Source organism: Camellia sinensis, chromosome 9, assembly GCF_055761805.1.
Source record: "Camellia sinensis isolate YWXY chromosome 9, ASM5576180v1, whole genome shotgun sequence".
Taxonomy (NCBI): domain Eukaryota; kingdom Viridiplantae; phylum Streptophyta; class Magnoliopsida; order Ericales; family Theaceae; genus Camellia; species Camellia sinensis.
In genome coordinates this window covers 188667991-188728938 of record NC_138969.1, presented here as the reverse complement: position 1 = coordinate 188728938, position 60948 = coordinate 188667991, and the positions used below count along the sequence as shown (strand labels likewise).

Here is a 60948-nt window from a genome sequence, read left to right as displayed (position 1 = left end):
TATCAATGCATTAAATGAAAGTACCCAAAACAAAGAGACTCTACACTAGCATTTTTGCCATGAAAAAAATGTATATCAATGCATTGAAGGTTGTACTCAATTAGAATTGCCAGTTCAGTAATTAATAATCAAACTATAAGTTCCATCGACCATTAGAAGGAAAATTTTATTAGGAAAAAGTGGATGAATCACCAATGAAAATCATATAAGAAACCAAGTTTAGGACTTGATGATTCTACGACATTAAAAAAGTTGAGAAATACTTAAAAATAAGGATCCTATGCCCCGTTTGTTTTGGGCTATAGGGAGGGTATTGGGACTAGTAATACCAAGGTATTACTAAAGCCCCTGTTTGTTTGCAGAGAAAGCCTTGGGACTATTAGTCCCTTGGTATTGCTAATACCTTTGGAATGGGGATTGGTAAGGGGGAGGTAGAGATGGTATTAGAAAATAGTGAGGGGATTAGAAATTTTTTTATTTTTTATATATTGGGAATTTTTTTGAAAATATAATGTTTAATTTTTTATATTTTTTTATTTGTTTTATTATTTTATATAAAAATAATTTAACAATTCCTCATTATTAATCCCCCCACTATCAATCCCCTCACTATTAATCCCCTCACTATCAATCCCCTCACTAACAATCCCTTCACTATTAATCCCCTCATTATCAATCCCTTCCATTCTATCTCCCAAAACAAACGGGGCCCTAGTGTCATAGATAATATAATGGTGCTCCTGTAAAAGTTACAAAGTTGGTATATAAATAATAATAATAATAATAATAATAATAATAATAATAATAAAAGTGCGGGCGGTTTTTGCGGGTTGCGGGTTTAAACTGCGACCCGCCCGCAACCCGCAAATTTGTCATATTTCAAACCGCATCCGCCCGCATTATGTTTGCGAAACCGCCCATTTATATGCGGGTTGGGCGGATTGGGCGGTTTGAGCGGTTCGGATAAACCATTGCCCACCCCTAGTTCTATTTTTTTCATTTGACACAACTAGAGTAAAATTTTACTTTTATACAGAGTAAAATTTTACTTTTTTGTAGAGTCTAACATTTTACTTATTTTTCAGAGTAAAATTTTACTTTTATACAGAGTAAAATTTTACTTTTGTGTAGAGTCTAACATTTTACTCATTTTTCAGAGTAAAATTTTATTTTTATACAGAGTAAAATTTTACTTTTGTGTAGAGTCTAACATTTTACTAGTTTTTCAGAGTAAAATTTTACTTTTATACAGAGTAAAATTTTACTTTTAGTTTCAGAGTGTAAAATTTTACTCTTATACAGAGTAAAATTTTACTTCTAATTTCAGAATGTAAAATTTTACTTTTATACAGAGTAAAATTTTATTTTCATATAGAGTAAAATTTTACTCTGAAATATATAGTGAAGATGACTTAATAGGAGAGCTGATAGATATGAAGGTAATATAATAAAAGAAATAAGTGTTAAAATATTAGAAAATTTTAAAAATACTTATATAATTTTTGTCCTTTTAAAAGACAAATTAAATAGTGAGGGCTATCACCAAATCCCAAGGAAAAACAGAAACAGAGTCGAAGATGACATTGCGACTCCGATTTGTTTGCGTGGAAATGTTTTTTTATTTTTTTTTTCATCATCAGCATTTCAAGGGCTTTGAATTGAACATTACTGTGAGTATGTTTCATGAGCTTTTATCTGCTTTACATTAGTGTACTCTTCTCATCTTCACCGTCCCTGCTGTGTTTCGCAAATCATGTTTGATTTTATGGTTTCTGCTCTGCTCCTTCGAGAGATCTGTTTTCTAGGTACTTGAAATTTTGGGTGATTCTCATGGGTTTTTTGGACTAAATTTTGTGGATCTTTTGACTTAATCGAACTAGTTTTTCTGTGTTTTTTTGTGGGTTCGAATCAATTGGTGATTGGTACTCAATGCCGTGATTTGTTTCGGTTGAAGCTACAAATTTGCATCCATTCTCATTTGTCTTCTACATGTTTGATAGAATGTGTCAACTGAAGGGTTTCTCTTTTTTGTTATCTCAATTTTTTTTCAAGTTTTTGTGTGTGTGTGGGTGTTTGTGGCTTTGAGGAACAAATTTTTGGAGAATTCGCACTTAAAAATCAGTTATTGGTGCATGGTTTGAGTTTTTTTTGTTTAGTGGTTGCTCTAATTGGAGGTTTTAGGTTCGGTATAGTTTCATGGCCACAGTCCACTCCCTTTCTCAGCTGTTTTCTTATTTTTATCTCTACTGTTTTTCAAGGCCTAGCTAATAGCTATCTTGACCTATGTTACATGAGTTGGGTATGAGTATTGGATACGGGTGCGTATCCAATTCCAAGTGTTAAACCTCATAAAGTTAAATCTTAAGATATTGGTATATGTACCCAAAATGGAATTATGGGTATGGGTACTCGTTATGGACATACACACACACATATATATATATATATATTACATATTATATAATATTCTTTGATATAATGTTATAAATTATGTACAAATGTACTTGAAATTAAGGGAAATTATAGAATTTATATTTGTCATCTATGTTAGAGGCTATAAATGTTTATTTTTTTAACAAATTTGAGGTTCTTATTCTTCAAACATTGTAAAAAGTTGAAGATCAGAGTGTCCAAAATTGGGTACGAGTCTTGGAAACATATTCCATGCCCTTACCTGTGTCCCCCTTCCCCTTGTCATATCTGTTAGACACAGGTATTTTGGGGGAAATAGAAGAGTCCATGTAACATAAATCTTGACTAGCTTCTGTAGCTACTATGGTGCCAATACTGATGGATATAGTTTTTTGTGTGCTGCTGCTTTTATAAATCCTCTTTTTTAACATTTATATTATTCAAAATTGGCATATCATTTTATAATTGCAAAATATGTTTCAGACACATAATTAATAAATATTTTACCTCAGGTTAGGTGGTAAGATTGTCAAGGATGTGTTTCAACCATTCTCATTTGTGCAAAGACAAGTTCCTGGTGAAAGCTGCAAATTAAACTAAATCCTTTTGTGATCAGGCGATTATTTTCAATGGCAAAACGAAGAGTTAAGAGAACTGTTAAACAATCTGCTTCATCTCCTTCGAGCAACATAGGTGGTACTGGTCCAAATGAGCCCCCAATTGAAAAGACTGTTCCATTCAGAGACAATGAAAGTATGCATTTCATTACATGTTTATTCAGATCTACTTTCTGGTTCTTGCTGATATCTGATGTTTGTCTTAGATGTTACAATGTTCTTGTTTTGGTAATTGTGTTACCGACACTTCAAAACAAGTGTTGTATCCGTGTCGGATACACGAACACTTCGGGGACACGTAGACACTTCGGGAACGCATATGGGACACACCACATGGCGTGCCCCCTTATTTAATTAATTTATTTTTAGGGGACATGCCGGGGACACTTCTGGGACACACTAGGGACAAGTCAAGTTGTCTTTTCTTCCATTTTATTCAGTGCTTTTGATAAATATTGAATGTTTATTATTTGTTTCTTAGATTTAAATACTTAATAGATCGTTTATAAAAAGATATAAATTATAAGTGTTAATTTAAAATAAAAAATATAATTAGAGTTAGTTTTTGTTAATATTGATTGTTCGTGGATGTAATATTAATTTAGATAGCAAATAAAAATATATGAAAACATATTTTGTTGTCGTGTCCTCGCCGTGTCCGTATCTCCATTTTTTTGAGATCGCTGTGTCCCATGTTCGTATCCGCGTCCGCATCCATATCCATATCAGTATCCGTGTCAGTGCTTCTTAGGCATTCGTAGTTGTCAAATTGCAATACAAGTTGGACCAATACGAATAATTCTCCACATAATTGGATGCTAATAACTTGCAATCTATCGACATAGTGGAATAGACACCAAACAACTATTCAACAGAACAGAGAATCAAATACACAGTAGATGAACTAAAATCAACTATAAACCAGAAATTTGCAAACCAAAACCAAAACAAACCAGAATTGATCACACCCAACCACGAACCAGATTCCAAAAAAAAAAAAAAAAACCCAGAATTGATTTTGGATCTGAGGCAGATGAGGGTTGATCCAGAAGGGGAATCACAGATTGTGATCAATGTCGAACTAGAGGGTGAAGACAGTCATGAATTGAAATTGCAAATTGATCTTGGATCTGAGGGAGAGAAATTAGAGTCGAACCAGAGAGAGAAGCTGGAGAGATATCAAAATTGAACCAGAAGGGGAACCAAGGAAAATCATGAACCAATTACACCCACCACAATCGAAATTGAACCAAAAGGGGAACCAAGAGAGAATGTGAACCAACTACACCCAGTTGTGATTCAATTGTGATCACCAGCAGGTGGAGACCGCGCCTGAATGCGAACCAACTTCTATTCCTCTGCATGTTTGATTGTTTACATCTCCACATGCAAGATGGGATTGCACGCGAGGGACTGTTGGAGAGCTTGATATGAATTTGTAAGAAATAATGTATAGAGAAAGAGAGAGAATAAATTGTATGTATTATTATTGATTGATATATTGATGTGTATTACAATGATTCATGATTCCTATATATAGAAGAGGGTGAGTGTGTAGTAGGTAAGGAGTAGGTGAAGTGAAGGTGGTAGTGGTGTAGTGGGTTAGGTTTAGTGGAGTAGGTGAGGTGGTAGTGGTGTAGTGGGTTAGGTTTAGTGGAGTAGGTTTAAGTGGGTGAAGTAGGTGGTGGAGAGTAGGTGGATTTTAACAGCCCCCCGCAAACTCAAGGGGGATAGGAACTAACCAACTTGAGTTTGGAGAGAGTAACAAAACAAGAAAATACATAAAAATAAAAGAGGATAAGAGACACAGTATGGTCGTGTCAGACCATTGGTGAAGACACTGGATGGCGGTGTCATAACGGTGTAGAGGACACTGGATGGCGGTGTCAGACCGATGTAGAAGACAGTTTATGGGGTCATGTCGGACCGTTGTAGAAGACAGTTTATGGGGTCATGTCGGACCGTTGTAGCAGACAATGTGGTGACAGTTGTTGTAACAGTTTACAGAGTCTTGTCGGACCCTTGTAGAAGACAGTTTATGGGGTCTTGCTGGACCCTTGTAGAAACTAACCGGAATCAATGTCGGGACAGTTTACAGAGTCTTGTCGGACCCTTATAGAAACTAACCGGAATCTATGTCGGGACAGTTTACAGAGTCTTGTCGGACCCTTGTAGAAACTAACCGGAATCTATGTCGGGACAGTTTACAGAGTCTTGTCGGACCCTTGTAGAAACTAACCGGAATCTATGTCGGGACAGTTTACAGAGTCTTGTCGGACCCATAAATGAGCTAACCGGAATTAATGTCGGGACAGTTTATAGGGTCATGTCGGACCGTTGTAGAAGTTTCACCCTCAAAAGGTGTGCCCAATTTTGTCAAAAGGCGTGTCATCAAAAGGCGTGCCCAATTCATCAAAAGGTGTGCCAGACATGATGGCGAGGCACGTGGGCGCCTTGGCTTGCGCGCCCGTTTTGTCGTCTGGTGGCAAGAGGCGCGCGATGCGCGTGGCTGCCTCGGCTATTTAACCAAGACGGAGGCTGAGGCTGAGGCAGACAAAAAACTTCTGAAAATCCTCTGAAACAAACTCTTCCTTTGCTGAGAAACTCTGTAATACTCTGTAACCAACCCGTCTCTGAAACACTCAGCAACATGGCCTCTTCTTCCCGTCCAGCTACCCAGAACATGGCCTCCTCTTCCCGTGGTCTGCTCACGCTCTTTCCAGAACTGAACGAGTCCACAAGAGAAATAACTGGTGCGATGGCCAGTGAACCTCAACCAAACACCTCTGGTTTTGCTCCATTGAACTTTCCGATGCGGTCGGTGGAGCAAAAAATGGCGGTGCAAACTGATATTGAGGCCAATCAGTATACTCTGAAGTCATGTGTGGAAACCATGACTGCGGTTACAAATTTGTCGAACCGGCTGCAGAGTAGGACAAATGAGGTGCAGCAGTTAAACGCCCAACTGGCTCTGCTCCAACGCATGTATAAGGATGCGCGAGCAGAGATAAGTGTGCTAAAGGCGGAAAACAAGGAGCTGAAGCGGAAGGCCAGTTTTATGTTCCGATTTGGAGGGCCGCCATATGCTGCAGTGGAGGAGCAGGGAGTAGTGATCATGCCCAGTGGAGTGGGAAACACGGAGGCAACACCGGCAAGGGCCGCCCAAGACGGTGGCAAGAAGAAAAGACCGGCGGAATAGGCGAGAAGAAAAATCCCACTGTTCCGATTTGTGTTGGTTGTGTTTTGTTTTGTTTTGTGTTTTTTTATTTTTATTTTTTTTATTTTTATTTTTTTTATGGTGTAAAATGCTGATCGGGGTTGATCCCCGGCATGAAGAAATGACAAGTTTGTAAAATGTTGTTTTTTTTTTTTTTTTTTTTGTTTTTGTTTTGGGAGTGTTTTGTTGAAAAAAATAAAAAATAAAATGAAAGAAAACAAGGGAGAAAGAAAATAGATAAAAAATATTTATAGATGGATTATATGAAAAACATCAGTGCGATTGTTTCAAAAATAAAGTGGGGTATTTAAAAAAGAGGAAAAGTGACTTGGAAAAAATAAATAAAAATAAGTGATTTTTGAAATCAAATGGAGGAGAGAGAGGGACAAACCCATGTGATAAAGTGGAGAGAGAGTCGGTGGGTGGAGTGCAAAAGGTGAAGGAGAAATGATGGATTGAAAATGGTTTGGGTCAAAAGTGGAAACTGTTAGTGGGGAACATGAGTGCATTGATTATTTGATATAATAATAATAATAATAAAAATAAAAAGTTAGAACAGTTGGAGAGAATGAGTGGAGTATGGTAAGGGTTTCATCCAAAGCCAAAATTCCTGCAGCGAATCACTTCGCAAATCCTAGCATGAGCTTTTTCTCTTTCCAGGCTTATTCATGAATTTCCTGGTGATTTCAAGAGCCTCTGGTGGCATTGTGGCAGAGAACACCCCAACCTGGATTTTGGGTGGCAGCAACTGAGAACACCCCAACCTGGATTTTGGGTGGCAGCAACTGGAAAATATCATAGATCTGATTTTTAAAAACCTCGTGACAGCATTTCATCAGCTTCATCCAAGACAAACATTTTGATGTAAACAGGGCGAAGTGATTGTCTCCGCAACATGTCAAACACACGACCAGGAGTACCAACAACAACATGAACCCCACTGGAGAGAATGCGCTGATCTTCGCGCACACTAGTCCCTCCAACACAAGCATGAACCTTCACACTTTGCTGGGCAAGTTCAAGAGTGGGTGGAAGAACCAAAGCTTGGCACTCAACCAAGCTATAATCTAGCTGCTGCAGAATTCCAAAGTAGAATGTTGCAGTGTTTCCAGTTCCAGACTGTCTCGTCATATGAGGTGAAGAATTCTTCTCCATCAACCTCACACATGACTACAGTTGCACAAATCTTTGTTGATTTTATCAGCGGAATAGGTTGAGGTCCGGCGGGCGGCTAAGGTGAGGTTGCCGCCCGCCGGGGAAGCGAAAATACTAGGTTTTAAACCAGCTCTGATACCATGTAAGAAATAATGTATAGAGAAAGAGAGAGAATAAATTGTATGTATTATTATTGATTAATATATTGATGTGTATTACAATGATTCATGATTCCTATATATAGAAGAGGGTGAGTGTGTAGTAGGTAAGGAGTAGGTGAAGTGAAGGTGGTAGTGGTGTAGTGGGTTAGGTTTAGTGGAGTAGGTGAGGTGGTAGTGGTGTAGTGGGTTAGGTTTAGTGGAGTAGGTTTAAGTGGGTGAAGTAGGTGGTGGAGAGTAGGTGGATTTTAACAGAATTGGTGGCCCATTTCCTAACAATTAATTTAACCTTTCGGGACTAGTGGTATTCTAACACGTAGAAGTTTAAGAGATATATTAAACATTGACCAATATAATACTTAATCTAAAAATAAACACAAATAAAGACTTTCCTATGACTAGTAATTTCCCTGCCTTGAACTCATGCCAATTTCTGATTTTGGCCACTTGGATTTACTTTTCCTTGATTTTTTTTTTTTTTGGTTGACTATATCAGAATGTACCTTGAATTTTGTTTTTTATTTTTAATTTCTATGTTTTTACAGTTGAACGTCGAAGTGCTGTAAGCAGAGCCATTCGTGATGTGGAGACTGATGAGTTGCTAACTGGATTGTGTCTGCTTCGATCATATTTCAACAAGGAACAGCTGCAGACTCCTGTGCTGCAATTTTTTAAGGAAAACCTTCCAAATCTGTCAATTGTAAAAAATAGAAAAGATGGACAATATGAAGTGCAGTGGAAGGATAAAGATGGTAACTTATCAATGAACCAGGCTGGAAGAGACATAAACAAATCTCTTCTGCATCGGATGTCCATAGCTTATCCTGACTGCTCTACTGCAATGCAATCCTTTGGTGGGATTGAATTTTCAAGCAAAGCAGGTATATGAATAATTTCTTTGATGTGTCTAAAAGTTGAATTTCTTGCTTCAATTATATCTTATGTACTGCTTTTTATTGGTGACAGTGAAAACAAGTCTCCTTGGTGCTGATAATATGCAGATCAGGGATTTTGTATGTTCTTTTGTGATTACTGTTGCGGATGCCACATTTGTGTTTGGATTCACTCTTCTTTCTTGAAAGTTGTGGCGACTTTTTTCTTATTGAACATTGCTTTCTTCTGCTATGTTTTTGTAATTTGATCTTATATTCTATTTTGAAATTTTTCTGTCATGTAGGTTTTGGAGGAGCCAACTGATACTCAAATGCTTGGTTTGCAAGATGGTCTCCAAACTCCCGGGGTTTGCTGCTTCTTGAATATTTTTGGCATTTCTTTATCTGAGTGTTTCTGTTTATTATTCTAGAATTCTTTAGTTTGTAAAGCAACTCTACTTGCATGTCAAATTCATGTTTCGTTCGCGGAAGTTGAGAGGAGGTCAAAATACTTACTGGACTCCACGTCTGAGTTAGAAAGTTCAATTTCTTTAATCCAACTCCAGGATACGTGTTGTCACATGGGAATGTGATGTGACTAGAATTTCATGCAAGTACATGTTGGTTTCAATTACTCTTTTTTCTGCAGGGTTCTGAAGTTGGAATACAGGGATCTAAACAGTGAACTTTGTGCCAATTCTTGCCTGAAATCAAAATAAGCTATTTCTTCAGAGTATTCAATTGGAGAAAGGAAAGAGAAAAATTGTTTAATAACAAATAGTTAATGTAAATAGATTGAGCAAAAGCACTCGTTAAATTACAAAGGGTCGGCTAATGAAATCCATTAAAAAAATGAGTTCTTTAAGGAGTCGTGCTGTTTCTTCTTGGACGCTAAACCTGTGTTTGAGCATTTGTTGTATTTGCTTTTTGGTAGAACTCGAGATGCCTGAAGTAACTTTCTTTAACTATATAACTGTAATTGCAGGCGAGTAGTCATGGTGGGTTATCTGTTGGAATGACTCCCAAAACTCTAAGGCTTCCTAAGCATGGTGAGATGCTTTTATCTGTCCATGGCTCACCCCTTGGTGTCTACAAGGAAGACATGGAAGCCATACATGGTATGTATGTTTCACTTTTACTTGAGTTTTGTTTTGAAAAAACACCTTCAAGGAGCTTTGCACATTGTGAACCCAGTGCATGAGGCTTCCCGCCATTGTAGTGTTAGGAAGGGCCAGATGTATGCAGCCCTTATCCCCACATACATGCAGAGAGGCTGTTTCCGTGAAGGAGTTGCACATTGTCATAATTGAATATAAACAATTTTAATTTTACTGCAATGGCAATGATGCTGTTATGGGCTTCCCTAGTCGAAATTCACAGGATATGTTTACCCTGAGTGGTGTGAAAACTAATATGTAAAATTGTGCATAAGAATCATTGCTCTTCTACATTACTTGGTTTTGATTTTTGTTAGCTTTTTAATTGCAGAGACGGAAGAAGGTTGAATCACTCACTACCTGTGGATGTTGTGACCTTTGAAGTATACACTACTTGCCAACCCACAAGGGCTATGCTTAAATATGCATTTGCCATTTGTTTGTATTCGTCCTGAGTGAGTGAGTGTCTGAGGTTGCATTTGGTAGAGTTTTATAAATATGATTTGAGAGTATGAGTTGTATTTTGAGTTTGTGAGTTGTGGAATTATGATTTGAGTGTAGAAAATTTGTTTGATTATGATTTTTGAATAGAGTGTTGAATTGAGTTTTGAATTGTATGTGGAATTGAGTTTTGAAAGTTTGATGTGACATGTGAAATAAGAAAATTTGTTCGGTGATGAATTTTTAAAATAGTTTTCAAAATTTAATTCAACCTATAATTGATAATCAAACACACAACTTATAATTTGATCAACAGTCATAACCAAATTATTTTTAAAATACTCAAATAAAAAAATGATTTTTTTTTCAATTAATTGTTTTTAAGTAATTTTTTTGAATAATTTTTTTTTTCAAATAACTTTTATGTCAATTAATTTTTCTGTCAATTCATTTGTTAGGTCTGTATAAACATTAAAAATATTTTAAAAATATTTAGAAAATTAAAATATTAAAAATATTCCTACAAATAAAATATTGAAAATATTCCAAAAATTAAAATATTAAGAATATTAAAAATATTTTGAAAATTAAAATATTTACAATTAAAATATCAAAATATTAAAATATTTTTATGAAAATTAAAATATTAAAAATATTCCTATAAAATAAAAAATATTTAAAATAAAAATTAAGGTTGCGTTTGGTAGAATTTTGTAAATATGATTTGAGAGTATGAGTTGTATTTTGAGTTTGTGAGTTGTGGAATTATGATTTGAGTGTAGAAAATTTGTTTGGTTATGGTTTTTGAATAGAGTGTTGAATTGAGTTTTGAATTGAGTGTGGAATTGAGTTTTAAAAGTTTGATTTGACATGTGAAGTAAGAAAATTTGTTTGGTTATGAGTTTTGGAAAGAGTTTTTAAAACTTAATTCAAATTGTTATAACTCATAACAAAACACATTACTTTCACACTATTAAAAATTTTAATAAACACTCATAACTAAACTTTTGTTAAAATTCAATTAAAAAATTTTATAATTAACAGAAAATAATATTAATCAATTTTTTAATTGAAAATACTACAAAGGAAATAAATTTTTTTCAAAATAAAAATTCAAAAAATTTAAATCATAAATATTTAAATAATTTAAATAATCTAAAAAATTTAATAAGTAAAAAATTAAAATAAATATTCAAAAAATTTAAATCGTAAAAATTCAAATAATTTAAATATTCAAAAAAATTAAATAATTTTAAATGTTAATATTTTAAATTTAAAAACAACTCTACACTGAAATAGTAACCAAACACATAAAATAAAACTCAATTAAGAAATTATTTTTAAAATTCATAACCAAACACATAACTCGAAACTCCATACTGCTTTCACAACTCTACACTCAAATCGTAACCAAATACATAACAACAAAATTAAAATATTTAAAAATATTTTTATAAAGTAGAGTTTGAATTTATTTTTTAAAAATATTTAAAAATTTAAAAATTTAAAATCGTAATATTTTGAAATTAAAATATTTAAAAATATTTAAAAAATTAAAAAAATTGTAACATATTAAAATATTTAAAATATTTAAAAAATTAAAATATTGATTTGAATTGAGTTTTGAAAATAGTTTTGAATTATGTGTTTGGGTATGAGTTTTGAAAAATAATGATTATGTTTTGAATTGAGTTTTGAGAAATGAGTGTAGAATCATCATTTGAAAACTCAAAACAAACAATACACTCAAATCAATGGGTAGAACTATAATTCGAAACTCTTACCAAACGGAGCCTAAGTTGTTTTTGAGTTTTGAAAAAAGTTTTGAGTTGTGTGTTTGATTGTGAGTTTTGAGAAATAATGATTATAGTTTGAAATGAGTTTTGAGAAATGGGTGTAGAATTATGATTTGAAAGCTGCAACCAAATACCATACTCAAATCAGTGGTAAAACTATGTTTTGAAATCTAAACTAAAGCGTTTGGTAGAGTTTTGTAAATATGATTTGAGAGTATGAGTTGTATTTTGAGTTTGTGAGTTGTGAAATTATGATTTGAGTGTAGAAAATTTGTTTGGTTATGGTTTTTGAATAGAGTGTTGAATTGAGTTTTGAATTGAGTGTGGAATTGAGTTTTGAAAGTTTGATTTGAGATGTGAAGTAAAAAAATTTGTTTGGTTATGAGTTTTGGAAAAAGTTTTCAAAACTTAATTCAAATTGTTATAACTCATAACAAAACACACTACTTTCACACTGTTAAAAATTTTGATCAACACTCATAACCAAATTCTTTTTAAAATTCAATTAAAAAAAATTATTATTAACAGAAAATAACATTAATCAATTTTTTAATTGAAAATACTACAAAGGAAATAATTTTTTTTCAAAATAAATATTCAAAAAATTTAAATAATTTAAAATGTTAATATTTTAAATTTAAAAACAACTCTACACTCAAATCGTAACCAAACACATAAAATAAAACTCAATTAAGAAATTATTTTTAAAACTCATAACTAAACACATAACTCAAAACTCCATACTACTTTCATAACTCTACATTCAAATCGTAACCAAATACATAATAAAAAAATTAAAATATTTAAAAATATTTTTATAAAATAGAGTTTGAATTTATTTTTATAAAATATTTTAAAATTTAAAAAATTAAAATCGTAATATTTTGAAATTAAAATATTGAAAAATATTCAAAAAATTAAAAATATCGTAACATGTTTAAATATTAAAAAATTTAAAATCTTAACAAAATTAAAATATTTAAATATTTAAAAAATTAAAATATTGATTTGAATTGAGTTTTAACAAGAGTTTTGAATTATGTGTTTGGTTATGAGTTTTGAAAAGTAATGATTATGTTTTGAATTAAGTTTCGAAAAATGAGTGTAAAATTATGATTTGAAAGCTCAAAATAAATAACACATTGAAATCAATGGGTAAAATTATAATTTGAGAGGCTTGCCAAACGGTGTGTTGCACATGAAATTATGCTTTTACCGGTACTCCCAATTTTTACTAAGAAAGTGTTCTGATATGAGCTCTGTTATATATCATCCTTAAAATGATGTTACTTGGTTCAATTGGCTTCCTTAATTCTGTGGTCTATGGCCTCGTTTGGCATCCATCTAAAAAAAACACTTTTTTTTTTTGTCTAGTGACTTTTTTATTCAAATTTTTTGTCAAATTTTTACTTTTTCGGTCAGTTTAGTGCAGTAGAACCTATCTAAAAACCAAAAAAAAAAAAATTAAAAATCCAAAGAAATTCACTAAAAACAAAAATAAGTTTTAAAAAAATTAATTATTTTTTACTTTTTTTTTTTTTTTTGTTGATATTTTTCTTTTCTTTCTATTTTTTTAAAACTTTTCTAGTTCATTTAGTGGAGTAGATTTTAAAAGTCTAAACTTTTTTAATTAAAAAAAAAATAGCAAATAGATCAAAAAGACAATTTCAAACACCCTATCCATCTTTTTCTTTTTAATTTTTTCAACTACCAAATTTAAAATAATTACTTGGGTAGAATTTGGTACCTGTGGAAACATATTTGAAAAACAAAAACTAAGAAAACATGTTTACTGAATTGTGAGTTGAGGTGGACAGGAGACATTTTGAAGAGGGAAAATGCAGCAAGTCCAAAGTGATTCATGAAATTTGAGACTATTATTATTATTATTATTTGGTGTGTTTTTTAAGTGTCTCTCATGTTGGATGGAGAATTTCCCATATTCAAATATTTTGGGAGACTAGATGGAAATACATTTTATATACTAAGAATCAGATTGACATAATTTAAATATTAGAGATCAAATTAAAATATTTTTATCTATTAAAGAACCAAATTAACACAAAATTCATATTTTAAAAATAAAACACCATTGTGTGTGTTTGGTTTAAGTTTTTTGGATTAAGTTTTTTGAAAATCGAGTTTTTTATTTTTTATTTTTAGTGAATATTTTTAAAATTATAAATATTTTTTTATATTTTTTTAGATGTACCTTAGTTAGATGTATCTAAAAAGTAAAAAAAATATGAAAAAATATTTTAAAAAATTAATAACTACATAAAAATATACTGAATTCTAATATTTTTTTATATATATTTTTGGTGTTTAGTAAATTTTTAAAAGATTTTTTTCATAAAAAATATACTTTTTATATGTATTTATGTTAGGTATTTTTTAAATTTTTAAAAATTACTGAAAATATCAAAAAAAAATTATAAAAAATAAAAAAATATGAAAAACAGGAAAGTAAATATTTTTAAAAAATCAAAAACAAGCAAAGTGTTTTTTTACCCAATTAAATTGATCTCCTACAATAATACACACAACACTACTTTTCAAAAAGGTTGCCACCCCATTATTAACCACAACTTTTATATACAAAACCATGATGTATCCTAGCCTCTTTTCAAATTTTTGTCCACATCAAACATATGGATTGCGTCCTCCCCTTTATTGTTATAGACCTCCTCCAATCACCACTCCACCCCTTCATACACACTTGACGGATGGTGATTGAAGGAAGAGAAGGAAAAAAAAAATAAAAAATTGGTCAATGAGAGGAAAAGGAGGTCAAAGTAAGTGGGAGGGAAATGGGGTTGAAACATTTTTCTATTATTATTATGTGGGTGTTTGGGAAGTGAGTTTTTTTGTAAGTTTTTTTTAGTTACAGAATATTATTGGAGATTTTTTTTTTTGTGTTTGGGAAGATAGTTGAGTTTTTTTGTGGTTAGATGTGATGTTTGTGAGAAAAAAAGTGAAATGATTATGGAGTTTGATGTGATATTTTGTTTGGATTGGATTTTTTTTGATTTTGTAAAACATTTGCCTTGTAGTGAAAAAAAAAAAAAAAAAAAAAAAAACCTAAAAACCAAGTTGCCAAACACCACGACATATTTTTTTTATAAAAAATTACACTCGTAATTTTTGTAATTTGTTCCATATATTAATTTCATCATGGTAGTTTGTTACATATTTTTATTTTAAAAAATTTCAAATTGTATTAATATAGTTCAATTAATAATACATTTTAAAATTTAAATAGAAATCAAGAAGTAAAATAACTCTTTTATTCTTCTCAAAGTGATTGATGGTAGATGTTGTTTGCTAATAATCCCTAGGGCTGCAAATGAGTCAAGTTGTGCCGAGTTTTACTGAGCTTGAGTTTGACTCATTTACTTGTCGAGCTCGTTTATTAAGTTTGAGCTCGACTCGATAATTAACTAGACTCGAGCTCGGCTCGATAAGATTTTATTTAATATTATTTATATTATTGAAATAAAAATATTATTTAATATATAAATAATATATTTATTATATAATTTAAATAAAGATAAACGAGTCGAATTTGACGAATCAAACTTATTCGAGCTCGAACTCAACTCGTTTATTAAATGAGTTGAACCAAGTCGAGCCTATTCGTGAATAGTTCGGCTCTTTTGCAGTGCTAATAGCACCTCAAGTTCCTTCTTTGGACCTCACATTTTCATAAACGATATTTTATTATATTTTATTGTATTTTAAAATTTCAATCTTATTTCATTCTTTACTCTTTCAAACTTTAATCCCAATTTCTCCTTACCTATCCCAACCGCTACCATCTCCGGCGGCCATGCCTAATATTTCTCACCCCTCCATAGTTCCCATCAACCCCTAGCACTTCCTCACATATGTCTGCCAACCCCCTAGCATTAAGTTAGCATTAATTAGAGAGGCTCTTGAAAAAAAATAAAATAAGGGAGTGTAATGCAACTTTTGAAATTACAATGGAGTCCTATAATTTTCAAAAACCTCAAGGAGCTATGTGTAATTATCTCCAAGAATAACCGTGCACCCGATTACGTGGCCCAATCGTTTGCTGCCATGAATTTCACATGTTCGAATTTTGACAGTTAGATAAAGTTTTCAACTGAAAGTCAAGTCCCCGCGAATCACCTTATTTTCTTACAAAACCGACAGCGCTTGTGCGATTTTATCCGTGACCGACACGCATCAATGGTTGATGCCTGCAACAATTTCGTGTTTCAGCAACCACGATTTGTCCGTCATATTCCAAATGACAACGTACGGTCACTTTAGCTGGCCTTGATGAGAAAGACTATATATATTTATAGAAAAATGTTTGGTAGCCACAAATTCTGTTACTAAAATGGTCCGAAAATGTTAAAACGACGCCGTTTTGACATTTTTAGAATTGTTTTGTACTTAAAACGCATTTGAGCCACAGAATTTGTGGCCACCAATCATTGCCCATATTTATATATATGTGAGAAGTCTCCACACAAATCATTTGTAGACTGCTCTTCTCCCACTCTCTCTGGTGAGCTCTGTCACTCTCTCCACAATTAGGGTTTGCTCTCTCTCTCTATGTGGTTTGAGTTTTGAAAATAGGGGTGGAATTATGATGTTGTTTTAGTGGTTTTCAATCAATATGTTGTTTTAGTGATTAACCCTCATGAATTCTAGAATTGGGTATTATGAATTTCTTTTGTATACTTAAAAATGATTTAAAGTTGCATGTAAATGCTAGGTTTTGTTTATTGTCAGTGATTGATTTGCAAAAGAAGCACCTTTTGCCCCTGTTTATGATTTAATGATTTAATTCATAACTAAAGTTCCAGAATTTTGAGAAGTCTATTATGTGTTTGTATCGTTAGATTGAATGAATGAATGTAACAGTAATTTTGTGAAAACCTTGTGCATCTTGTTCAATTACTCTACCCATGGAATTTCCTCCAAGAAAAATAATATATGATTCATATTCAACTCTTGTATGGAGCCCACATCTTAAAATGAATGTGAATCACACATTTATTTTTTTTGGGAATTTTCATAAAAATACTTGGGTTGTGTTTGCGTCATGGATTTGTGTAGGAATTTGGAAAGGTCTCACCTACCCAAATTTATGATCCAAACACAACTTGGAGTCTTAAATATGACAGGAAAATGATTGGAATCTTACATATGGGATGATTCCACCCTGTTACATTAAGTTTTCATAAGTTTTTAAATGTTTTGCACATTTGAATTGAGGAGCAAGCACTTTGTGAATTTTGATCGGGTCCACCCTTACCTATTTTACATAGAAGCTAGGGTAAATGTTTGTTGAGATTTCCAGAATCTTGAATTTGAATATCAGTGAATCATGGTGTTAAATTATAGATATAATCCTCTGTATTTGCATTGATTGTAGAAGAAACAAAAGAGAACAGTTATCCACCAAGATTGAGGTAAACAAGATCACTATCGGTGTATGTATCTTTATTGTAATTTTTTGGATAAAGTAAGTGAAGAATATGATCAGACGACACATGAAACATGTGCCTAAATTAGAAGAGGAAACCAAATATGTTAGTTTCAAATTATACATTTAGTCTCCTTGTTTTGGTAGTTGATATTTTGTGCATGAACTGAATTAAAAAAGGAAACCAAATATATAGTTTCCAAATTCTAGTTTTTCCTCTTCTTGAAGATGGTATTACTATCTTACTAGTTTTTCCTCTGGTGATCCATTTTTTGCTATAGAGCTTCTGTTTTCATTTTTCTGTACTGCACCAGGTTGGATCGATTTGGCTCTGGGCTAAATATTGACTTGCTTCCTTGCTTCAGATTTTATCTAGGGAAAGTTTCTTGTAAAAGGAGCTGAATTAAATTAAATACACCATATCGCTTTAGCTGAATTTTATCATAGACTCATTGTACCTTGGATTACGATGGTGGGAATGTTTCATCACTACACATGAAAATTCTGTAATTAGGAAAGGACCTAAAATATAGATTTCAAATTATATATGTTATGGTTTTGGCATCTTATATTTAAACCTTATAAGGTTCTTTTGTAGTAATTCATCCATTGTCAATGAGGCTCGTCTCTTCATTGTTTTGTAATGATTCCCTCTAAAATGTTGATTGTTGCTTTAATCTGTTGTGGGAAATCAAATGATTGAACTCCGTTGGTCTGCTCAGTTCTTAAACTGTAACATATATGTGAAAATGTAAAAATAGTAATATACCTTTTTATTTAGTTTTAATTATTATTTTTTATATCAATTTGCTGTTGGAAGCAGACAAACACATTTATTGGATATGGCTGAGGCTCCACCTGTTGTTCCAAGTGATGAGTTGTTGGAATGGCCAAAAAAGGACAAGCGCAGGCTTTTACATGCTGTGTATCGTGTTGGTGACCTTGATCGCACCATCAAGTATGCCTATATCAAATTTTTGCTCCACAGAACTTAAAGGGAAAAAAAAAAGAGTACTTTGGAATTGATTCAATGTCAAATTGTTTTTGGATTTGCTGGAGTTCTCATTTTCGTTTTGATGTGTTTATTAGGTTTTACACAGAATGTTTTGGGATGAAACTTTTGAGGAAGCGAGACATTCCAGAGGAGAAGTATTCAAATGCTTTTCTTGGGTTTGGACCAGAAGAATCTAATTTTGTAGTGGAGTTAACCTATAGTATGTCAGGATACCTACATTTAAACACTAGATTTTTTATTTTTTAATTTCCCTTTTTTGATAAGTAATTGTTCTTTTTCTCTTATCTAATGATTTTTGTTAAACTTGTCTGAAACCGATTCACAGACTATGGAGTGGACAAATATGACATCGGAACAGGCTTTGGGCATTTTGCTATTGCAACTAAAGATGTAAGTAACCATAGTACTGTTTAAATTCTTCTCACACAATATTTGAATTGGGTTCTGAATTTGATTTCCTCTTCCACGTTCAGGTTTACAAAATGGTGGAAGACATAAGGGCCAAGGGTGGCAATATCACAAGGGAGCCTGGTCCAGTTAAAGGTGGAACGACTGTCATTGCTTTTGTGAAAGACCCTGATGGCTACATATTTGAGCTAATCCAGAGAGGTCCTACTCCTGAACCACTTTGTCAAGTAATGCTTCGTGTTGGTGACCTTGATCGCTCTATCAAGTTCTATGAAAAGGTATGCTTATGTTCTGTTATGTGATATTTTATGTGTATTTCATGTTTTTAATGAATCTGCTTTTCTAGTTGATCCATTAAGTGAAATTATGATATTTTGAAAGTACTTGCTCTCAATAAAATTTTCACGTGGATGATATTGTTTAGTCTCTCTCTCTCTCAAAAAAATGCAGTGATATTATGAATATCGGCTTCATTTGCAGTTAGATCTTACAAAATCATCACTTTTTTAGACAAGGAAATTAATAAGCCTGCAAGTTTAGCAATTAGGTGCATCCTATTGGCTCGGTGCCTGAGTAATTTGAATAATGTAAAAGAATGAACCATTCAAATTTTTTTATTAGTAATTGAGAACGGAGCAGCATGTGCTTTTGATAAACCATGGATTTATATTTACATATGCATATTATAGATATCTATTACTATTATAGATATCTAAAATAGCCCCAATAGGGTATGGAGCCGACGTCGCAGTATGACCTGCTGCCCCTAAATGAAATATCTAAGGCATATCCTAGAAATACCAGTTTCTGCATATATAAAATTCCACTTCCCATAAATTTTGTAATTCCTTAAACTGCTCTCACTCGATCGATTTTATGCGTTTTACATATGCCAGGCCTTGGGGATGAAAATGCTGAGAAAGATTGACATGCCAGGACAGAAGGTAAACATTGTTCTTTTCTAAATTTTTTCATAAGGATTTAGGTGGCATATTGATGATTGAAAAATGTTGAGTTCTGTTTCTTGTACTGTACAGTACTCCATAGCCATGATGGGGTATGCTGATGAAATGGAGACAACTGTTCTGGAGTTGACATACAACTACGGTGTGACTCAATATACCAAAGGAAATGCATACGCACAGGTTTGTTTAATTCTCCGAAATTTTTTAGTAAGTTTCTTTTCATTTCAATTCACTACTTTCTCTTCCTTGGACATGTCTCATTGATGGATTTGATATTCATTCTAGGTTGCCATAAATACAGATGATGTGTACAAAAGTGCTGAGGTTGTTAACCTGGTTACCCAAGAGCTTGGAGGAAAGATAACTCGACAACCAGGACCAATTCCCGGAATCAACACCAAGATCACCTCTTTTCTAGATCCAGATGGCTGGAAGACAGTATGTTTTCTTTAGCAATATCCAGTCGTGGATCAGATGTTTTTAGGTTTTTGGGTTCTATATAAATATTTTGTGGCAAAGTTTTTTCCATCAATGAAGGAGGAAAATAGTAGCTACTCCACTTGATGCTCAAACACACAGATTTACATGTTTTTTAAGCCTTGTTTGTACATTAGATGGAGGAAATAAATGCAAAGATGACTTAAAAATGAGTTTGGCATGTCAACATTTATAATATGCTTGAATATTTGAACTTTGTGCAGTAGTTATGCTATCATATTGACATATCCATATGTCCTCAACGTGTCCATGTCTGACACGTGTCAGACACCCATAAGTGACCACTGGAGAGATGTCCGTGCTATATCTAGGGAATAATTTCCAAGCCAATACTTACCGGCTGTGCAACTAAATGTAGTGGGTAACACATCCACTACGTATTATTTACCAGTGCCCCACGGAGCATAAAGCTCTTTTGTTCTCTAGACTACAAAGCCTCTTGTTCAATAATAAAATTAATTTTCCATTAACTGATTTGGATGATTAGATAGGTAGTTAGCATAACGAGCTGCTTTATTATTTAGCATGTATGGGCGTGTGAATTCCAATTTGAGTGTTTGTGTCGGTAGCGCTGCTAATGACTCGTAGAAGCTGATGATTCTTTTCCTGTTTGTAGGTTCTGGTTGACAATGAAGATTTTCTGAAGGAACTGGAGAAGGCGTAATTGCATTGTGTTGTGCATTAACAAAAAACCGGCAGTGCCTCTAAATATATGAATAAAGTCAGTTTGTGCAATTGTTGTGAAGTAGTAGTGCCTTGTTTTGATGCTGCTTTGTCATCTGTTTAGACAAGCTATGTCAAGTACTTTCTATTGTATCATACCTACTTGTATAAGCATCTTCATGTATGTGCTTTTGCGTTGCTATTGTGCTTGTAATTTTTGCTATTGTTTTACCAACTTGTGTCATGAAGTCATAAATTTAGAAATCATGGTCTGCCCTAGGGATGGGCGTCTGTTGTGTTGGGTCGTATTCATGTCGAGTTATTTTGGATTATGTCAAAATTATCTTTCCACGAAGATTTGTCTCCAACTCTACATTGCTATTCCTATAATTGACTCCTTTTTTTTTTTTTTGAAAAGCGACAAAGAATATTATTAAGCATAATCAAGAAAAGAGAAAGAGGACAAGGAGTCCTCAAAAATGAAGTTCTAAAACAACAAAAGACAAAAATAAACAAGAAAGTCAAAAATTAGGAATGGCATAGAACAACTCAATCCTTATAAATCAAGAAAAAATTAACTCCTTTAAAAGGCTTAGACACAAAAGCCCAAAGTGAAACTAATCCCATATTGATTCATCACTGGACTCCTTTCCTTCAAAGATCCTTGTACTCCTCTCCAACCACAAAGACCAATAAATAGCACAAACAAGACCACAAAGTTTTGGCTCTCTGGCTACCTCCAAACTAGTTTCTAATGACAGGTATTTCCAATCATAACCGACCTATCCTTGCAATTCACTCCTGTCCTGACTAAATGGTTATATGGCATATGACGTGAATTAAGTGCTCTTTCAAGTTGTACTTGGATTATGAATTTGAAAAAAGAAGAGAAAAGAAAAGAAAAGAGGGAAAGAAGAAAAAATTTAGTCTAAAACCCAAATGTTCTACTCTCTATGGTGTCACTTTCTCCTTCCTGGCTAGACCTGTGAAAAACCTACACAGTCCACTTCCCGAACTTGAGGAAAGGCTCCCAAGTTTTCGGAGCAGCCATTCTGTTCTTTAGGGCCCAGAAGTTCAAATTCTAAAGTAGAAAGGGATTGTGCAGGGTACAACAGTACACAAATTGCCTAAGCAAACTGGGAATTGATGTGGCACGGATGATTGAACGAAACTCAATAAAACAAATTTATCTGTCATGTTTTCATAATTACACATTATATGTTTGAAGAAGATGTAAAATAAACAAGTTTACAATCTTGGTGCAGTTAAGTCACCGAGTCACAAAAAGAAAAAAAGAACTGTTCATTATTAATTAGAGAACTCTCATTGATATGTTGTCTTCTAGGGTTCAACACCCTTGTGAATGTAGCTATTTTCAGAGTATAGCAATTCAAGAGATGATCATAACATGCCAAGACACCCTCCATTAGAAGGAAGGTGAAAAGAATGTGGGCCAAAAAAAAAAAAAATTTATTTTTTGAAAAGAACTTGATGGATGAAAGTACATTCTATTTGAGAGGCTACTTTGCTGGATATACGGAAATTATCTTCCACCACTTGAACACGCCAACAGGATCAAATGTATGTACAGAGTAGCAGAATGACACGTCTCCAACTTCATGCTGCTTGGCAAATCAAATTATACGTTGATGACTCATTTTGAGGAAGCCTTTTTTTTCTACAGAGCTGTATCCATGGGAAAGCAACCAAGGACCCGAAGGAATCTTGCAAATTCCTGCAGAAAAACAATAGCAAACCCTCAAATGATTCAAGCAGGGAATAGAAATCCTTATATGCATGTAAATTATGAAAAGGTGACAACTATAATGGGGAAGGAATCCAAGAAGTAAGCTAGCTTGCACATAAATTATCAAAATCTCAAACCTAGAAGATAGCCGAGCAAGTAGGTGAAGGAAAAAAAATGAAAAAAACAAGTTACCCAGGGACATAGGTACTGTTTGGTGCAGCTTCTTGCAAGTTAAAAGCTGAAAATCAGAAGTAAAAGCTAAAAGCATTTATTCACCCTGCTTCCCAATAATTAAATTTTTTAAGCTTATTTCTGTCGTATAAACTGTAAGCAAATGTTGCACCAAACACTTTTGCATAGATTTCCAAAAAAAAAAAAAATGCCTATAAGCAAACCCATAAGATGCACCAAACAGGGCCATAATTCTACACAAAATGATATTGCCTATAGTGGAAAGACGGCAAATATAAAATTAAGGACATGAGAAATTTGGTAATTACGAAGCAAAAACCAGTAAGGCCTGACCTGTAGATGTCCCAGAGCATATTGAGCACGGGGTTCTGCCATAGAAGCTTCAAAGTCGATGTAAAAGAGGTAATCAAAATACCTGTCATTTGAAACAAGTTATTTGTACAAATTTCATAGTATAGACTTTGTAAACACAAATTCTAAGTTAATGAAAAACTCTGAACAGACGGAACTTTTATATATAGAACTCCAATCTGAAACAATATGCCATTGGCAATTCAGACTTTACAAACCAACCTGATGATTTTTTTTAGTTTAAAGTGATTGGATTGAAATCGGCCACATTAGATTCTATAGAATTTTTTGTAAAATTTCTATTCATAAAAGGAAATGAAACTATCAACACCAAGCATCTAGCTTACCTTCTATTTATACAAATATTTTTCTGAGAGGGTTGGCAGGCCTCCAAAGCATCGTATATATGATTCTCTTATCAAAACATTAAATATTTTATGAAAATCATATGACAGCATATTTGGCTTCCAATAAATAATTAACCAAGTTAAATACAAGTAAAGTCTCACTAGGGTTTGAAGGGTTTATACTTTCTCAGGTCCCCAAACAATGAAAAGATTTAAATTCAAAATTCATCCTTCATTTTCCTAACATTCTTTTAGCAACAAAGGAAACAATTTTACGCCACTACGAAACATTCTGCAATTGATCTGTTTTGCTTCTTATAGCATTTACCCTAAAAAGATGTGGCCTTCTTTGTCCTTCTTGGGACTTTCGATCAGATTTTTGGTTAGGTTTCAAACTGCAAGTTGGACGTTTTGGAAAATTTGTAAGATTCTAATCCCATAATATTAACAACGATGCCATGACTGGTTTTACATTTTTCCTTATAGCAAGCAATCACTAATCAATTGTTTCTTCTTCGGTTCTTCATAGTTTAACATTCCATAAATTTTAATTAAACCAACAATCTATCACATTGCATTCATCATTTTTGCAACCAATCAAATACATGAATGTTTGTACAAGTGTCCATGAAACTCCAATGTTGCAAAATCTGTTTTAAAGGAGAATTATACTCACCTTGCACTGCCTTTGTTGGAATCATCAACAACCCTTAGCGGATGCTTTTTCTGTGGCCGGCTCTCAATCTGAACTTGCATTTGAAAGACAAGGCAATGAACAAACCTTTTCACAAAAAATAGTATCAGAGCGAACTTTAAGTTACCTTTGTCAAATTAATGCCCCTCAAAGCAAACACAGCCAAAGCTTTGAAAAGTACCCCGGGGCCTTCTTCTAGAGTGAAGACAATGCTCGTCTGTTAAGAAAACAACAATTTCCTTTTTAATCAGCTTAAAAAAAACACAGTTGTGGCTTGCCCATGTACCAAAAACAATCATACCTTATAAGGTCTATCCGTTCCTGGGATTATAGGTTCTCTTGCAAGTATCAAAAAACGGGTAATATTATCACAATCATCCTGGTCAATGCAATGGAACATCAAACCAAATCAAATAACAATAGCCATGAGTTCTAACAACTAATATTTGTCAAGAAAATAATCAAACAATAAACATAATATTTCAAACATGAGATGAGCCTCAAAGAGAAGCCTAACTAGGGTGGGGTGTTTTTCCCTTTCTCTTCATATTAGCCACTGGTCACATACTTGTGTAATGCGATCGATTGTTACCATTAATTAGCAAGTTATCTACCAAGCAACCAACTTTGGGGAAAACTGAGATCCATCCTCTACATAAATCATAGTACAAAGATTGGTTAACAGCCTAACCTGTATTCTTTCTGCAAGAATGTCGAGCCCATAAATTTCTGCAGCTCGAGCACTTGCAACTGCTCCGGTATCTCTAATGCCATCAGTTGCAACAATCTGTTCATAACATTGAATATTTAGAACAATGCCATCCAACATAATTAAGCATCATACATAACAGTTAATGGCTACAAAAAAGCTGCACACATACCTGAGCAGCACCAGCTGTATCATCGGCATTAACTTTCACAACACCTAAGTTGTGTAGTGTCATCTCACATTGAGCAAGTGCCTGCAAGCAACAGTAGATTTATTTTTTGTTTCCTTCTTCTTTCTTAAGATAGGAGCAAAACTGAGGCACTATGTTTCCTTGGGAAAAAAAAAAAGAAACGGAAAAACTGAAAAAATGGAAGTTTCATAACTAAGTTGTGTAGTGTCATCTCACATTGAGCAAGTGCCTGCAAGCAACAGTAGATTTATTTTTTGTTTCCTTCTTCTTTCTTAAGATAGGAGCGAAACTGAGGCACTATGTTTCCTTGGGAAAAAAAAAAGAAAAGGAAAAACGGAAAAAATGGAAGTTTCATAATGACCTTAGCGTAAATGGTTTGTGCTTTGTGACAATTCAAAGGTCAAGTAAATGAAATGATCTATCATTGATGAGCTTATGTGAAACTTCAATTTGCTTGATTGAGCTATGTTAACGAACACCACAATCCTCAATATGGAATAGGAACAGTCCCCCAGCCCTAAGTTATAGCTTGTGATAGTAGGTTATAGCTTCTATTGGTCTTATCTATACAACTTTCCTTTTCTTACAATAAAATACTCGATAAGTAGTTCATTGCATGATTTGGACATATTCTAAAGTTACGGTCATCAATGGAGTTTCCTAACATTGCAGCAACTGGAAAAATATTGATGAGCACCCAGGTCTTTCCATATAGAACAGATGACGTGGCACATAACTAACTTCTAAATAACACAAAATCAAAATTCTGAAACTCATATATATCAATGTGTATGTACAAGTAAAAAAGGATCAAACCTGAGGGTGGCTCAAAACGCATTTTAGCTCCTCCTTTCTCACTCCATGCAACCCCAAAAGACAGTGGTTAACAACCATCTGCACCTCCCTTACTATATGGAGTCTATGACGAAGGAGTAGATCATAATTACGGTGGATGCTTCCACCTACAGAATTCTCAATGGGGAGTACTGCTTTGTCCACTAACCACAATTCAACTGCCTGCGACAAGAAAATTGATACTATAAAGGTAAGAACAAAGGGTAAATTTTTTTTTTTTTTTAAAATTACTATTACTAATTAAATGAACCTTAAATGCAGCCTCAAACTGGTCACATGGGACAGTCTCACAGTTGGGGTATGCCTTAAGTGCGGCAGTCTCACTATATGCACCTGGTATCCCCTACATCCAATAACCAAACCAATATAAATAGAACTAAAAGGCTGAAACTATGTAGCAGAAGAACAAAGTACAAGTTTCGTACCTGATAAGCAACTCTCACCTTGGAACAATCACTTGTAGAAGAAGAAAGATCAGTTGCAGATAAGGGTCCTGCGATTTTATGCATTTATATTGAAACCATGAAATTGTAAACAAACAAAATGGCCATGATCTTATTCAAAAGTTTATCATAATATTAGTTGCAATATTATGGAAAGATGCTAGGTAATCAAGTTAGGCAATGACGATACAGTTTAAAAACAAAAGTAGAAGAGTAAATTTAACTCATATAGAGGGAATTATTATTGATTATAAATAGAGGATTGCTATATGTGACATGTTTTTTTTCACTGATTTATATCACCAGGTACATGAGAAGATACTAATACTATTTGCCCTCATTAGAGTAAGTTACCATCTAACATGTTGATGTGGTGCTCTCAAACCAATAAGAACACCAAAAATGGGTTGAACGAGTCGACTAGGTGGGAAACGACATCGACCCCATGTATCTTCTTTTGTGCGATCTCATTGGTCAAGAGAACCAAGTGCACATGCCACGGTGGTATCCGCGTAGGGAATGAGACAAAATGATGACGAAAATTCGGTGACATATAACATTTTTCCTATAAATAACATCTTAAAATGACAACCTTTGGATTCAAATTGTCGATACAGCATTAAATTGTCCATTTATAATACCCACATTACCTATACACACGCGGAAAACGACAAGTTCATACTTTCTAAACTAAGAATGTCTCATATGCATGCCCATGAATGTCAGCATGTTGGCACTGCACAAACAAAGAAGTATAATTAGGTATCCCAAAACCCTAAAACAAGCCTTCATTATACCCTAAACCCTAATACTCACAACCAAATGGAAATGAGCTCTTAATGGAACACCTCAGTCATCACAAATGCAACAAAACCTAACACAGGAAAGAATCAACCATTCTCTCCATAGCCCTGTATCTAATAATGATTTGGTATCCAAACTTAGGTCCAATTTATCACTCATCTATTATAAAATTCAAATTTTATGAGCACCAAAATTTTCAATTACCCAGATCAATCCTACAATCTATGAATTACAATCATAAACAAAACACACAAGAATTCATTAATGTCATGTTCAAGAAATCTGATTGAACTCACTTGGAAGAGAGTTCAAATCTCTATGAAACCCTCTAGATTCAGTGATCTGTGTCTGATCAGCCCCACCAGGTGAATCAAATCTAGGTGCTAATGGCTTCTCATCTTCAACAGGTGTTATTGCCCTCTGAGACAACACCATTCCACAACACTCCCATTCCCGAGACTTATCGACCCCAAACCTCAAATTCGAATCAGACCCAGAACGCCTCGACCCCAAATCTGTAAAACCCAATTGAGTTCTTGTGTGATTGACACAAACCCAGATTGGTACGGCCTTCAAAGCCATGATTTGTACCAATCTGAAAAAACCCAATGTGGTGAGCTACAAAGAGCAAAACTCATGAGAGTTCGTTTTGGAGAGACTGAGCCGAAAATGGAGAGTCAGAATTTAAAAATTTTGGAAGAGAGAGAGACAGACATTGAGAGGTAGGTGAGCAGAATGTTGGCAACACGTTTTCACAACTTCTACAGAGAGAGAGAGAGAGGTTTGTGTGCGGTTTCGTAATAGCGGAGAGGGAGAGAGAGAGAGGGAGAGAGATGAGATGAGAGAGAGTGAGTGAAAAGCTATACATATATATATATCAAGATTTGAGAGAGAGAGAGAGAGTAATGCAATTAATGGTAGGCTATCTGCATCAAGATTTTCAGCTACAGAGAGAGAAAAGGAAGAAGGTGAGAAAGAGAGGGAGAGTGATGGATTGTGGGATCCACTTTTTTGTAAAAATAAAATCAGAGCCCTTCGTTTTGAATAAAAGTTGACACTGACCAAATCAGGACTGTTGGCCACAAAATTCCAAGATTTCATTAAATGTTAGATTTCATATTAAATGTTTGGGTAAATTACATTTACCTCTCTCAAGATTTCTGACAAATACAGAGATTTCTCTTATAGTTTTAATAATTACAGAAATTTCTCTTACTTTATCTGACAATATTAAGATTTTTCCAATCCGTCAATTTTACACAAACGACGTTACTTTCCTATACAAAATGACTATATTATTCTTTTATTTGAGGGCAAAAAGACGAAAATATCCTTTGATCTTGTCAGTTTTGTTAACCCTACAGTATACAAAATGTTTTTTTTTTGTTTTGTTCTCTCTCTGTTCTTGTATGCTTTATGTGCAAATACTGTTTCAAGTTACATCTTCTGGGTTACTTCTGTGTATATCTTGTTTTAATATCTATATTCTTAACTCCCTTTTCAATCCCATCACCACCACTATTCTCCTCCACTACTACGACCTCCCTCGCCACTATCCACCACCGGCAAAAGCGGCGGCGACGAGTGGAACTAAGCTTGAGAGTCCGTCTGGTTCCCCGAAGACCTCTCCAGTAACAACTGACTCTTATGGTAGACCGACATCAACTTCTCCGACGACGACAACCCTTTCGCCGCTACTCCTCTTCTCCAACATCGACGCCGAAACAAAGGTCTTCGTCGAGGACACACCACCGCCTCCCTCTATTTCTCCCTCTACCAACAAGTCTTCCTCCACTCCCTCTCCTCTACCATTCATCGCTTACTTTTCTTCTCCTCCTCATCTTCTTCTTCTAAAATCCTAACCCTAGATCTATAGTTTTTAGAGAGATGGTAGGCAGTGATGGTTGCAATTTGGGTTTATGGCAGTTGGTTACAATCTAGGTCACGATCGGGAGAAGAAGAATGAGAGGAAAAGAAAGAAGATGAGAAGAGAAGGAAGACGAATGGCTAGAGAAAGAAATGGGGAGAAAGAAAGAGAGAGGCTAGAAGGGGTGGTGGATTCAAAGAGACCCAATTGTTGCACTATAATCCAGTACCTTATTTTCTTTGGCTGATAATGGCTATTGTTTGATTTTGATTTCTATTGGGTTTGATTTTGCACTGATTTTTTTGGGGAGGTGGTGTTGATGATGGCTATCCAACTTCTCAACTGAGTAATTGTGGATTAAGGCTTCAGTTGAGTATGAATATTTACATCTTCACCTATTCAGTTTTTTTGTTTTTGAGAGTTGCAAAGCTGGTAGAGCTTTGTAGTATTGGTGTTTTTTTTTTTTTTTTCTTTTATTAATTGGGAGGTGTTTCAGTGGTGAGTTTGTGTAATGGTAGCGATGGTTTAGGGGTTGCAGAGCTAGTAGAGCTTGGGGTTTGACTGGTGGCGTCGTTAAGCTAATAACAATAATGGCCATGTTATGGGTATTGTGTTGCTGCTTCTACAGCAGTGATAATTATGAGTTTTTTTTTTTTTTTTGTCAGAGAAAGCAAAGGGAAGAGATAACACTTAAGGAGATTGGATTAGGTGTTGCAAGGTCTACTATTTGGTATATATAAAAGGGTTCAAAATATTTGAGGGCATTATGGACATTTTAGCATTTATCTTTGATGACATCAGCCGCTTCCGTTAGTTGTGTAAACGGAAGTCAAAAAATGGGGGAATCTTGATATTGTCAGATAAAGTAGGAGAGATTTCTATAATTATTAAAACTACAGAGGAGGTCTCTGTATTTGTCAAAAATCTCAGAGAAGATAAATGTAATTTACTCTAAATGTTTTTCACCATTGCTTTTAGGTAAATTACACTCACACAACCAAGGCTTGTGACACTTTGATATAAATTTGGCGTAATGATATTTGGACTGCTCTTTTAAGTGTTGGATGATTCAAGATTTGGATGTCGAATTTTGGTCACTGTACTCTCTAATTAAAATAATATGTGCATTGTAAAATCGATGCGCATACTCGAGATTTGTTTCTGGTCCTACTCTGATAACTGACTTTAAGTAGTTAATTCTGAAATTGACGGAGGACAGACTTAAAAAGTTATACTAGTTAACCAAAAATTACACTCACATCCTTTGAATTTTAAAAAAAAATATATATAAGTAATTTTATACTTTTGATATAATTATACTTACATTTTCTTTTAAGGGTAAATTATAAATATACACCTTAAGATTTGTTTAAAATACAAATTATCCCTATAATTTAAAAAATTACAAATATCCTTTTGTCAGAATTTTTATTTAACAGAATTAACTGAAAAAATGAAATTCATAATTTCTCTCCTATACAATAATAAAATTATCTAAATTATTAATTGAAGCATATTTGTAAAATCATTAAAAACTATTAATTGACTTTATAATTTATTAATAAAAGGGCGATCTGTTATGAAATTAGAAATCTCAAAAGGTAGAATGTAATTTTCAAAATTACAAGAAATGATTCATATTTTAATTAAATTTAAAAAAATGTATTTATAATTTACCCTTCTTTTAATAAAGTTAAAGTAATCGGTGTTGTTAATTTAAGCTAAAATATATGATTGTTTTGAGAAGATGGTTAAAAGCTGATTTTTTAATTTTTTTAATTTTTTTTTTGAAAATAATATATAAAAAATATGAAAGACATTGTAACTTAAAATAAATTAAAAGTTTGAAAGTGACTACCAATCCACTTCTCAAAAACCCATTGAAGCTTTGGAATATATTCCGTATTCCGTACGCTAGGCAGTTGATCCGAACATTCATAGTAAGGTCTCGTTTGGCAAGTGACTTTTTTAGTCAAAAATCTAAAAAGTTACTAAAAAAATCAAAAAGCCAACAACATATACCAAAAAATCAAAATTTTCTTTTTCTCTCTACTTTTTACATATTATTTCGTAAAAAGTCAAAAAGTCATCCGAAATATACTAATTTTTTTTATATAATATTTTAGCCAAAAAGTTAAAAAGTTAAGATCCGTTTGGAAAGAAGGTTCATGGGTTTTTTTGGCTATTTTAGTCACAAAAGACAAAATAAGCTATTTTAGCCACAATAAACAAGACATCACATCAAATTCATAATCATTACACTCTTTTCTCATAAAAAAAAACCAAAAAAGCCAAAAAGCTAAAAAGCTCTTCTCAAACCAAGCTTTTTTGCCCAAGCTAAAATAGCCAAAAAAGCCAAAAAACCAACCTACTTTCCAAACGACACCTAAAAAAACATGTTTCCAAACGAGGCCTAAGTTGTAACATTTGCTTGAACCAAAAAGAGCAATGCGAACAGTTTAAGAAGTCACAAATAAAACCCTCTAGTTTAGTATCAGATTTCATAAGTATTCTCAATCAATTATTATGAGTTGTTTTGGAAAGATGGTTAAAAGTTTTTTTTTTTTTTTTTAAAAAAACTTGTAAAAAATATGAGAGATGATGTGATTTAAAATGGATTAAAAGTTAGGAAGTGACTTTTAACCCACTTCTTAAAAGAGGCCTATATCATTCTCCAAACAGAATGAGGTGTAAACACATTTATAAGAGCAATTGAGAAGAACACTGGCTGATTTCTTTTGAGTGTTGTTATTAGCACTTATCTTTTTTCTTTGGACCCCACATTTTCTTTATTTTTTTTATTTCAATTTTGTCCTAATATCAATTTCCATTTTTACCCATCTCTATCCTTCCAACCCTAACCTTAACCCTCCACCTCCACCCCACTCCGACCGACAACCTTCTCACTCACACTCTATTTTCTTCCCCATAGTGTCTATTTTCTTCTCTATTTTGCTATTTGGCTTTCTTATTCACTAACTTTCAATCTCTCTCTGCTATTTAGTGATTGACCCACAATGACTTCTTCTTCTTCTTCTTCTCTCTTGTCCTTTTTTTTCCTTCATCATCTCCATCTCCATCTCCATGGTTCTCAAACCAACTATGAAATTAATACAGATGGTAATGAAAGACATATAAATAAATAAAGATAAGGTTTGACTTTTCTTATATTATTTGAGGGATTCGTAGAGTTCATCATAGATTACCGTTCCAATAATCCAAACTATTTATTTTGTAAGACTCGTTGAGTAAAATATTCATGTAAAAAATCAATATGACCAGACATTGGTCGTTATATGTTTGAATCAAATTTATATTACAAAAAATGGTTGGTTATTTTGAAATTATATTTGTCGTTCATTTTTTTAAAAACAAATATGATTCAAATATATAGTTACTGATATCTAATTATCTTGATTTTTTAAATGAATATTTTACTCAATGAGTCTAAAAAAATTAAATTTTCGGATCATCAAAATTGATTCCAAAATGGGCTTACCAAGTGCAAATACTCTCTCAAGTTGAGATCCCAACTTGAGAGAATCCAAACTCATAAAGATAATATGCATTTTACTATTAAAAAAATAAAAAGAAATGATAACCTCATTTTTTTTATATAATTAACGAATTATTATTGAAAAATGACCTAATTGTTAATTAAAACTATAAGGAATACCAATATAATTATGTCAAAGCATAGAACTAATTATATTTTTCTCAAATCTTAGGATATATTAATTTTAGCATAATTTTTATTAAAATAAGAATTTAATTTGAATGTTTTATTTCCATTTTTGGAGTGTATGCCAGTGATTTATTTGAAGTGCTTAATAAGTTAAGAATTTATGGTAATCATCTTAACTAAATAAAAATGATATATGAACATACTTCAATAAATAAATGTATTAGTTAGATTTATTAACACCTTCTTTCTTTAAATAAATAAATGTATTAGTTAGACTTATTAATACCTTCTTTGTTTAAATAAATAAATGTGTTAGTTAGACTTTATTAATACTTTCTTTGTTTAACTAGAAAACAAATATATATGATAATATTACAAGTAATAAAATTTATTTGTCATGGTTTTTCAAATGTTTGATTTTGATAATAACTCTCTATCGAGCTATTTTTTTATTTTTTTTTTATTTTTACTTTTAATTTGTTAACATTCTTTTAAGAATATGAGATTCGAAATCAAATTGTTAAATAATTTGGGAAGGTATTGATGATTGAATCATCAATCACTTTTTTATATCAATTTTTTTTTTTTCTTGATGATTTTGCCCACATATATTTATAGCAAAACATATACATAGTAAGGTGTTCCGAAGAGCACACCTTACAAATAAAAACAAATTTTTTTCTTTTTTTGGGTTCATTTTAGGCTGTTACTTAAAAAAAAAAAAAAATCGTAAACTTATTTTCAGCAATTGTTGTGTTGTGCTTCTTTTTTCTTCTTCTTCTTCTTCTTCTTCTTCTTCTTTTTTTTTTTTTTTTTTTTTTTTTGTATTTATTAGATTGATGTTGATGTTGTGATATATAATAGCTAGTATATGGAACTGAAGTTCATTAAATTGGTCAAATTTATTTCCATAGGAAAACAAAAGCGAAACCGAAAATGATTGTAGATTAAATATATGAAACGCCATATAAATATATAGCAGTGGCTTTGATCCAGTTTAAGATCGGATTGGACCGTATTTTTGGGTCCGTGAAGGTTCATCATAGGTCTCGTTTTGATAATTCGAACCGTTCAATGTGTAAAACTCATCGAGTACTATATGCTTGCAAAAAATCACGTTGATCGGATATCGATAGCTATGTGAACAAAACAGTTTTTTATCAACCGTTAATTTTTTCACCGTCTATTTTTTTTATACAAAACTGATTTGATCACATAGCTATTGATATCCGATCAACGTGTTTTTTTATAGGCATGTAGTACTCGACGAGTTCTATACATTCAACGGTTCGAATTATTAAAACGGGTCCAAAAAATAGACCCCATGGGCCGAACTGACGAGTCTAGTCTTGATCTAAACTTGAGACAAGCTGGACCCTAAATATATATACACACACATATAATGGGAAATAAAAATGAGGAGATATTATACAATTGAAAGAATGTTGTTTGTAATTTTAATCATAAAAATATGCATTTTTTGTTATTTTGATTTTTAACATTTTAGTTATGTCTATTTCGTCCCTAAAATATTAAATTTCTTCCAAAGTGGTGGTTCCCATCCCAGGGTAAAGGCTGTCAGTATTGATCGTTAGTGTTAAGATTTTTTTTTAAACAAAAAATTACGCTTTAAAAAAAATTATAAATTGACACAATTAAAATGTTAATACCACAAAGCACACTGTTAACTCAATTTTTTCTTTTTTCTTTTTTTCTAAACGCTCTTGATCCATATGATAAATATTGACCATGTTATATGGTGACCACTCTAACACATTTAATCAGTGATAACGAAACGTCGACGTGGCAGTCTTTTATTGGTCATTTGTGATGATTCTCTTCAATGAGCTGGCAAATTGCCTTAAAAATTGTTTTTGTTTAATGTGCGCAACTGGTGGTTGAAAATCACACTCCAACCAACTTTCGAGTTAGAATAGCTTTGTTCATGGGTTTAAGCTATTTGTAATGAAAGCCTCCCTCTTAGGTAGACTTTTAAATCATTGAATAATATTTACAACTGGTTAGCTCTGTAAATTTGTATGTTAAAATATATATTAAATGATAAAAAGTGATAAATGTATAACTTAATTTTTTATATTAAATATTTACTCATTCTTGAAAGGTGAATGAGGGGTTTTAAATGATAATAATCAAGGAATTGTGGGGCTCTTCACCAACCACTACTAACTAGCTAACTAGCTCTCTCTTTCGCTCTAACAACAGTTAGCAATTATTCTAGATTATCTGAAAACCCATTTGACATCCTCTTATTTGCATATACTATACTACTAATCCAAAACAATTTTGTAAAAAGAAATGATAAGTACATATGAAAAATTCTAGTATACACACTTGAAAAAAAAAAAAAAAAAAATATCATATGCGCTTTACTTTTAATTGTTGGATCTAAAAAATAGACTTGACTTATTTACATTTGTCAATTTAGACATAATCATTGACAATCTTGATTGTAACCAAAGTCACTACAATGCCATCGTAATAAAAAGTCATCTTAATAGTGTCATAACTAATATTATTTTGAAAACACGACTAAAAGTAATAAGTTTAAGATTAATAATCCATTCACACAATTTTTCATTCTCGAATCCCTCGAATGAGACTCTTATCGGTAATAGTCTTGTTCAGCAGACAAAAAAAATTATGTGAATGAATCACAATTGTAATTATAATTTAATAATGTGTTGACTGCATATCACACGATGACCTGCAACCAAATAATATATGATTTGTAACTAATATCTCACAAAATAACATGACTATATATATGAAAAACTCATTATTAACTAATTATTAGGAAAACAAATATAATCAAACTTACAGTCATTGGTTTTCTTTGAAAAAACACAACTTTACCTCTTTCTTTTTTGTCTCCATTTACTTGGAATTAGAATTTGGATTTGTAGCAGCACTTGATGCCATGGTCCCAAACCCAAACCATGTGTGACAAGAAGCAAATATATATATATATATATATATATATTATAGGAAAACTTGTAGCAATTGTCAACATAAGAAATTAATTCCCCTTGTGAATATTAAATAATAAGATAAAGTAGTAGCTAAAAGCATATTTCTTGCAATTTCTAGATAACTTTTTTCTTTTAATTTTCTTTAAACCATTTTTTTTAATAAGTTGTGGGCAAAAATTACATTAAATACTTTGACCAAAAAAAAAAAAAAAAAAACCTATTAGTGACTCATTAAGTTGTACAAAACAAGACCATCGTTATTGCATTTAGAATATCTTAGGCTAAAAAATATGATAAGTTGTGAAACTTACAAATGGGGCTTTGTATCCACTTTTTTTTTTTCTTTTTCTTTTTTTTTTTAAAAAAAATACTTAAAGCAATGAGAAAAAATTCACACTCATCATTGTGCAAAAATAGTTTTCATAAATTTTTTGTACTTTTTTTAAAAAGTAGGTTGTTTTACTAAAAATTCAAAGTGTGTTGGGTTGATGAATGCATGCATGTGGCAAGTGTTCTTAGGCCCCATGAAAGGAGTGGATAAATAAAAAAGAAAATTGTTTTTCTTTTAGAATTTTTAAAGAATTATTGACAAAATTGCATGTCAATAACATTTTGATATTAAGAAGCATTTTGATGAATATTTGTTAAAGTGATAAAGCTCATAATTCTGTCACATATCATTTTGTATACATTTTCTATTTGTTTCTCATTAATCTAAAATGACATTTAAACCCGCCCTATAGCATGAAGATCAAAAGATTGTGGACTTGTTTTTGGATCATGGACAATATGGGTTTGTAATCCATCACTCCATGCATTGATCTACTCAGATGGGCTTGTGGAGTACATAAGCTTGAATCATTCTATGATAAAAGTATAGGCCCAATCAGTACCTCTTACGAGGATGATTCTATTTTATGCTTAAAAAATTATTTAGTACGCTTAATTTTTTAGTACTTTCTAGTAAATTATTTAGAATTATAATTTATTCTCACTATTACAAAATCATGAATAGATTACATTTTTTTTGTGTGATGGATGCTATTTAATCACACTTTTTAAGTTTTATTAAAGTGTGATCTTTGAGAGTGTGATTAAAAAGGATCATTTTAATCACACCTTTTAAGTGTCATTAAAAAATGATTCCAGCACACTTTTTTTAAGTGTAATTAATAACATTTAAATCACACTTTTTAGGTGTGATTAAAAATGATTCCATCACACATTTTAAGTGTGATTAATAACATTTAAGGCGATTAAAAATGATTCCATCACACCTTTTAAGTGTGATTAATAACATTTAGATCACACCTTTTAAGTGTGATTAAAAATAATTCCATCACACCTTTTAAGTATGATTAATAACATTTAAGATGTGATTAAAAATGATTTCATCACACCTTTTAAGTGTGATTAATAACATTTATATCACATTTTTTAGGTATGATTAAAAATGATTCCATCATACCTTTTAAGTGTGATTAATAATTAATAAGACATGTGATAATAAACCTTTAAATCACAGATTTTAAATGTGATTAATATCTAATAAAACTTATGATTAATAATGAGATAAGATCACACTTTTGTACACTTTCAAATGCAATACACACTATACTATATTTTGAATCACAATCACATGTTGAATGGAATAACGTCATATATTTCATAAATGAAAGTTAAATGTTCAAAAGTATATACAAAGGAATTAATAAAAGTTTTTAACTGTGATTACATATATTAAAAAATGAAAAAACTTGAAAAAACTAAGTTCTTGAATTATTTGACCATATTTTGCATCTCTCTTGGAAATTTTTGACCTGAAAAATAAAAACATAAATTTATTCAGAAACCGCTAGAAGCATATGAATAAACTTACTATTTTTGTAAAGACTGTTATTATTTTACAAAAGATAAAATCAGACATTTTCTCATCACACTAACTCTTCATCTCCTCTCCTGCATCAATAGAAAAGGAATAACAACTTTGATTATGACTAGTATAAAATGTTTAGATTACCATATAGATATGACATATACATAGACACTACTACAAAATCATAAATAGGTCCCACTTTATTTTACATTGCCTACTTCTTAAATATTAAAATCAACAAAATTTATTATCCAATCATCACCTATAACAAGATTATGTTGAAATTTCTTTCTTTGCTCAATGGTTATCCTCTTAGCAATTCAACAAAGCTCACATCATTTCCCAAAGTCATGAATCATGACCTGTATGTCAGTTTCTTATTTTCAATTGAAAAAAATTGGAAAACAAATATAGCATCTGGTAGCATACACCATGTCTGGAGATAAGTGGCCCAACCACCAAATAACTTGGTCAAATGACATAGCATATTGCAGCCAATATATGATGTCCATTAAAATAAAAATAAAAATGCAGGAATAAGAATTTAACCCACATAAGTCGAGTCAACCTACTTGAAGCTGCCCAGACGAAAGAAAAAAGCCTGTCAGAAAATCATGCTTATAGTATCTGCACAAATAAAGAAATAATAACAGGTTTACATAATAAGGTCCCCAGATTAAAGAAACAACCCTCAAAAGAGTCAAATAGAGTGTACCCACCGTGCATAACTTACAAATAAATTACGTGCCAGTGTTCAGGCCTATATCATTCCAAATAACTCCAACGGTGGCCTCTGTGTTTAACAAATGTATGTGGAAAAGACAAATAAATCATAACCCAAGAAAGTGACATTTGTTTGCACTCCACAAATATTAATGGATTCATCTATAGAAGTATATTAAGGCATACAAATTACTTAAAATAAGTGTATATCACAAGTGATACCTTCTGCCAGATATTAAATAGGACAAGATAGAAAAGGTCGGTATCACAACTTTCAGTTGCCTTTGTTAGAGCTGTATCCTCCTCCCCAATGCTTAGTAGTAGAGGAACTTGAGACAATGATCAAAATCTCTTACAAAATGACTAAAGCCATCATTTAGTTCTTTAGAAACATTTCTCCAACAAAGGATTGAAAGAAAGAAAAAATAATGAAATTGTGGAAAAGAAAGAAGAAATAACCTACTTGGAAGAACGTGGTTCATGTTCAACAAGCATAGCAGCCAATTTACATCTGCCACTCTTATCTGCATGAGCAGCAACTGCTGCATAAGATATACTTCTGTATATTTTTAACTGGACAAAAACAACAACAAAAACAAAAAAAAATTACTATCATACTTCACAATTAGATGGCATAGAATGAACAAAATCACCACTTCCAAGCTAAACTAAACAACTACAAAAGATAACACCTTATCAAGTAAAATTTCAAGAAGAGTGATATCAGGAATTGCTAAAGAAGCTATTATCTTTGCACATGCCCAGCGCATTATCACCACTTCTTATACAAACCCAACCAAAGAAAATGAGCATATAAATGATGTCATAGTTTGCAGTTCCAAATAGAAGGCAGCAGTTAAGTCGAAACAAAGTCAACTAGTTTTCAATAATAGTACGTGACACCTAGGCTATGAATGCATCTCAAATGCCCCTTCAAATAGTTACTAAAAATGATTCCAATTATATGAGAAACCATATCATTGCAAAATTCTCCCATCAGCATTGCAAAGAGCCTCTTTTTCAACATTGAAAAGAGAATAGACCGTTGGCATAGAGTCAAATACTAAACCACTAGCAGTGAACCGAAAATGTAAAAAAATATTTTAATAGAACTTGAATGAGCTTAGATGGAAAAGCCAGTGTATTTGAGCTACACGGTGCTTGGAAATTAACATATGTTTACTGAAAAAACTAAAACTAGGGGTATAATCACTTAATTTGCCAATGATTAATTTATGTTGCCAATGATTAATATGGACCCCAACCGGAAATGTGTAATATAGTGTATGTTTACTAACAGAACTAAAACCAGAAACTCATCAAATAAAATACTTGTCATAAAGTTCTCAACTTTTGGCGTCAATTGGCACCACTTGTGGGGCACTGAAAGGTTGGATCTAGTATTCCAGATATAGGATTGTCATATTATAGCAGATTTCTTTCATATGGAAAAATACATTCGACCCACTAGTTGATGGTCCATATGAAACAAATGATATTTAAGGAAATATTTTTACAATGGTGGACATTGTTAAATACACAGCAACACAGTAGTTGATGGTCCCCATTATTGATCCATTGTTGTGAAAATATGCTCAACAGGATAGGAAAAATTATTGGTTGGTTTTCAGAGGTGCCATGTAGCAGTATCCCAAGACCAACCAATTACTTCTCGCATGATAGTCATGTCCATTTGATTTCAATTGAAATCTACTCTACCAATACTACTGAAAAACAATTGCTCTCGCTATGAAAGCAAATAAAGACTCATCAGCCTATATTTATGGCTTCTAAATAATATGGACTTTTTTGAGTATTCCTGACAAACATGACTGCTGCATTACCATAATAACTTCAATTATGCACCACATAGTTAAGCAAAACAAGAAATCATGCTAAAATTAAGCAATGTAAAGGTATTAGGAGTGAAGTGCATAACGTTTTTGCCACTACACAATCAAAGTTGCTATAATACAAGCACTATGACACCAATTACACAAAACAAGAAAAATATATTCCACCATGTCAAGTCAATGTGATCATATCAGCAGTGAACGATGTGAAAGAAATAGAGCTACAAGCTTAAACTTCATTCTAGTATGGAAAACTATTTGTAGAAGAAAAGTCATTTTCAAAATGTCACTTTTCCTTCAAATAATGCTTTGACCCTAAAGACTGCATTTAGCCTTCTAGTGAAAACCTTAGGAGGAACCTATTAAGGCCTGACAGACAAGCTATTCATGAAAATTTACACTTAAGAATAGGATAAAATGTTAGTGTCATATAACTTAAATTGTGTATTGATACTTTGAATTGAGTGTGGCACCCGTTATTGAAGACTTGTTGGTTTCCTAATTCATGCAACCACAAGTTTTGCATAAAACTCTTCTTTACAAATTCCTAACAATTATGGATACCCTTCTTTTACATTTCTATAATTTTTGCTTATAAAAGTTAAGAAAAATGATATATATATATATATATATATAATTCTTGGGCTCCTCAAAAAACTGTCGAACTAAAATATGGATTGGATGTTATTTATGAAACTTAATGCCCAAGTTGCAAGTGGAATCATGTAACATACAAATGAACATTCTTATAATGTGCCACCAACAAGATAAGATTCCTTCGTAATTGAACAAAACAATGAACACATTGCACAATGGCACAAGGCGATCAATCATTAGAAATAATATAAAATCATATTTAATGATTAATCATTAAACACTGAGGCCAACAATAAAATTTTCTCTGTAATTGATCAAACAAATAAACACTTCAACATAATGCTGGCCAAACAACACTTTGGTGGTGGCTTAAAGTTACCTTGATGAGCTCAGTGAAGGTGATCAAAAGCCCCCAAGGATGTGGTCTATTCACAATCAATCGTTCCAACAAAACTCTTGTTATTTGCTCTTGTATAATTTCCTGTCCAACAAGGAATACGAAGCTGTGAGCAGATCTCATTTCGCATAACTAGTGTAAAAATCCTTGACTTAACTAGTGTAATTCTCAAAGATCACGAACAGAAGTCCTTGTGCACTTTATGGTTGTGGTGCGCAGTAGTGCTATTACAGCTGAAATGATGCATACAACAGAAGTCCACTTTCATTTCAAATTTTCTTTTATAAGTTGCATAACAAAACCAGAAATTTATCTATAGGCCATTTACTATGTTCTGTCCATATTCTCAACGGTGAACGGTTCTAAAGAAAAATACGAACTCATACCAAATGAAGTCAAATGATCACAATATTTTTATCGGAGATAGTTCAATAAGTTAGGAGGATATTTCAAGAACTCTAGAGCTAAAAACCACTTTATGATGGAGAACTCATTTTTGGAAGAAAACTGGTATATTCAAACAGTGAGTTCAGCAGACTCCAGCACAAGTGGGTTGAGTTAGAAAAATGAATAGAGGCATCAAACGATGTCCAAACTAAGTGAGACCAAAACCATTGGAAAGGTATTTGAGTTAGGGATACTTTATCAGAAGGATGAAAAGTCTAAAAATTACATCAAGGGGGTGAAAATACAGGTTCAAGCAGTACTGGTCTGTTCTTGTCGTGTTTTGGAAAAATGATTGTAACTCTCTCAATAATTAATATTTTTCAGTGATTCTTGTGTACATAGAAAGGTATCTCATATATCTAACATTTGGAACTAGTTTCACTCCATAAGGATTTTTATTAGAGAAAATGGCATAGAAACAAAGTGAGGGTAATTGCTACTCCTAGAGAAGTGTATTCAAAATCCGAAACGTCTTTACCATCCCCATCAAATTGAGATACAAGCCAATTTTTTTACTTTTTCAATCTGATTGATACTGAAACTACTTTTGCTTTCAACTAGTGAATGATCATTTTCAGAAATCATGTCGCTCATTCTTTGCACTAATGTTTGGTTTCGAACTTGAACTAAGATATCTTCGAAATATATATATATATTTTTTAGTATTGAGTTTTACAAATTCTATTACTTGAACTCATCATATTGTTCTTATCAAAAAAAGTTTTTTTAAAAATTAATAATTAAAAAAGTATTAGTTTATATAACCTCGGAATTATACTATAATGATATGCAAGAAATGTAAGTGTAACAACCTTCGTCACTGTTTACCAATTAACCACTGATTACTGCTAAACTGAGACTGATTATGATTGGTAACTGAATTGATTGAAGTACTGAACTGACTGACTGAAATCTGGAACTGAATTGATTAAGTATATCTGTTTAATTGTATGTCTATCTGTTGACTGTTGGATTATCTGTTCATGCTTTTGTGTTTAAATTGTGAATTGAAGGCCTTATCGGCTGCCGAATCTAAAATTGATTGATGAGTTGTGATCCTTAGAATTTATATGATTTTACGGCGTATTTATCTAAGATGTGATTTGGTATGATTAAACTAAATTAAAATAAGCTTAATGTCAAGAGTTGGCGTAATTACCATTTTGCCACATGAGTGGCCCACTACCTAGACAACATTTGAGCCTTACACACACTTGCTCACATAACACATTTCATCAGCCTATTTCCTTGTTCTTGCCGACTAGAGTGAGAGAGTGAGAGGAATTGAGTTGTTCATCTTGAGTCTTTGAGGATTGGCTTGGAAACTTGGTAGATTTGAGGAATCCATTGCTAAATTGAGCTGCTAGTCTTGTAATTCAAGACCTAAGGTAGAGTAATTACCCTCTTATTTATGAATTGAGCTTGATCTTGCATGTTTCATGTCAAGTTAGTGAATTAGATCTAGAACTAGCTCACGTTGTCGAATTAAGAGCTTAATCCATGCATGCATGTTGCCATTTTTGAGTTTTGAAGTTAATGTTCTTGGAATCTCACATGCATGTTCATGTTTATGCTAAAGCTCAGGAAATCATCATGTTTTTGAAGAGAATTGGCTCATTATTGCAAGTGTTGGAAGCTTTGAATTGGTTAAATTCATGCATGTTTGCATGTTCTTCATATTCATGAAATTTGGTTTCAAATTGAGTTGAATTGATCTTCCTTTGGGGATTTGATTTTACAATTGAGCTTTGAATCATGTTAAACTATGAGTTTTGATGTGTTTTCCAGCAAACTAGCCCAAGAGGATCGAAATTTATGTTTTAAAAGTTGAATTTGAGCTTGGGGTTCAAATTTGGGAATTCCAGATTTTGAACTCACGCTCGAGCTGGGTGACTGGCGCTCGAGCGTGAAATTCGTGCTCCCAGTACTTTGCACTGTTTTGAAGTCCGCTCGAGCGAAATAATTGACGCTCGAGCAGGACATTGTGTCTCATGCTCGAGCGGGTGTCGAGCGCCCAATCGAGGGTGATTTTCACCTATCCAGCACTTTTGACTGTTTTGCATGACGCTCAAGCGGGTAAGTCTACGCTCGAGCAGAAACCTTTGTCTGCATGTCCGCTCGAGCGAATTAACATACGCTTGAGCGTGACCACTGTTTTCTGAAAATTCTGAAAATATTTTCTGAGTGCATCTTTGCATCCTCATCCCATCCTAGGCATTCTTAGACCTAGTTTAAGACATCTTAATGAGGATATAGATATAGAACACACCGAAGCAAATTAGGGATTAAGTTATTATCTTTCCCAACTGTGTAGCTTAGTGTGTGTTCAATCTGTAATTGTGTAGGGTTGGCGGCTGGGGACGCGCTTTAGCTTTACTGTAGCCCAGAACTCTGTGAGTAACAACTATGTAAAGATATGTTCAAAATGATTATCTTCTGAACAATCGAACTGTACTGCTTTCTGAACTGATACTGTTAATTGAATGAATGTATGTCCTATATTCTGAACTGTATTATGGCATCCTTAGCAACTACTGTTTATGGTTACTGTTATAGAGATCTCTGTCGGTTCCCTTGTTGAAACCACTACTGTTACTGATTGATGGCCATCATTTACTGTTCGGTCTTTTAAGACCTACTGTTTACTGTACTGTTATGCTAATGGATGTACTACATATGACTGAATGACTGATATACTGAATGAACGAATTGTTTTCATTACTGTAAGGACATTCATTCTTAACCTCTTTACGCATTACGTTATTCACTGGGCTTTAGCTCACTGCTCATATATATATGTAGGTGTACAGGCACCAGACCGTGGTTAGAAGCGTCGGGGTAAGCTCCAGTTTTGTCAAGCCAACCACTGTGCCTCACTGCGAGGTTCCGAGCCCGACAAGTTATGGCTTAGGGGTGCTTTAATTCCCCCCGCCTGTCTCTGTAACTGTTTTGTTAACTGTATAGACTATTACTGTACTGTTTAATAGGGATTAGGTCTCTGAACTGAATGATTGTATATATGTACATATTGTTCTGTACTGTTCATGCATATGTGTATGAAAAGTCTTTTTGGCATACAGACTGTCACAGCTCATTGGACATTGTTTATTTACTGTTTTGGCTTCCGCCATGCCCCTGTACTCTATTTTACTGTATTACTGTTAAGCAGGCCTTCGGTAATCTTGGATTACTGGCTGGTTACGGTGCTAAACCCATAGGGGCGGGTTTGGGTCATGACAGTAAGTCAGTGTAAAAACTACATAAGCGAAGGTTGTGTCTATAATTCATTGGATTATGAAGTAATAATCATAATGGGATATCAAAAATTCCAATGATTAGTCATTTTGATTCTTCATAAATTGGGTTTTGAAGATTGATGAACAGAGTATTTGTTAAATTAGTAAATTGGCAAAACAAACAAAAGTAGATGATAGAACATATGTATCTGAGTGTGGCTCACATACACTAGTGCATCATTTGATTCATTTTGTATCATATATATATATATATATATAAAGAGAGAGAGAGAGAGAGAGAGCAGCGACAGCGAGGGAGGGAGGCATGACTTTTGAAGCAACTTGCCAATTGTTGCCAAGTCTGTATGCATTTTAATTCGGAATTTGGTTTTAAAAGTAACTAAAAGATTACCCCCAAAATAAATAAACTAGACAGTCCACTCTTGAAATTTAAAAAATATATATATATATAAGGAATTCAATAAATTTAACAATTAGCAAATTATTAGTGAAAAAGGTATTTAATGGGCAATGTTTGAATTAAACATAACCAAAAAAAAAAAAATGTTTGAATTAAAATTGTAATATAATCAAGTGTAATATGTTAGATTTACGATTCAATGTATTTTTTCTAAATTAAAATTGTAATTTTTTCATTATTTTAGTTGGTTATTTTTGTACATTAAGCAGCACAAATAAATTATTCCCAAAACGGAATTTGGTTTTAACGTGCCAAAACAGACAGCGCTAAAAACGGACTTCCCAAAATAAAATTATTCCCAAAACGAAACTTTCCTAAAATGGCAAAATCACTAATTTGACGGCCTAAACAAAGGAATTTGGCTAAAATCCACCGTTCATCATCGCCGAGGACGGCAATGATTTTAATTTAAAACGCTGTTTCCAATCAGACTACCAAATTTGAGACAATTCCGAGCTCGTCTCAAAAGTTGAAAATTGAATCCAAACATGAATTTCCTGTTTTTTAACACTCTATACCCAAGAAACTTTTGTGCCACGTGTCACAACATGACAGGTTGTGACTCGCAAGAAGTTTACTACCCGTCGAAAGACAAGGCCATCCCTTAATCTCCATGTTTTAGCAGTCAATTATGAATAATTTAAGCATGAATTAATTTTCAAATCTAACAACTCTGCCCTCATTTGCATATATAGTAGCTGGCTAAAGTTTCATCTTCTTAGATTCATCTGGGCCTTTTGAATTCATCTGATTTGCGATATATATCATAGTTTGGCCATGAGTCCCTACTACTACAACTAATACCAAGCCACAGGTAAATTTTCAATTATCAATTGAGTGCATACATTCTATGTGGCAACTTCTATAAGGTCTCTCGCCAAAGAAGAAACTATGTTTATGTATATTACTCTAATGAATATTGAGACCACACCAATCACTGAATGTTAACTACTTTTGACAAGTACATATATATCTATAATCCACCAATTGATCCAAGTCTCCAACAAAAAAACAAAACAAAAGAACTGGTAAATAAATGGTTAGTACAAATGTAAATCTATGGTTTATGCAGTAGTGGTGGCAATTAGTTTTTTTTGGGTTGATTTTTGTAGGGGTACACCCTCCACCATCTGTTCCATATCCTCCACCTTCTATGTATCCCTCACGAGCCGATGTGTATGCTTCACCTCCACCACCAGCACCTTATTCTCCTTTGGTGGCCAGAGTATTTAAAAATGAGCTTCTATTTCTTTTTCTTTTCTTTTCCCTTTACTTTTTTGGTACAGGAACCAACAATGAGCTTAATTTGATAATTAAGCATTTAATCGAAATAAATTCTACAAAAATCAGTGACTTGTCTCTGTCTTCTAAAGAAGGAAATCCACATGTTTTCACCTACATAATAGGTACAGGAAATGGAACATTATTATGTTTCAGGAATTCAATGGCTAAATGTCAAGATTTTTTTGATAATCCTTGTTTTCGCCAAAAATGCTAATTTGTTTTATAAATACTCAAAATAGTATTGGTCTAATGAGATTTTTCTTAAGTTTAGGCGCATGAAGCATGAAAAAGAGAATACAGGTATAAACAAGCCCTTACATTCATCCTCAAGGGAAAAATGAAAAAGAAAAAACAAAAAGTCAAATAATGCTAGTTTCAAATTTCAAAATCAAATATGAGTATGCACAAAGAAAACAAGTGCAAAGGGGAAAAAATAAACACTAACCTGAAATATACCATCCAAGAACATGTCACCTTCGGATAAAACTATAGTGTTTTCTAAGAAAAAACCTTTTGTTATCTTGTATTGCATGTTAAACAAAATTATGAGGTTGTAAAGCATAATATGCCCAGCAATAAATGAATCCAAAAGCATATGACTAATATACAGTATCCCTTACATACTAAAAATGAAATTAACTTCAGAATAAATTAATTTCACCAAATTCAATGGAAATGAACTGTCCCAGCATGTTGTCCAAGAGCAAGAAAAGAGACAGATTGATAGTGATAGAAAGAATACAATTGAGAAACAAGGGTTTTACTCAGTTTGGTATCAATTCAATTCATAGTTGAACCATGTCCAAGATGTAGAATGTTATTAGCAATTTACACAACTGTGATAAAAACCCCAAAACAACTTCAAAATCAATAGAATGAAAAATGATTAAACATTATAATTCAAAGAAAAGCAAATGGGGTTTTCTTCAATCCACGTCAATCAAATTAATTACAAGAGGCAAAAACTACAGGTTTAGCAAATTCAAGGTGAAGAAACTCTTGGCAGGTTGAAGGGGAAAAGATTTGAGAAGTTGAAAATTATAGTTAGGGTTTGAAATTGGGGGAATGTGTGAGAGAGAGAGAGAGAGAGAGAGAGAGAGAGAGCGTGTTTACCTGATGCAAGAGGTCTGAAATCGAGAGGATTAGCAATGGTAGAGTGTAGGCGGCTCCACGCACTGCTATCGAACTTCATCTCTCCACCGAACTCCACTGCTGCTCCAACGTTGCTCCTGTTTCGTTTCGTGTTAGCCACCTTTTTCGAGTTTGCTCTCTGCCTTGGTTAGTTTGCCGTCGACCTCACGGTGGGGAAACAGGGCCGCGCCACCACGGCTTGAGACATTTTTGGTGGTGGTGATTTTGAATGGTGGCCTAGGGTTTGTGCTAGTGTGAATGGTAGAGAAAAAAAAGAAACAAATGGAGAACCGGAGAGACAGAAACATTAGAGTATTGTTTTTTCAATATATATATATATATATAGATTTTTGGGGTGTTTGCCGCGTGAATTTTTTATTTTCCCGCTACTTGTTTTTTTGGGATGTTTTGGAAAGTTGGTAAAAAGTTGATTTTTGATTTTTTTAGCTTATTTTGTATTTTTGTGGGTATATAAATAATCATACTTTAATTAGAATGTGTGATTAAAAAATATATATGTAATCACACTTGTTTAAAAAGTGTGATTAAAAAGTAGTAATGTATATATAATCACACTTTAATTAAAAGGTGTGATTAAAAAATATATAAACAATCACACTTTAATTAGGATGTGTGATTAAAAAATATATATATAATCACACTTGTTTAAAAAGTGTGATTAAAAAGTAGTAATGTATATATAATTACACTTTAATTGGAAGGTGTAATTAAAAAATATATATATAATCACACTTAATTGAAAAGTGACATAAAAAATAAATATATCACACTCAATCAAATTAAGTGTGATTAAAATATTAATCTAGTTTTTTTTTATCACACTTCCAATAAAAGTGAAATCTTTTTTTTTTTGTCAAAGTGTGATCTTTAACTATTTTTGTAGTAGTGTCTCTCTATTAAATTATTTAGGATTATAATTTACTCTCAATACATTCTATATTGTTTTTACAAATTACCCTTCAAGATAAAATCATAATTTATAATACTTCCAAATATTAAACAAATTACCTCAAATTATCCTTCAAAACAAAATCTTTCTTCATCTTCATCCTCATTTTCTTCTTTTCGTTCAACTTATTTGGCTTTAGCATCTTGATTCAAGAAGTGGTGTTATAGCCAAAAATGAAGCCCAGGGTTCATGTTTAATTTGATTGATAGTGGAAGAGGATTTTCTTTCCTCTACAACAACTGGGTCCTCTGATTTTGGTGTGGTTGACTTGGAAGAACTCAACAAAATTTTTTTACAAGCCCAGATGTTTTATTTAGCAATTAGAGGGAGATATACAATTGAATCCTTGTTCTTGTATTGAACAAGCAGTCAATATAAAAAAACAAATCAAGAAAGGAAAAACCTGCTACAATCAATCATTCATCCGTCTCAAAACGAAAGGGGATTCAAACTTAGGAAGAAGATGAAAAAACCTAAATATGATAAATATATATAAGTGATTACGGTATTCATGCGAAAAAAATAATATTTTTTTAAGGATTTAATATGTATTGTTCTTATTAGTAAATTTACATTAAGAAATAATAAGAATTAAAATTTTAGAATTTTAATTGAGCATACTGATTTACTATTTGGATGCAAATAGAATCACCTCTCTTAAGATGGCAAAATTACTCAATCCGATTGTATTTAACTTAACCTAATTTGGTTTGGGAGAGCCTTGATAGAATATGGTCAAGTATAAGATAAGTAGATTAAAACTGTCAAAAATTAAGATAAAATATGAAATCACTAAAATAACTGGCAATAAAATTAAGAATTTATGCACAAAAAATCGAAAATACCCGACCCATGGTGAAATAGTTGCAATAAAATTAATTTGGTCACATTATCACTAAATTTTTGTTGCCTGTTTATTATTTATTTTTATGTCAACAAAGATCATGAAGTAAGTAAAAATATTATTAACGATTGACACATGCGATACGTGTGTCATTCAACTAAGTAAAAATAAAAATAAAAATAAATAATAAAAAAATTAATATCACAATATATGTGTTGCTCAATTAGTAAGAGTTTTCTAAATTCAAAATTAAGGTTGACTTTACTCAAAATTAAGGTTGTCATTCAATTGAGAATTGAGAGAGAGAAGAGATGAAGAGTTGCTGTAGGTGGTAGAGATGTTACTTCCGGGCGACAGAGGAGGGAAAGAGAGAGAACATGAAGAAAGAGAAATCTTTTTTCAAACCCGAAAAACCATTTCACCCAAATTTGTGTTTTTTTTCTCTCAAACAACCCTAATTTTGCTCATTCTTGTAGCTCTTTCTCGTACCTATCAAGCAAACCCTTCATCAATCAAGTTTCAAAACAAAACCCATAAGCCAAACGGTTTTGATCGAGACACAGATATGTGGGTATTGTTAATTCGTGACCTAGATAGCTTGTGAGGAGAGTTTTTTGGTCGAAATTTGGAAAATTTATAGCGGCGATCTCCGAGAACCAAGCGTTGGCACGGCGAAGGTGAAGCTGGTGGTGGCGTTACCTTCACCGTCATCAATGGGGCGGTGTGTTGGAACAGAGCAGAGGAAGTGACCCAGAAGATTATTTTCCAAGTTTAGCCACCGCTGTGTCGAAGGAAAAAAAAAGGAAAGCCATAGACTATGTTCAGAGGTTAATTAGAGGTTGTATTGGTTGTGAGGACATGAAGAGAGAGACAGGGTTTTGTCGACGGCGTGCTCGTAGTTGAGAGTGACTATGTCGAGAGGAGAGGTGGTGAGCTGCATGCCAGGAGGAGAAGAAGAAGATAGAGTGATGAGAGGTAAAGGGGGGAGAAAGAGAGAGAGAGACAGAAAGAGAAGGGGTGGGCAACGATTTATTCGATCTGCAAAAATTGCCAAACCCGCCCAATCCGCATACAAATGGGCAGTTTCGCAAATACAATGTGGGCGGATGCAGTTTGAAATATGGTATCTCTGCGGGTTGCGGGTTTAACCCGCACCCACAAGAAACCGCCCGCATTTTATTTGTTTGTTTATTTATTTTTATCTTAACTATTGATTTCATTTCTATATCCTGCCTAGATTTTTGTCCAAAACAAAACACCCTTTATTTTTTGAACTTACTCTATCAATACATTTGCTAATAGTATTATATCAATTGAAACTGAATAAATACTGATCATATTATTATTGTTACATAACTGAATGTTATCCCAGTTAGGCAACCCAAGAGGGGGGGTGAATTGGGTTATTAAAAATTTCACAATATTAAATATAACACAATATTCAGAATTTGAATAAATAAAAACAAACAGAATAATAATTATTAATATAAAAGTAGAAGAGATAGAGAGAGAAAATCAAACACTGCGATTTATAGTGGTTCGGCACGCCAGGCCTACGTCCACTCCCCAAGGAACCTCCTTGAGAATTTCTTTACTATCAATTGAATAAATACACCACCAAGCTTGTGGATTTGGCACAAGACTTACTCTTATCTATTGAGCCTCACTCAACAATAAATGCCTTACCCTTACAAAATCTCTCACAAAAATAAGGAATAAGAATAAGTGGTAATTGAACCCACTTTTACAATAATTCTCTCACAAAGAGTAGATATGAAAGTATAAGAACAAAAGCTAGACTTAGATCTGAAAGTGAAAGAGCAGAATACTCAGAATTTTGGAGCTCACAGAAATATTTTCTCTTCAAGTTCTTGATGATATTCTCCACACACAACACTTCTATTTATACACAAAATTATACCCGTTGGACGCTCCTTGCTGACGTCATGGCTTACATAAGCACGCTCCTGACGTCATGGCTTACATAAGCACGCTCCTGATGTCATGGCTTACATAAGCACACTCTTGATGTCATCGCTTACATAAGCACACTCCTTGATTTTGAATAGTCAGCAAAAGATAAAAAAATAAGACTGATTTTTTTTTTCTTTTTGTTATTTCAAACATGGAGCCACCATTTTTGTAGACAATTTAATACAAAGTTCACAACTTTCAAACAAACAAATAATTTTCTCCATCTAGTTTATAATATATATATATATATATACACATATATATATATATATAACTCCATCTTTTTCTTCTTGTTTAATTAAAATATGATATAATCAATGTAGTGTAGTGTGATATGATATAATCAATGTAATGTAAAAAATTTAATAGCGCACTTGATGTATTCTGCATATAATGTTATATAAGTTCTGATCAAAATTTTGCATATAGAAAAATCTCTATAAATTATATTTATGATGGATCTGAAAATATATGTCCTCTTTAAAATATTGTATATGTTGTAAAGATTTTAAACTAAATATATTTTACCACTCCATATTTATTTTGTCAAAAAAAGACAACCCATACATATCAAATTTGTCAAAATGATACAACCAATCAATCATTTTTGTCAGAATAATATAATTAATCGATTTGTCAAAAGATGAATAGTAATTAACCCTATTTTTCAAAAAGTGAATAGTAAAGTTTTTGAAAATATTTAAAATAATATTTAACATAGATATTTTAAAAAGATAATATTATTTTATTTAAATAATATTTAACAAATATATATATTTTAAAAAGATAATAATTTGTGTCAAATAATATGTATATTAACTAATATATTTTAGACATCATCAAAATTAAATAATATGATTAACACTGAACTTGTCCCGGATGAAGTGTGATTTGGAATTTTAAATTCCTGAATGAATATGGAGTTATAGTTTAGGATTTTGAAATATATGCTTGTGTTAGTTTATGATTTGATTTAAGATTTTGAATAATTTGTTTGTATTACAAATTGATTTTGTTCTATTTTTAATTTTATAAGTTTTAATTCATTAATTATTAATGTTAGAACATTTTAGAAAATGGGGAGAAAATGGCCTAAAATAAATATTTACAAAATGAAAAAAAAAAATAAGGCTCAAAGATAAATTTTTGAAGAAAAAAGTCCAATCCGCAAATCGCCCGCAACCGCCCGCACATCCGCGAACCCTATCCGCATAAATCGCAAACCGCACTGCGGGCGGTTGCGGGTTGTCTTTTTCCCAAACCGCATAGATGCGGGCGGGTCCAAACCGATCCGCAAACTGTCCAAATCCGAACCATGAACACTCCTAAAGAGAAGCGTAGACGTGGGTTTTAAGGAACTGACTATCACGCCCCAAAATTTGAACAATTAAATATTAAATTAGGGCTAAACCCTAATCAATATTCCATCATTCAAATCCTAGGGGTGAAACAAAATCTAAACATTCTCGTCTCCATAAGATTTAGTAAATTTCCATGCTCAAAAGATTACAAGGTATTAAAAAAAACTAACAAAACGCCAATCAAACCATCCACCATAATTTCATAACTATCCAATACCTCCAATATTAAAGTAACAATAACTAATCAAAACAATTTAAATAATGTAAAGTTAAAAAATAACCCACAATGTTAAATTATCAAAATACTAAGGTCATAAAAAAAATAATAAATACAATAAACTAATATCAACCTTAAGCTCAAGAAAACAAAAGAAGTCCAAGAGACATTTCAAATAACTATAGTTATTTCTTGTCACCACCGTAGCCCCAACTAATCCTGCAAAGAAAGCTCGGTTGCGCTCAAATAGAACGTACCCCGAAATGCCAAGAGACAAAACAGGTTAGTATATAAGTATACTGGTATAAGTACAAGATTTAACACATACGTGTCCACTAGATACAAACAAAAGTACATTTAATTCTTGTTACGGGACAAGACGAGTAGTTCCACCCGCACCGAGACGAAGAGGTAATATCCCGAGATACGGTGACATTTAGTTTCTTGCCCGTATACAACTACATATAAATTGAGTATAAAATAAACAAAATAAAAATAAAAATATAGTGGATCAGCTCTGCATGAAAGTTAGTAAGACTCACTATTCTGTAAAAAATAAAGTTAGTATAATTTAATTATAAGTAAATGGCTAAAGAAGTATAAAAACGCACTGTTTCATGCTTAAATCATTCGAATTGGCCAAAACTCAAAGAACAAAAGTTGTATAGAATCAAAATTCCTAATAGGCAATGCGAACGAATTTAGTAGAAACTGAACAGATTGAGAGAAAAATCTGAAGCTGAAAATGAAAAGAAACTCCCTAAGATGTTTTTTTCAAAAAAGTTCAAAACACGAAAAGTGTTCAGAATAATGTTTTACTTCAGTTTACGTGAAATCAATAAAAATGAGCTCGTTTCATGGGTTAAAACAGCATCTAAAATCTGCATTACTAAAATGAATAAAAACTATTGTAACCAAGATTATCCAATTACAAGTTCTAATCAATCTTTTTAGTACAAAGTTAAATTACAAAAGTTAACTAAAATTATGTATACATGCCTCTATCCAAGTTTCGTAATTTAACGAGGTCATTTACTATTTATCAAGATATATAAATCAATACAATTCAAACTATATCAATAAGTTCATATTTAATTCTTTATACCTTAACTCCACCACTTCGGCCCTTCACTTTCGGCCTAGACATATATCCCATGTGCCTCCCGTATACCTAACACCGCTTTGAAGTCAAACTTTCACGGAAATATGATCCCGAGTTTGACTTACACTTTCCGGATGGTTAGCATATACGTACGCGCGTAAATCAAAGCACTCGTCTACTCCTGAGAACGAGGCAACAATATATATACACAATTCCTCATCTACTCATGAGAATAAACAAAACAATGCAAAGCCTAAGGCATTCAAATAAATTTCATAATTCTCACTTTTATTTTCATACACTCTTTCTCACCAGCGCTCAAATAAAACAGTAATCCATGGAGATATGGTGGAGTATTCAAATTTATCTATGTATTATTTTAATTTCATATATCCATGACTATGATTACATTCATAAAATAAATACATATAAACATCCATAAAATAAATACATATAAAAATCCTAAATCTTGCATCCACAACAAATCAAAGTAATTAAAATCAATCCACCATTTTCATGTAAATACAATATTAAACAAACATCAAATAAATAAATAAAACTAACGAATTAAATATAAATTAAGGGAAGTGAGTTTTACACACACAATTATTTTTTAAGATCAAATAATCACTTAAACAATTAATGGAGCTACCAAAACAAAACCCTAACTTCTTTTATTTTATGTCTCTTCCTCACCTATCTTTCCCGTCTCTCTCTTTCTCTCGGAAATTCTGTACACCACCTTCTCTTCCATTTTTCTTTGATAGAACCCCCCCTCTTTCTCTGCCATCCCTCCTTCTCGGCTCCCTCCGTTTTTGTCTTGTTTTGTTTTGTTTTGTTTTTTTTTTGTTTTTTTTGTTTTGTTTTTTTATCTTCCTAATGCAGCTACTATGATTATTAACCTTGTTAGGTTTTATTCTTGGCAACCTCGTTTGACAAAACTCCTTTAAGTTGTATTTGTTTTTGCACCTTTTATTTCAGTGAGGCTATGAGTTTATTAGATGCGAATCCAACCCGAATCGTGCCTTTGTCAATTTCCATGGATCAAAACCGAGGGTGTAACAGGATCTAGTTTTCCAGATTTTCCAATTTTGGTCGTCCCGCTCGTGCGGGGAAAGTGACGCCCAAGCGGGGATTGCAAGCTCACAGCATCTCTGTTTCGCCTGAAAAAGTACTGGATGGTGTGATTCGACGCTCGAGCGTGGAAACTTCAGCTCGAGCGTGAAGCAACGTGAAGTCTATATGAATCACACAATTTTGAAGCCTCCGCTCGAGCGGAAATTCCCACGCTCGAGCAGACCGCACGAACACAGATTCTTGAATTTCTATAAGGATTTGGTTTTCTTCCAAAACTAGGATTACTTTGGATTTCTATAAGTAGTTGGTTTTCTCCCAAAACTTGAAAAAAAGTCCTCCAGATCTTCTTTTTGGATTCTAAGGTTTATATCTGGGAATATTTTGCTAGTTTTCTTTGATGTTTTTTATTGAGTATTCAACTCATGGTTTAAGAAGCATACATCAAAGGTTTGTTTGTTGATTCTACACAAAAAAGAGTGTTGTTCTTTGGTGGATTCTGAAGAATTCGTGCCTGAAGCTTTGGTGGATTCCGGAGTGGCTTATCGTCAAGACAATTCCGAGGTGAAGACGGGGTTGGAAGAGACACATAGAGGTTAGTTCAATTCGGGCGTGGATTCGCTAGGTAATTGAGAGTATACCTGTGTAATTCCTTTATATCTTCTTAGTGGATTGTTTTGTGGCTGTGGTCGTGGTTTTTTTTTATCACAATTAGAGGTGTCCAATTGTGGTTTTTTTTACGTAAAATCGTTGTGACGTTTTGTCTTGATTGTTTGATTGGGATTGTTATATACTGCTTAAAATTGATACATAATCACAAATCAACATTTAGGGGATTTTTAGATTTTTCAATTGGTATCAGAGCAGGTCGTTCTATTTTTTTTTAAAACAAAAATATCTTTTAGAACGAGATCTTGTTTGATTTGTGATAACGGATTTAATTTGTGAGGGAAATTCTATGGTTCGACCACCCCTACTTGATGGATCCAATTATTCTTTTTAGAAAGCTCGGATGAGATCGTTTTTGAAATCTATAGATGAAAAAGTTTGGCAATTTGTCATGAATCGGTGGACCGAACCAACAATTACCGTTGATGGAGTAACTTTTTCCAAACCAATTGAAAAGTGTGACACAATTGATTACCAAAATAGTAGCTGGAATAGTAAAGCTATCAATTCTCTCTTTTGCACTGTCGCACCTGAAAAGTTTAGTCGTATTTATAATTGTGAAGTCACCAAAAAGGCTTAGGATATCTTACAAACTGTTCATGAGGGCACTCCTTATGTGAAACGCTCAAAACTTCACAGGCTCACATCTAGTTTCAAAAACCTTTCAATGAAAGATAGTGAGACCTTTGATGAATTTTATGCGAAGTTGAGTGACATTGTAAATTCCAGCTTCAATTTAGGTGAAAAAATACCAGAATCCAAAGTTGTGGAAAAAATTTTGAGATCCTTGCCCGATCAGTTCCAACCAAAAGTTACGGCTATTGAGGAGGCTCGAGATGTTGACAACCTCAAGCTGGATCAGTTGGTTGGAAATCTCCAAACTTATGAGGCACATAGGAATTTCAAAAAGAAACAAAAAGATATTGCTTTTAGTAGTGCTCATAGAGTTGGAGAGGATTCTGATGAAGATTGCGAGATAGATTCCAAGATTACAGTTGCTTTTGTTAAACAATTTAAAAAATCTTTTTTGAAAAAAAATCCTAATCTTTTGAAATCTACTCATACTCATAAATCTAAAGGCAAAGATAAACTCAAAATTAATCCTATAGCCAAGAAGGAGAAATGAAAGATACAAGGAAACTCTGAAAGACTCCAATGCTATGAATGCCAAGGATTTGGCCACTTTGCTCAAGAATGCCTCACTCGGTTGAGGAAGAAAAAAGCCCTCGCTATCACTTGGGATGATGAATTAGAATCTGATAAAGATGAAAGTGACAATGAAGATCAAGGTGAAGAGGGACATAAACAATTCCTTACTTTCATGGTGGCTTCTGAAACTGAAGGACGAACAGAGTATCCGAAGAGCCCGGTTGAGAATGCCACTAATGATGAATCCTCGGGAAGTGATGATGAAGAGCTTGGGCAAGTTTATGAAAAGCTGTATAAGGAATCTCTTAAGTTATCCAAATTGAATGACAAACTCACTATGAAACTCACAGCATGTGAAAGTGAGAATGTCAAACTAAATGAGGAGATTTCCGAGGCTAGGATTGATGCCATCAAGATAGCTAATGATCAACAAGCTCTTTGTGCAAAACTCTTGACTTGTGAGACAGAGAGGAATGAGCTTCAGCAAATCTATGCAACATATGAAGAAAAAATTGAAACTCTCGAGATGTCTCAACTTGTCTTGGAAGAACTAATCATCAAGAAAGATGAAGAACTCAAGTGTGCTATGGCTACCATTGGTATTTGGAACAGAGGATCAAAGACTTTGGACAATATCATTGGGTCTGAACAAATTTGTTTTGACAAGAGTGGCATTAGCTTTGGTGATAACAAAGAGCAAAAACAGAGTGCATCTACATCTCATGATTCAAGAACTCAAGGAAAGGGAGAACAGAAAATTCAACATAAGGATGGACTTCTCAAACCTCTTAGAGTTGGTAAAGTCAAAGAAAAGAAGGTACACCCTGTACACCCTGTGTTTATTTGTCATCATTGTGGTATGCGTGGTCATATTCGCCTTATTGTTATAAGTTGCATGGGAGAGTGTATTTGCCTAGACCTAGGAATAGGAAGTTGGAAACCATGTCGAGATGGGTTCCTATTGCAGGGGAAAGGAATCACAACGTCAAGACACCACCCAAGAACCGCAATTCTCACAACTTTGTTCATACTAAAGCAGTTTGGGTGAGAAAACTTGACTTGTGTTAACTTGTTTTGTCGTTTTCTTTTTTTTGTTGTTTTTTTTTTATTCATGTGTGCTCGTTCATTTTTTTTTGTCTTGCTTTGGTTAAAAAAAAACAAAAAATAAAAAAAATAACAAAAAGATTTTCTTAGTATGATTTTGCAAGCTTGAAATTTTTGAGTGGTCCTTCGTGCATATTGGAATTAATGAGAATATCCATTACATGTTAATATATGTGTGCTTTCTATGGTCATCACTCATTTCGGAGTGTGTGCTTTTTGATTAGTATGTCTCATTCTGTACACACTCTTGGATTAGCAAATATCGGAGTCTTCCGCCTTAGTGATTATTTGTTTTCTCTATGGACTTCTGGCATTGTATATTTTGCTTTTCTAGAGGAATTGACCTATACTAGCATATCATGGGTGATGTTGAGTCTCTTAACCACCTTCCGTCTTGTTGCATCTCCACGACTTTCCCCTCTATTCTTTGTAGTCCAGCCATGAGGAAAAGGCTACCTTAGAGTCACCAACCAGGCCATCCTTATTATATCCATGCTTCTTTGGTTCAGTTTCCATACTTTTGAGCGTGTCAGCCGCCAATGAGTGTGCAAAATAATAAGAAAAAGAAAAAGAAAAAGAATAAAAAATGTGCAAAAAAAAGAAAAGAAAAAGCGTGTGAAAAAAAAAAGATTCATTGATTGAGGGGAAGCCTCCGCCTTTACTCACCAAATACCCCTTGATGCCTAGTGATTTGACTTTCCTTTGTTGTGCTTAGATTCTCTTGACGAAGGTCCAACTTTCAGATCACTACTAGGATTGAATCTAGTGTTTGTTGAACTCCAAGAGTCACATACACACTTTTCTCATGGGATCTATGCTTTTCACATAATGCATCACTTTCTTTCATGAGGAATTTTCTACAGACTGTGCACATTGTGTTTACTAGTAATTGTGCTTCTTAGATAATCTTGTGTGTTTTAAAGTACAAATCTGAAATTCCTTACTTGCTCCACCATAGTTGTTTTGTCGTTTTATTCTTGTTCACTGGTTTTCAGTGTTTTTGGTTGCTTTTAGTGAGGGAGAGTTTGGTTCATCTTGATTTGGGTTAGTAAGGGAGTTTGGTTTTTCATTACAAGAGTTTGTTAGCATGAACACTTTGTTTTGTTTGGTAAGGGAGATTGGCTATAGTTGTTTTGCATGTTGCTATGCACTGTTTGCGTATTTTCCTTCTTGCATGTTCTTGGTATTTACATTGTGATATCATTGCTTGTGTGGTTTATGATCTTGCTTGTGTGGTTTATGATCTTGCTTTTGTTGTTTGAGAGTTGTTTTTCATGAGCCTTAGTTTTCATCTATTCATGTTTTCCATCTCATGTTTCAAGATAATCGTGTCATATGTTTATTGCTTTTTCATATACTCTTGTGGGACTAATAGTTGTTTTGGAGATTGTGGCACTAATAACTGTTTTGCAGATCAAGACCTTAAGAAAGAAATTGGGTTTTGTTGGCTGTAATGGGTTGGGGTGTTTAGGATTTTATTTGTTAGGTGTGTTTTGTCACGGCATTGCCAAAGGGGGAGATTGTTAGGTTTTATTATTGGCAATCTCGTTTGACAAAACTCCTTTCAGTTGTATTTGTTTTCGCACCTTTTATTTCAGTGAGGCTATGAGTTTATTAGATGCGAATCCAACCCGAATCGTGCCTTTGTCAATTTCCATGGATCAAAACCGAGGGTGTAACAGTATCTAGTTTTTCAGATTTTTCAATTTTGGTCGTCCCGCTCGAGCGGGGAAAGTGACGCTCGAGCGGGGATTGCAAGCTCATAGTATCTCTGTTTCGCCTGAAAAAGTACTGGATGGTGTGATTCGACGCTCGAGCATGGAGCGTGAAGCAATGTGAAGTCTATATGAATCACACAATTTTGAAGCCTCCGCTCGAGCGGAAATTCCCACGCTCGAGCGAACCGCGTGAACACAGATTCTTGGATTTCTATAAGGAATTGGTTTTCTTCCAAAACTAGGATTACTTTGGATTTCTATAAGTAGTTAGTTTTCTCCCAAAACTTGAAAAAAAAGTCCTCTAGATCTTCTTTTTGGATTCTAAGGTTTATATCTGGGGATATTTTGCTAGTTTTTTTTGATGTTTTTTATTAAGTATTCAACTCATGGTTTAAGAAACATACATCAAAGGTTTGTTTGTTGATTCTACACAAAGAGAGAGTTGTTCTTCGGTGGATTCTGAAGAATTCGAGCCTGAAGCTTTGGTAGATTCCGGAGTGGCTCATCATCAAGACAATTTCGAGGTGAGGACGGGGTTAGAAGAGACACATAGAGATTGGTTCAATTCGGGCATGGATTCGCTAGGTAATTGAGAATATACCTGTGTAATTCCTTTATATCTTCTTAGTGGATTGTTTTGTGGCTGTTACCTATGGTTTTTTTTATCACAATTGGAGGTGTCCAATTGTGATTTTTTCACGTAAAATCATTGTGTCGTTTTGTCTTGATTGTTTGATTGGGATTGTTATATAATGCTTAAAATTGATAAATAATCACAAATTAACATCTAGGGGATTTCTAGATTTTTCAAACCTAATACACATTATATAATATTAAACTATACAAATTCAAAACAAATACAACGTATATAATATGTTATATATAATCAATATATATAACACCTTTTTATATATATAATATATATATAGATTAATTATATATAATTAAATATCACCTTAAATTAATTAAATAGTACATTAATTCTCATGTAACCACGCAATTAATAAAATCAAAAATATAATAATAATAATA

General features: G+C 33.0%; 3 protein-coding genes and 1 long non-coding RNA gene across 16 annotated transcripts; 2 read left to right on the top strand and 2 right to left on the bottom strand.

Moving 5' to 3' along the window:
- Window positions 1-1535: 1535 nt before the first annotated feature.
- LOC114259071 (uncharacterized) lies at window positions 1536-10205 on the top strand. Of its 6 annotated transcripts, none has more exons than XM_082888251.1 (7): window positions 1536-1670; window positions 2925-3165; window positions 8105-8440; window positions 8526-8572; window positions 8737-8799; window positions 9417-9549; window positions 9920-10205. In XM_082888251.1, exons 2-7 carry the CDS (start codon window positions 3042-3044, stop codon window positions 9934-9936), a joined length of 720 nt encoding a protein of 239 aa, XP_082744377.1. In that variant the 5' UTR covers window positions 1536-1670; window positions 2925-3041; the 3' UTR covers window positions 9937-10205. The 6 variants fall into 6 exon arrangements, with proteins under 6 accessions (XP_082744377.1, XP_082744379.1, XP_082744380.1 ...); XM_082888253.1 differs by having other exon boundaries at window positions 1546-1670; window positions 3029-3165; XM_082888254.1 differs by having other exon boundaries at window positions 1546-1674; window positions 3029-3165.
- Window positions 10206-16020: 5815 nt separating this feature from the next.
- LOC114259069 (lactoylglutathione lyase GLX1) lies at window positions 16021-21190 on the top strand. 5 transcript variants are annotated; one of them, XM_082888247.1, is made up of 10 exons: window positions 16174-16362; window positions 17236-17272; window positions 18110-18244; window positions 18376-18500; window positions 18627-18691; window positions 18775-18987; window positions 19606-19653; window positions 19747-19854; window positions 19960-20112; window positions 20789-21190. In XM_082888247.1, the coding sequence occupies exons 3-10, from the start codon at window positions 18129-18131 to the stop codon at window positions 20834-20836; spliced, it is 876 nt and encodes a 291-aa protein (XP_082744373.1). In that variant the 5' UTR covers window positions 16174-16362; window positions 17236-17272; window positions 18110-18128; the 3' UTR covers window positions 20837-21190. The 5 variants fall into 5 exon arrangements, with proteins under 5 accessions (XP_082744375.1, XP_082744374.1, XP_082744373.1 ...); XM_082888245.1 differs by having other exon boundaries at window positions 16306-16392; XM_082888246.1 differs by having other exon boundaries at window positions 16344-16392; window positions 17205-17272.
- Window positions 21191-21996: 806 nt separating this feature from the next.
- LOC114259068 (arogenate dehydratase/prephenate dehydratase 1, chloroplastic) lies at window positions 21997-28233 on the bottom strand. Of its 4 annotated transcripts, none has more exons than XM_082888242.1 (12): window positions 27464-28152; window positions 26346-26413; window positions 26171-26263; window positions 25882-26082; window positions 25048-25128; window positions 24858-24953; window positions 24468-24545; window positions 24294-24383; window positions 24149-24216; window positions 23108-23189; window positions 22775-22820; window positions 21997-22570 (listed from the first exon to the last, which is right to left on the bottom strand). In XM_082888242.1, exons 1-12 carry the CDS (start codon window positions 27747-27749, stop codon window positions 22470-22472), a joined length of 1290 nt encoding a protein of 429 aa, XP_082744368.1. In that variant the 5' UTR covers window positions 27750-28152; the 3' UTR covers window positions 21997-22469. The 4 variants fall into 4 exon arrangements, with proteins under 4 accessions (XP_082744368.1, XP_082744369.1, XP_028054866.2 ...); XM_082888243.1 differs by having other exon boundaries at window positions 26364-26413; window positions 27464-28089; XM_028199065.2 differs by lacking the exon at window positions 22775-22820 and having other exon boundaries at window positions 27464-28233.
- Window positions 28234-38530: 10297 nt separating this feature from the next.
- LOC114259067 (uncharacterized) lies at window positions 38531-39093 on the bottom strand. The gene is made up of 3 exons (XR_014340768.1): window positions 39001-39093; window positions 38772-38881; window positions 38531-38671 (listed from the first exon to the last, which is right to left on the bottom strand). It is a non-coding gene; the product is annotated as an uncharacterized LOC114259067 (long non-coding RNA).
- Between the last annotated feature and the right edge of the window lie 21855 nt (window positions 39094-60948).

Bases quoted from the DNA above. Each gene is read 5' to 3' on its own strand.
- LOC114259071 (XM_082888251.1), top strand. From the start codon at position 3,042: ATGGCAAAACGAAGAGTTAAGAGAACTGTTAAACAATCTGCTTCATCT. The intron at 3,166-8,104 runs GTATGCATTTCA...ATGTTTTTACAG, and splicing joins TCCATTCAGAGACAATGAAA to TTGAACGTCGAAGTGCTGTA. The intron at 8,573-8,736 runs GTATGTTCTTTT...TCTGTCATGTAG, and splicing joins ATATGCAGATCAGGGATTTT to GTTTTGGAGGAGCCAACTGA.
- LOC114259069 (XM_082888249.1), top strand. From the start codon at position 18,129: ATGGCTGAGGCTCCACCTGTTGTTCCAAGTGATGAGTTGTTGGAATGG. The intron at 18,245-18,375 runs GTATGCCTATAT...TGTGTTTATTAG, and splicing joins GACCTTGATCGCACCATCAA to GTTTTACACAGAATGTTTTG. The intron at 19,855-19,959 runs GTTTGTTTAATT...TATTCATTCTAG, and splicing joins AAGGAAATGCATACGCACAG to GTTGCCATAAATACAGATGA.
- LOC114259068 (XM_082888242.1), bottom strand. From the start codon at position 27,749: ATGGCTTTGAAGGCCGTACCAATCTGGGTTTGTGTCAATCACACAAGA. The intron at 26,264-26,345 runs GTACGAAACTTG...TATTGGATGTAG, and splicing joins AGGTGAGAGTTGCTTATCAG to GGGATACCAGGTGCATATAG. The intron at 22,571-22,774 runs GTAACTTGTTTT...GTTTTTCTGCAG, and splicing joins AACAGTACCTATGTCCCTGG to GAATTTGCAAGATTCCTTCG.